Genomic DNA, 72,089 nt, shown 5'->3' on the forward strand with positions numbered 1-72,089 from the left:
ATCGGGGGTCTAGTGATCTCTGCGTAGCCCTCAATGAACTTTCTGCTGTAATTAGTCAGTCCAAGGAGGCTCCTTAGTTCCCGCAGAGTTGTGGGGTCTTTCAGTTTCTGAAGTGCTTCCACTTTCTTTTCTTGGGGACAGAGACCCTGAGGAGTAATCTCATGCCCCAAGAAATTAACACAGGTTCTACACCACTGTGCTTTCTGAAAGGAAAGTTTTGCTCCGGCGGCCCTCAACTGTGTCAGAACAACGGATCTCCGCTATGTGTTCCTCCACAGATGAACTCTTGATGAGGACATCATCTACATAAGCCAGTTTACCCCTCGCACCCAGGTCGGGCATGGCCTTGTGTAGGAAAATGTTGAATTCATTGCCGGAGTAGAGGTATCCGAAAGGAGTTCGGGTCCATGTGTACTGCTGGCCCCCAAAGGTAAAAGCCAGTTTGTATTGGTCCTCCCTACTGACAGGCACTGTCCAGTATCCATTGGTCAGGTCTATTGCTGTGAATACCTGTGACCCCTGAATCTGGGCCAGCCCTTGGTCAATGTAGGGCAGAGGCCATCGGGAAGAATGGACCCGTTTGTTGAGCTCTCTAAGGTCGGCGCAGAGTCTCCACTGGCCGTTTGGCTTCAATATTCCCAGCACCGGATTATTGAAAGTGCTGTGGACTGGACGGATTATTCCCCGGGACTCAAGGTTCTTAATTATTTCAGTAAGGGACTCCATGGATGCGAGAGGCAAGCGATATTGCTTCACAAACACTGGAGTCATGCCAGGGTCCGTGGGAATTGTTGTTGTGTGGATGTCGGTGTGACCACAGTCATATGAGTCTACCGCAAAGAGATCTTGGAAATCCAAGAAAACTTGTTTCAACTTTTGCTTCTGTTCCAGAGTCACACAGGCATCAGCTAGGTTGACTCTCTCTTCCACCATCTGCCTGAAGCCTGGAAAGACTTCTGGTCTGGCTATCTCATCAGCCTCTTCCAGCTTGGTGGAGAAGTCCCTGGTCAGAGTGCTGATTTGGACTGGAGGCTTCAGGTGGGAAAGGCAGCCCTCATGGACCTGGAAAATCACCTTATCCCTCCTCAAGTCACAAGTCACATCTTCCTTACCATAAGGGCAAGAAGTGTACACCAGGAAGTTCCCCCCATGCCGGGTGAAAATTCTGTCTGGTGTTGTATTGTCCTCACTGTCACTGTCAAAACAGTCCTTGGGGGATTGGTCCTAACAGTTCATTAAATCAATGGAGAAATGTCGGTCATCGACCGCCATTCCAATAATGCTGCCTGCGGCTACAGTAATACTCTTTAAGTCGCTGTTATCCACCTCTATTGGAATGGTGTCATGTTCTATGTTGACTAATGGTGTTGGGTTTACCCCTAACCCTTGCTGTTGGAGAGAAGCATTTAGATGAATATAAGCATCAGGGTTTTTCAATTTTTGTCCTCTTTTAACTTTCACTTCCAGGGAGAATTGTCGGGGCCTTTCTGGGATGGTGACTTCCTCTTTAAGCTGAATTTCAACTGCATAAGGTAGCAATTGAGCTGACCTAAATGCTTTTTCTTGATCATCAAAGCCCATGGGATTATCCGCTAATCGGAACCAAGCTTTGAAGTTTATTAGGTCCAAACTAATGGCGAAGCGATTGAGAATGTCACTGCCTAAGTAAAAGGCGGCAGTGACGTCTCGCACGACCCAACAATTATGGACTATGCTCTTGTTGCCAATGGAGATTTTGAGCATACACCTGCTTGGCAGGAGATGTTTGGAATTGGGTGTTTCCAGATCCATTTTCCATTTGTCTATCAGTTTGAATGTGGGAATGGCTGGATCTTTTGGGAGTTGGAGCAAGATGGCTTCCGCTGATGAAGCTCTTACCGTTGTACACACACACTCGAGCGGGAACAGAGTCCTTCCCATCATTTAACTGAACTGGGATGAACAACTGCTCTCCAATTTGCTGAATATCAGCCAGGCTCTGAGCTGATTTCACATCTTTCTGGACTATAGGAGTGGGAGTGTCTGATTGTGGATTGGTAAAGAATTTCAGAGTGTTTCCTTCCAGTGTGGAATACCACCTTAAACTGAAAGGAAGGTTGATTTTCAGAAATAGAGAGGACCCCCCATCACCAGTCTGTTGCCATACTGCTATTACTGTCAAGTCTGGAATTTGGTTGTTCTGGAAGTGAAATTCTACTTGGTCAGATTTCTGTTCAACCATGTGGCAGGTGCCGTTTAAACTAACATGGTTGACACTCTGTTTTAATTTGATTGGTCGGCTATTCTGGGTCCAGAGGACCTTGTTTACGCAATCTATTAGGGGTGACAGCCTTCTCAGGAGGTCATTCCCTAGTAAACAAGGGGAGCCCTCTGGAGTCACTACTATGACCGGGTGTTTCACCTTGTGTCGCCCAATTTTAATGTTCAAGTCTGCAGTCCCCTCGACGGGAATTTCCTTCCCGTTAAAGTTCTGCAGTTGTCCAGGAAGAGAGGTGAGAGGAATTCGGTAATTCTCCCCCCCTTCCTGCATTTAGTTCATCAAAGGCCCTTTTGGACAGAAGGGTAGCTTGGGATCCAGTGTCCACCAGTGCCCAAATTGTACCCTGCCCCTGTACTTGTACCGGGGCATAGTATCTTCCCTCCTTCTCCTCAAGGGGGCACAGATAATACACATTTTTGGACAACTGGTGGGCTAATTTTCTGGTTTTGGACATTGCTAGCGAAGAGATTTGGGCAGAATTCTGTGGAGAGCCTGGGGAATATGAAAGAAAAAGTTGGCAACTGGGAATGGTTTCAGGTTCTGGGCCGCCCCCCCCCTTTTTGGAGGCAGTCATCAGGATGGGTTTGACCCATGGGATTTTTGTATTGTTGGTTCTGGGATAGAATGATGGGCGGCGACAGCTCAATCCCCAGATCTACCCAGTCTGTTGATTCGGTTTTAGGTTCCCCTGGTTCCGGTTCTGGGCCGCCCCTGCCTTTTGGGAGGCAGTCAACAGGATGGGTTTGAACCAGGGGTTTTTGGTTTTGTTGGTTCTGGGATAGAATGATGGGCGGCGACAGCTCAATCCCCACATCTACCCAGTCTGGATTGGAATCTCTTGGGACCCATTTTTCCTTGGGAGGATGTCCCCCATCTCTGAAGGAGGAGATCCTATTCCCAGGATCTTCCGAGGATCCCTCTCCCTCAAATTGGAAGACCTGTACCTCCTCCACAAAGTGGGTCTGTTTGGGTCCTTTGTTTCTCCTACCTCCTCTCTGCTCCTTGGGTGGCAGACTTTCAGGGGTAGGAGATTTTGTTTCCCGTTCCTGGTTTTCCAGGGGCTGTTTACAAGTTGGGAAGGAAGCTTCCTCCAAGGCTTTACACCCCTCTTCCCCTTGTGCCTCCTCCCTGGGAACCGGTGGGTTATCGGGGTGCTGCCCCCGTCATTGTTCTGGAGCACCAGGTCCAGAGTTTGGGACATTGTGCGGTGGCATGCTCATCTGAGGGTTCTGTTGAGCCCTCAGTATGTGACCCAGATCCCGTGCCATATTTTGGACCTGGCGCTCAAGTTGTGAAACCCCCTTAGGCTGATACGGGGCTCTATTTTCTCCCCTGGGCTGATCCCGGGAAGGGTAGCTATCCCTTCTCTGGTAATACCCCGGATTGTTAAGATTTGGGTACCCCTCCACCCTTGGCCTCACCTCTCCCGGATTAGGTTGTCTGGGCTCAGGGAATTGGGGAAAGAAGGATGGATGGTTTTGGGGCTGGAAACCTTGTGGATACCTGGGAAAAAAGTTCTGCCTAGTGTTTGGTGAATTTCTGCCCTCCTGTGGGAAGTTAGGAGGGAAGTTCCCTGGGTCAGGTGCTTGGCTGGATCCCCCCCCTTGGGCTGGAGGAGTCCACACATAACCCAGGATTTGTCGGTTTCCCTTGTAGCGGGGACTTACATAGTCAGGGGAGCGGGGGACCCCATTTGTGGGACTACCTCCTCGATTCCCTGTCTGTGACTGGCCCAAGGGCCTTCTGGGCTGTGAATTATTTGGTGCAGGGAGGGTTTCAGGCCCCCCCATCTCCAAATCTAAAATGGGGGCAATCTTTACCTCTGCCACCTTGGCAGCAGCAGGGGTGCTGTTGGTTTTGGGGTTTTTCTGCGCATTACTTTTATTTTCTATTTGCTTCTGCACCTCATAGATCCGGGTGGCTTGCTCAATGACCCAGTCTGAAGAACTTTTGTCGTGAAAATCTCTCACGAGCTGGGTCATTATGTACTTGGGAAGAGCATGGAAAATGATGTTGATGAATTCTCTGCTGTCCGTGCGCACCCTTCTGGTGGTCTGTGCAAAGGCATGCTTCACTTCTTGCACAAATTCTTGTGGGGCCTGATCCTCCCCACATTTCAAATTGTAGGCTGCCTTGCGAGCCTCTTGGGGATTTCTATGTACAGAAAAATGTTTCAAGATGGCCGCCCTATATGTGGACCACCTTGAATGGTTTTGGTCCTCCAGCCCTGCAAAGAAACGGGAGCATTAAGGCGAGAATGTCCATTTGACGTACTGGATGCAGCTACTGCTGTCCTTCAAATGGAAAGTCTCCATCATTTGCTCATAGAGCTCCAAGTGTTCCCAAACAGAATACTTGGCGTTCTTATGATAAGGCGTGATAACACTCAGGAATGCCTTAATCTGTTTTAAGGGGTCATTAAGCAAGGCCCTTTTCACCTTATTGGCCTTTTTGGTTCGGGTAACCCTGGTCCATTCATCCTCTGATTCAGAAGCACTACTCCCAGAGGTGCCCGTCTAATCTTCCAGGTTTTCCCGGATTCTGCGAGGATGGGAATAGCTGGCAGAATGTGGGGACCTGGTCTCCTGTGTCCTGTGACGCTCAGAGGAGTCTTCAGATCCCTCCTTGCTACCAGGATTTAATGGGTACCCCCCCACTGACCTAACTGGGCAGAGGTTTTCAGGATGCCCTTAGTGGGCCTACTCTCCTGGGGTTCCCCACTAAATTGCACTGTACTTAGCTGCCCATACCCGGATACCTGCCCATCCATTCCTGGGTGGTACTGGCCTATGAGCCCTATCCTTTTGGCTGGATAGTAATCTGCCATCCCTATGACCCTGTGCTCATGTGCGCCAGGGGACGTGGGGGTGGCAGAGTCCAGGGACTGGGATAGATGAAGGCCTCTGGTACTAGGGCTCCTGAGGTTATGCTCAGGAGTTTCCCTTTCCCAGCGAACCTCATCTCTATCAGCCCCTGCTACCTCTTTCAATGCAAGAGCCTGCGCTTTCAGTTCCTCAGTTAAGGCCTTACTAGACATAATAAGTCTCTCCTGCATGGCTACATGTTGCTGGAGCCTATCATTGTGCTGGCAGAGAGCCTCATTCTCTCTCTGTGCCTGCAGATTGGTCCTGGAGTACTGGGCCAGTCTTTGCTGCAGGAGTGTTACCTCCTGAGTCCCATCCTTACTGGCCTGCTCCTTTCTTGCCAGAGCCTCTTCCACCCTCCTGGTGTGCTCTAACAGGTTCTGATGCTCTTTTTGGAGGTCACCCAGCCCCTGGAGGGCCAAGTGATTTTCTTCAGTTTTTCTTTTTAAATGGCAGACTTCCTGGCCTAAGGTGTCTCTTTCCTGACTAAGAGTCTGCATCTGTGTCACCAGTTCGTCCCTTTGCCTTTGAAGGGCACCAGCTTTCTGGCGCTCCTGATCAAACTCTGCCTGGGTATCCAGGTCTTTCAGGATCAGTTTATTGCTCTCTGCCTTTTCCCTATCTAGGTGGCTTTGCAGGGTGACTACCTGCTCAGCACATGCCCTATTGAAATCTAATTGTTGCTCCAGCTTTTTCTGGCTCTGCAGTAGGGAGTCCAAACCTTCTTGGTACTCCTTCTGCAAGGCCAGAAATCTGGTATCCTGGTCAGACTTTTCCTGTTGCAGGATACACATGTCCTCTTTGATTTTAATGAGATACTGTCTGCTCTCATTTTCTGACTCCTGGCTTCTGTGTATCCTCTGCTCAGAAGAGACCAGGTCAGATTGTGCCTTCTCTAACGCGATCTGTTGCCTATTTGCCAGATCTTGGCCTTCAGCACATTTGTCCTGCATGGCTCCCATATATAGATACAAATATGCCACTATCCTAACCATATTGTCGTGTTCATCTTTAGCTTTAGGAGCCATGTATAGTTCACTCAGGGCCACATGTAAGGGACCCTGATCTCTCCAGTTATCTAACCCAGTTGCAGTGACCTGTTGTGTGATTGCCTGCAACCACGCATCCTGGCCCTGCTCAGTTCATTCACCTCTCACAAATAGCTTATGTAAGAAGTGCTCTCTGGCTATTTTGATGTCTACCAGTGTCGTCATTCTGGAATTTGAGTTCCTTCCTGACTTACAGAAGTTTGTATTTTATTTTGCAAAACAGACCGTTTCCTTAGAGCGTGCCTTTGAGGGGTGCTTTCACAGTGTAAAACAGCGTGGTGATCTAACCGGATATGTGTATCCGGTCAGTTGACACACTGTATTAAGCTGCACAAGTGGTAAGCTAATCCAGAATCTCCCGGCTACGAGCCCCCACTTTGTAAGCGACTTCAATTCAACACGACAGCTATGTCAATGCCTAGTCTGGGATGCTGAGGGAAACCCTCATTGATATATTTATATGTCCAGTTTGTTTACTCTGGATGACTACCCTTATATAATGCCCCTCTCTTAGAATCCCCCTGACCCCAGTGAGCCAAGAAGTAGGTTTGTTTTGCAAATTAAAAGGTTTATTTGAAAATTAAACAATATATATCTATCACACTTTTATAGTAAATTAATATTTGATAGCACACTTGTGAAGATGATAATGATCAACAATGGATAATGTTACAGTGGTACACACTTTTTGATGGCTTAGAAGTGATATAGAGAGGATAAAGTAGCTGAGAATGCTTTTATGGCTTCAGGGACAATGCAATGATGAATGAAAATGCAGTACAGAAAATAAACTTGATATGATTTCAACCAAAACAATGCAATCACTTTTCTTTGACAATTCACCCCCCCTTTATGCAAGGTAAAGAGATGGGAGGAAAGCACACAGTTCTCAGGAATGCAATAAAATATAATTCAGTTCCCCCCTAGCAAGCTTAGATGAAAACAGGTAGATACTTTGATGTGGCTGCAATTAAGTGGAAAATATGCTAAAAAGGCTTTTAATTCCCTATAGGAGGTTCAGGGTGAGTGAGAGATACTTAAATTAATTCAGGATCACTTTAGCAATGCTCTATGAATGATTGTCAGGTTGCACACGAATTTCAGCAAGGAAAGCAAGGACAAATATTTTTACACGTGGCTGAAATTAAGCAAAATGTCAAATCGCTGCAAATTTAGTCGCGTGCGTGAAGCGCAATTATAGAGGCACTGTAAGGAGTTGCTTCTAGGCTCCTTGGAAAGCTTTAAGATGACAGTTAGAACTCGCTCCTAGCACAAACGGTTCCGGAGATACGGCCGATTTAGTAAAGGTAGTTTTTCGAATTTGAAATTTTAAAGCTCAGAATGACAGATGACAGTTTTCAGTTTTAAAGATGACAGAATGACACGATTCTAGGAGGCAGTTCTAATAGGATAAAATAGTTTGGATTAGATTATTTTAAACTAAGAGATTGGTTTTGGCACCGTGCCAGCTGAGTACTCACACTAGATTTTGGACAGGAATGCGACTTCGTCACCGAGCGGGTCAGGATTGGCTGGACTTCCGCTAGCAGTGCTTCACAGCGATCTGGTCTCTGGTTCTCTCTGGTTCCGGATACAGCACTGCTTTCTGGATACTGCTACAGGTTCTTGCAAAAGTTCTTGGCAAAGATTTCAAACAGCTCGCCCGGCTGTTGAATAGTTTGGTTGGTTTTGAGGCCTGCTGAAGAGGATTCAGCTTGTGGATTCAGGCCTCTCTGCAACAAATTCTGGAGTTAATTTCTGGTCTCTGGAGATTGATGGATTTGAAGTCTGGATCTCTGGATGTGAAGTCTGAAGTCTCCCAGCAAAGCTCCCGCAAGAAAGTGGAAAGTGAATCTCCCTACCTGGGTTCCAATGGCTCTTTTTATGTGTTTTGAAAATGGGTGTGTGCCTGGGCCTAGCTAAGCCTGCCCCTCTCACTTATCATTGGCCAAACTTTCCTCTCTCCCTTGATTGGGGGAAAGAATTGGAGTGTCAGAGTGGTGCTGTAGGTTTCATGGTCAGAGGAACCTCCCCTTGTCAAATTGCACGCAAATCTATTTCTGACCCAAATACATATTTATCTATGTACCATTTTTCTAATATTATAGGTCCAGTTAACATACTTTCTGTAGCACCAAACCATCCGATCCCTGTCTTTGTACGATGTCGTGTCCACTTATGACAGAATTCTTCCCTTTTCATCCAGATAACGACCTCTAAACCTTTCCAGATTTTACACAAATGTGCACCAGGGATATGGGTTTCAGATGATAAAGTGTCAGATCTTTAACATACATACATTCGGAGTAACAACCTTTTTTTCCACTACTATCCCCAAAAACATACCACAGGGTCCTAACACATCTTAAAATGTGCACAGAAAAATCGCAAGAATGATGATGTTATTTATATAATTATGACAAGTCTGCACTGCGAATTATCCATCTTTTTTTGAAATCATGCTCTGGCCCCAAAGGGGTGTGGTTTTCCAAAGCACATGGTGGAATTTCTGGTTTATCCACTTCCCCCAAGCTCAGCTTGCCCTCACAGACACTGCCCCTCCCAGTTTCTCCCAAGAGTAAGCCATTTTACAACCCCCCCAATATAACATTTGCTTGAGTCCAGGACAAGGCTTTGTTTAACTTCCTGCAGTCTGCAGGTACCACTCCCTTAATTCAATCAGAGAGGTGTCCCCTCCTTTTGGTGGGGGCAGCAGGATGCAGCCAGGTCTGGGAAGAGTTGTTGAGCCAGTTCAACTCCTGTCGGGGGTAGTTGCCGGGCAGAATTCACTCTCTTCAGCCATGCTTCAGCTAAATGTCCCTTTAGTTCCCAGTTTTCTACATTCAAGTCCAACTTACAATTTTTGCACATGCAGCTAGATTGCTAATTCTAAGTTCAAAACTATGACATTTAAACAATTGCAACCTATGTGACACTCAAAAGTAGGTCACTCATTTATTCTAAACATTTCGATTTTAGTGGCTTAACCCCCAAATTCACTCAAGCTGCTCACATCCCCAGCTATTTTTTAATATATACATTAAATAATTACTTCCTTCAAGTCATTTCAGAATATAGTTTTACATTGTATCCACCTCTTAGCAAGTCTTTCCTTGGCCTGGTTTGGGTTCATTTGTTCAGTTTTACACAAAAGTCTGGTGGTTTTAAAACGCCGGCTTTCTGATAGTGGTGAGCACCAGTATTGCATCCATTTTTGACATTAAGAAAATGAATTCCCCACAGTTCTGGGTTGCTTTTGGCAATCAGCATTGCCGTTCCCAATGGTTTCAGGCTACCGTGTGTGTAGCCCAATGGTGGTTTTAGGCAGTGCCCTCCTGTGCTCACAACATAGGCAAAAATGGGTGGCAGCCTATTCTTCCTGTTTTCCCTGTGCCCTCTCTGGGGAGTTCTGGCCATCATGATGTTTTCAATGCCAGTACTGCACAGTTTTATGGTGGGGCTTGGCTGCATGGGTAAAAACGTCCCACATCTATCACTTCTGAAATCAAGCTTCTGTTGTATCCCCTTTCAATAAATTTGGTCTGTAATAAAGATGATTACCTAGAGTATTCTGTAGGTTCCGAAATGTTCCTTCTGTACCGTAGAAATTGGCTCAGTGGTACACTGTCCAAAGTTCTCTGTGGATGGAAACTTGTTGCAAAGAGCAAGCTATTTCTATCTGTTTTCTTTGTGAAAATACACGTTTCAAATTTCCCATCTTTCACATAGACTTTGGCATCCAGGAAGTGAATTTTGGATTCGCTAGTTGATGTTGTAAATTTTATTCTCGGGTTCATGTGGTCCATCATAAAAAAGAACTGCTGAAGTTCTTCCTTCGGGCACGTCCAAATTCCAAAAGTGTCATCAATATAGCGTGTATATAATGACAAATGGTGTGACCATCTGGGAGATGTTAATACGTGGTCATGCTCTAAAAAGAACATGAATATGTAGACATAGCAAGTGATTGGAATACCACGGTGGCTGGCCCCCATGTCCGTTACAGCAAAATATTATACGGCGGCCAAAACATAAGTTACGTCAAATGGTTGGATGTTACTAAATCATTACGATTTTGTTCTCAAGCACAGAGAAAAGGGCCCCAGTGTCCGTGGTTACAAGCACTAGTACGGTGGTACAGGATGGGGTGAAATAGATCCGTGGATGTATCAGTGAGTACTATACTTACTCAGTCTGGCTGTTGTAGCACGTAGCTGCGAACAGCTTCTGTTTCTGTTTGACCTGGGAATGCTCGCACAGAATGCAAGGTCTGATTCTGTGACGCGTTGCCAGGGTGATCACTTAGTAATGTAGATAATCCGCCATTACTGAACTACTCTGGGTATGCCCACAAAGGCGTGACACGAGGGGTGGCCAATCCGGTGTTGCCATGTGCCGTCCCCGAAGGGGTGCACGTGACGGCCTGCACCTGATTCTTTAGCAGGCTTGTGATTAAAAAGACATCCCGTAATCAAGGTAGTATAGCCCGGAGTGTCTTTAGAAAAGCGAACTGCGTGTACGCTGGGCTTGTCAAAAAACATGCAGTTTGTGAGATCTAGGACTTTAGTCTTTGGATTTTGAACATGTCAAAAATGCAACGTTCGAAAAATTCTGCTTCTGCATGTGCATATGCGCGGAGATGACCAACATGTCTAATTTGGACTCTGTTATGAAAAGCCCATCTTATTTCATTTCACATGCCTCTCTCTGCATAGATCTATCTGGGCACGACTGCATCTATGTGTTTGGTGTTCAAAGAACCCACCTGTGGGTTTTAATGTGCCTATGGTCAGGAGCCAGTTTGATAAGCATAGGGTGTGTGATACCCTACCTGTATTGTATACAAAATTGTAAATAGTCAATTGTCTTTGGGTACTGTCTTTCCATCTTTGAAAAATATTTTGTAAATTAAAATACTCATGGTCAAAATTCTTACTGACCTTGATAAAAACTAAAGAGATTGTTTTTCCTGTGTAGGAGTACAACGAGGAGTGTTCATGTGATTTCTCACCCTGATTTTTCTGATTATTAAAAATGCTTCATGTGGCATACATTTCATATTTAATATGTTCAATGATAAAAGGCTAGGTATGAAACTTGTGAAAATCCAAACAATAGCATCATTCTAGCAAAATGGTTATGGGATGCGTCTCAAACTCCCTAAGGCCAGGTTCTCTGATAGCAGTGTTCAGCATAAATGTGTTGTTTTTAATTTCATTTTTTCATTTTTTTTTTTTTAAATGCAGATGCCGTGTGTTATGAGATATTTAAAACTAAGGAAACACACAGCATTCAGGACTGTGGAATGTTTGACATCCATGCAGTAACCGGGACTGACCCTGCTTAATTTTAAAGCAAGGAAGGATCTAGCCCCCTTAGGCCATGTTTCAGTAAGTGTTCTTCTAATGGGGTCCCATATATTAGGCAACATGGTCTTAGTTGGATAACCCCTTCCTCACTTTGAAGCTAAGCAGGGTTCATTCCAGCTACTGCAGGGATGGAAAACCCACCGTTGCTGTAAAAATACCTATTTATTTATTTTTTATTATTGACTGAGAGACTATAAATACCAGAATGCAATTCAGCAAAAGGCAAACATTGTCTCTGAATGCAAAACAATTAAGGACTGACAGTAGCATGGTTTTAAAAAGTAAATAATTCAGAGGGCCATTTGGTCGCCCATCCATGCACTAACCAGGACTGACCCTGCTTAGCTTCAAAGCAAGACAAGAGCCAGCCCATTCCTTTAAGTGGTCTTGTAAATCTGACTCATTTGTCAGGCAACATGGCATGAGGAGGCTGTTCCTGGCCTCACTTTAAAACAAAGCAGAGTCTCTCCTGGTTACTGCATGAATGGGAGACCTGGATGGCAATTGAGTCACTGGCCGTGGCCTTTGGCCAGTGATATTTCACGCCCGATGTCACTATAGTTATAAAAATATATTTAAAAAAAAGATTAGAATGTAACTGTGGGTACCGTTATCTGTAGTCATCTGTAACCTCAGATATTGCAGCAAATGTCAGCCGAACAGATGGACAAAAATGTCCATGTCCATCCCCAAGTGCCCCTCTCATCTGTGCCACCTCCCCTCACCCCCCAGATGGCCTCCTCACCTCGCATGCTCTCTCCCTCTGACGCCAGAGCACACGCTGCTTCTGTGATGCAGTTTGCTTTCAGATGTCAGCTATTTGCGTCTATAGCCAAGGCTACATATAGCTTCATGTTGCAAACTCAGTCCCTGGACCCCATCCAACTCCCATATTTCATTCGGTGCTTTCTAGCCATCCCCCGCCTCTACCCTAATGGCATTTGTATGTTTTTTTACCTGCAAATAGCTTTTTACTGTGTTTCATTTTCCCATGACCTCAGTTATAGCCTCAAATATCTCTCCTATAGAGAGAAAAACAAGATGGCTGTCATTTCATTTCCTTTCTGAAAACCATGATCCTGCAATGCACCTTGGGAGATATACCTATAATTTTTGGGGAAGGGGCACCCCCTTCTCTGTAAAATTTTAAAATAACCACAGTACGGAATAACCCCAAACCAGTCAACACTTTGTGCCCAAGTTGTTTTGGGCCTGGTCCAAATCCGTCCATTCGTTTGGGCTGTGCGCTTTGGCAGAAATGTACCTTTTTTTGACTATGGGAAAATAAATGGGAAGTAGGCCGTACTTTTGGGGAAAAAAGTATTGGGGACGCTTGATAACTTTTTGATTTTTTAACTAATCTTTACAAAACATTGCAGTTGTGGGTAAGGGGATGCAGACTTTTAATCGCTTTCAAAATTCTGGCCAAATCCGTTCCTCGAATCAATAGTTATTAACAATAACATTTTGAGGGGTTCTTATGTGTCTCCGACTCAACTTAACTATAGGGCGGCTCTCGCCGCAATATAATGTGACTGTTGGTCAGGCCCATCTAAAGATGTGTGGGGGCTCATTTTAACATAATGGTTGACCCTTGCTTTCAGCAAAAAGCAGTCTGAGGCACCGATAGGGTGCATACATTAAAATGGAGATAAAGATAACGTGAATAGCCGCCATTATCACGAGACTGCGAGCCGGGGGAGCTGAATACTTATCAATCCTTCTTTGTAAGCAAGTGGCTGGCATGGAGGAACCAGTGTTGAAAGGCAGCAGGGTGATAACACTTCTGTTTTCCCCAATGGAAGTAATGGCAGACGGGCTCCAGCAAACGCAGCTTGTAGGGTGAGCGCTGCAAAGTGCGTACACTGTAAGCCGCAGAATGTAAGTAATATATAAATAACTATATTGCTGTTTTATTACACTGCTGACTGGCAATATGGGGGCAGTTGCTGCCCCTACCCGCAGAGCCACCTTTCATTTGAAAGGTTGGAAGGCCCTGACACTGTCCCTGCTGTTGCTGCACTATACTATTATGGTCAATAAATCCCATGCATACTTATACACATTCAGGGCTATGAGGGGGGCTACCACAAGAGACCAACAGGTGAATGGAATGCTCTGACCTTCCCCTTGACATGACAATGGCTTGAAGAGCACAGGACAAGTGCAGGCACCTGGGTGCCCTCACATCAGAGCCACTGGCTTTCAGCAGCCATACCCAAGGAGAACAATGCATACATCTGGCTCGGACACAGAGTGGGTGCATTAAAGCCTTACCCAATGCCTGTGCTTGTGTGTTGTGCTTAGCAACCCGCACTCTTTGTTACCTTACTATGCTACCCTCCTACACCGGACACACCATTACAGTATTTTTACTCCCAGGTGGAAAAGCCGTGGGTGCCCGCAGGTTATGTGCTGGTGTGTTTGGGAAGAGCAGAATTGTTTAAAGCGGTAAAATAGCTCAGTGGGTTAAGCACTTTCTGATGCGATGTGTGTGAAAGCCCTGACCAGGGTTGGTGCACACAGGTATTGTGCTGGGGTTTGGGAACAGCAGGGTTGTGTTACAGAGGTGAGATAGCTCAGTGGGTTGAGTGCTTGCTGTGGCGATGTGTGCAGGATCGGCAGCTCTCAGGTTGAGATCCTGGAAAGGACAACTAAGCCTTTCAATTTTCTGAGGTCGATAAATAAGTACCGGCTACAGTTGGGATGACAATTGTATGTGAAAATGTGCTATGTACAGCACTTAGGAAGTTCCCTAACACTATTTGCTCCAATCAGCAGCTTTGTAAGAAGCAAGTTAGGCGACAGGCTTTCCGTTTTTCAGCTACAGTTATATTATATTGGGCTATTGCGCGGGCCAGTGTACCCTGAGGAAACAAGCCTGATGCTGAATTATATGTTTCATACTGGGGGACCACATTTGCAGGAATAAAGTTATGTCTCTCTTAAATGAAATCTCCTAATTCTGACTTATCACACTGAGAGACATTAAACTGGTAGATTCCATACACCCTGCAAGGTATGATCACGTGAGGATAGTTATACCATCTAGGATGGTGTATGAGGCACTAATGTCTGAAGCACAGAACTTTCAAAAAACGAGATATGATTTAATACCATTTCTTCCAAAACACCTAGAATCACAAGAAAGAAGGTGTTGGGGGGGGCGGTCATGAAATGTTGACAAGGTATGATGACTTCAGTATTCAGTATGAATTGGACCGTGGGAGAAATGGTAAGGTGAGGGAGGACCCTAATTGGCGTTGGTTGGCACTATCTCTCAGAGAAGCAATAACTCAATTAAATGAAATAAAAAGTAATCTTTAGCTCATATACTGATTTATCTCTTATTTCATGGAATGTTAGAGGTACAAATACATTATGTACAAATGCAACCCTGTGTAATTATTTGCAAACTTATTCTCTCATAGGTTTCAAGAAACGTGGTTGACCAGACCACCTGTGTTGGATGGATCTGAGATAATCAATGAACCAGAGATCCAAGGACCTAGAGGTCGACCGGCAGGGGTCTGATCATGGCAGTTAGGAATGGCAAGGGGTTGAATTGTATTAAACATTTCATTCTAGACAAGGGGGTCTTGGCAGTTGACATAAAACTGACAAGCGTGTCTACTTCAGTTACTTGCTGTTAATAAATATATACTGCAACACTAAATGGAATGTGATTTCAACAATTCAAAGTGTTAAGACTGGTTAATGACATGCCCAGGTGGGGAGTTGATTGTTCTGGGGGACTTTAACTGGGATTGTTGTGAACCTCATGTCTCTGATTGGGATTTCCAATTAAGAGGTTTTGGGACAGAAGGCACAGAAGTGTATAATGAAGAGAAAGAATCAGCTATGACGACATGTGGAAAGAGATGAAAAATTATACATGGCCAATTATGGTTAACTAATTTGGAAAGTTTGGAGTTGAGACAGTGAAATGTAACTATAGGAGGTCTATATTGGCCCTGGCAACTGGGTATGGAAGTAAGACTTCATCAGTAATTTATATTTGTGTCTTAAAAATTCTATTGGATCATATATTACTCTTTGAGGTCCAACAAAGTGAATTCTGTAATCCTTGTGTGCTGTTAACGACTTTGTCCTATAAAAGGAGCAATGATTGAGAGGTGAAATTCGAATCAGCCATACGTGTACATCAAAATGGTAACCGTATAAGGATGAATGTAGGTAATATGCAAAAATGTAACATGCTCATGTTGAGGGACTTTCGGAGCTTTCCCCTAGAAAGTAATTTGTTGACATATGCCTCTACCTCCTTTAATAGTTATCTAAAGACTTTGATTTACAAACTACAAAAAGTAAGTAAAATAAGAATGCATGGGAAATTGCATTTACATAAATTTGACCCTGATGTACAATATATGATAAGATGTATATGTAAACAGATTAGGTGGGTTATACGATCACATAGTCTAAACGACTATAAAGATATTATTGTAAAGAAATTAAAACAAAAGTGTACTAACTTGTTAAAAGTGCATAGACATATTCTCTTACAAAAGGATGTTGAAACAATGATGGTGGCTCTGAAGGGGGTGCTCCAGAAATGTTTGGTCATTGATGAATGAACTTGAAATGAAACAACAAATTGTCCAAACTAATCCAATGTCTGATGCATAGTGTCATAGCCACTTTAAAGATGTGTATAATATTTTGACAGAAAATCTCTGCGCAAGCGTGCGAAAGCATGCGAATCACAGCGCAAGTGCATAAATCGCAGCGCAAGCGTGCGAAAACCGCGCACAATGATTCATGGAAGTCCGTGCGCGTGTAAATCCTGGGATGTGCGCTAAAATCCTGCCTGGCGCAATTGGGCGCACTTGTCATCAAACGTCATGTGCTACGCGCTCAGCGAAAGCACACATATTGCGGCGCACACAACAAAAGTGGGCGGAACACGGGGCGTAACACGCGGAATGGGGAACAACGCCTGAAAATGTGGGCGTTACGGGGGAAATACAGGAGTTAAATGCGCGGAATGCCCACACGCGCGCCTACAACACGTATTCATGGAATCGAACAGGGGAAACGCGTGCGCCAAAAAAGACGCTCTAATCCGGAAACACGTACGCCAGCAAGAAGCAGGCATACGCGGCCCTGCGCAGCATAAAAGTGCGCGCAAACAACAAACAAGCTCAGACGCTACAATGAATATACCGTTCCTTGCAGCAGTGGTCGTGGGACACCGTAGGAGGAGGAGGATAGTCAGGCCCAGAATTTGAACACCCAGGAACAGCCTTTTTGGGATGCCTGATGACCAGGTGTATGGGAGGTACAGGTTTCCACCTGACATAATACTCGACCTGGTGAGTGAGTGGGAGGATGACCTCACATCACCCACCCTGTGCTCCCAAGCACTGAGCCCCTTGGAAAAGATGCTCAATGTACTGCACTTCTTGGCCACTGGTTCATTTCAGCGGACAAGTGCCATAGTGGGGGGGGAGTGTCACAGGCCATGCAGTCACGCTGCCTACACCAGGTGTTGGCCATCATGACTGCACGCTCTTCAGTCCGCAGGCGCATGTACCTGCCCAGAAAACCTGAAGAAAGGCAGGCTGCCGTCTAGGATTTTTACGGGGTGGCACACTTCCCCAAAGTGCTAGGTGCCATTGATTGCACCCATGTGGCTCTAAGTCCTCCTAGGGCAACTGAGCACATCTATAGAAACCGCAAGCACTGGCATTCCATCAACGTGCAGGTAGTATCTGATGCCAAGAGAATCATCACCTCAGTATATGCCAACTATCCAGGGTCCACCTATGACAGTTTCAGTTACAGAATGTCACCCCTAAACCGGGACATAGAAGCTGGGCGGCATGGCGATACATGGGTGCTTGGTGAGTATAAATGCCTCGGCACATGCATGCATGTCAGATACTGAGTAATGTCACAACCTCACTAATGATACCCATCATCACCTCCCCAGGGGACAGTGCCTACCCTCTGAGCACCCACATGATGACGCCAATTTGGAACCACACCACCCGAGGTAAGATACAACACAGTCCACATTGCAACCCGGGGCATAGTGGAGCGCACATTTGGAGTGCTCAAGTCACGCTTTCGCTCCCTTGACCGCTCTAGTGGGCTGCTGCTATACGCGCCCCTAGTAGTGTGCAGGATCATAGTGGCAGCATGTGTCCTGCACAACGTTGCAACCCACCGGGGCCTGCCGGTGGACATGGTGGTGCCATCACATCCCCAATCACAAGCATGGCCGCTGCACATGGGAGGGGAAAGGGCATGTGGTGAGGCAGCCTGTACGTAGCTGGTGGCTAATTACTTCACCTAAAATCACACCCCTGTGGAGTGCACACAGCCCTGGCACATACCAGCTGACAATCAATGATGATGACATAAGGGACAGCCAACTGTCATAACCATACCAGCCTGAGATTGGTCACCTGGAAGTGTTACATTGTGTGCATCCCTACCTACCGAAAGACAACCAATGATGTGTGAAAAAAAGACACAAATTCATGCTGCATGAATGACTACCCCCTTGCAAAATACAACATGAAAATAGCGCCATGTCACCCAACCCCTCCCCATCTCCGCTACCCAACACACCATGGCATGTCATGCAATGTGAAAGCAAACAAAGGAATGCACAACACATGACGCAAGTGTCACAAAGTGCACTGTCCCAAATGGAAATAGGCCACAGACAATATGCTCCCAGTAATCAATAACAAACAGCACACATGACCAAATACTTACCAGCAACACAATACAGCAACACAGGATGAAACATTGCCAAAATATGACAGTACAAAATCAAAGTAGTGCAAGTCTTACAACCTGAATAAGCCAGCACATCGACCCCTTCTAACTGCAGAGTGTTGCTGTCGGGCAAATGTGTCAGTGTACTACATACAACATGAACTGCATCTGCAAAGGAGACGGCCTTGTGAAGACATGAAGAAGGTACCTGTGAATAAGGAGGAAGACATGGATGCACAAGCACATATCCATACACCATGCAGTGTTCAATACAACAACAATCCCCACTAGGGATGTACACACAGTTTTGACTACAGACTGCCCACACAGCTCATGGGAGCCCAATGTCACTGTGTAAGTCACTGTCACTTGGTCACACCCTTTGCAAGCCTATGGAAAGGGGAAGCAGGAGGGGTGTGTGTATCAGGAACCCAAGAATCTAACCCAAACACAGGACAAGCCTACATGTGCCCAGCTGGAATACACAGTGGAAGCCCACGGGAGCCACACAAGGCAACACACTGTAAAAAAAAAAAAATTGCCATGTGGGGGCCAGGGGAGGAGGGGAGGCCACCCAGGAGGTTCGAGGACAGGGTGCACACCAACACCCACGTGCGTGGATGTTGCAGAAAAAAAAATACCTCCATGGGCTCAAGACCTGCACGGCTACGCTAATGTGGGAGAACTGCTGCTGTCGCTCTCTTCACCCTCTGATGCTGCATCAGGAGGTGGTGGTGCTATGGGAGGCAGCCCACACAAAGCCCTGGTATGGTCCTTCATGGCAGCAAGCATGCGGGTGTTGAAGGTCTGATTCTGGAGGATGATAGTGCGGAGATCCCATGCAGCATCTCACGAGTTGCCTGCATTTCTGCACACATGGCCTTGCGTGATGCCCAGATCTCCTCCCGAGTTGCCTGCAGCTCAGCTGAGAGCGAACGTGTGAGCTGCTCCAGCTGCTGTTCTGACCTTTCATTTCGGGAAGCCTCAAGTTCACTTAGAGTCTCCCTGAGGAACTGGAGTTCTAACCTCAGGGCTTCCCTGTGGCCCAGTGACTCTAGAGAAATGGCTTCCCGCAGAGTCTCCAGTGCCGCCCGTCGGTCCCTGTTGGACGCCAACATGTCTTCCCTGTGTGATTGGCAAATGGAGTCTGTTGCCTGCTGTTGTTGCTCCATCTGCATTTCAGGGGGGAGAATGGAAGTGGCCACCCTCTCCATTTCCTGAGCCATCATTTCAACCGATGCTCCCTGTTGTGCTGCTATACTGTACATGGAGTTTTCCCATACAGTATTGCCTAGTGGCGTACGGCCACCGCTTCGGAGGGCACAACACCTGTATGGGGCAAGGCGATCTGCACCTTGCTGTGCTGGCACTGCCTGAGGCTGCAGGACTGCATTCCCCCTCTGATCTGCTGGCCCAGGAACAGGATCAGATGTTTTGCAGTGTGACCCTGCATCCGTAACCGCCAAAGTCGGACTTACCAACACTGACATCCCCATAGAGGGTTCTACCCCTGGTGCAGGTGGGTTGGACAGAACAGAATCCCTGCCAGAAACACTCACCTGCGACAGCACAAAATTCTCATCATCCGATTCAGCACCTGAATCATAGAGGTCTGGGGAGGTGCAACCAGAGACACCCCTGGACAGTATGGTCTGCAGTAAGATTGGGTTTTCACCCACCACCACATCACGTCCTCCACGGGTGCCCGGTCGTGCCTGATATTCCTCCTGGGTCTGCACCATCTCCTCCACCTCAACATTATCAAGTGCGTCATCACCTGCAAAAACATGAAAGACAACAAATGGAAACAGGCATGAGCACCATAGCACACACATAGGCCTGACAAGCCAGAGATCCAGTACATGAATTACACATGTCCCACATGACTGTAACCCTGGCATGCATGCACTGTCAATGAGTTGATACAGTGATGGCATGCAGATGGATACATCAATGTTTGGTCACTTCAACATGACACAAAAAGACTATCATGTTCCACATTCAAACAGGCCCCAACATTTTTTGTGAGTATGCCCTTACTCAATCAGCCTGAATGGTCTAATCATTCCCATAACAAGGTAATAAATGTGGCCCAATGTGGGGTGTAATCAATGACAGAAGCATGTCACATATGTGGCATTAGGGCTGGAAAATGCGTTGGAAAAATGGGACAATTGAAACAATCAGGCTGAATGAACACTGAAAAATTCAGAACAATGTTGTTGCAAGATGACAGTTCAAGGGCAACTGCAGTAATGTTGCGCTAATTGGCTACTGTGGTCAGAAGGGATACTGTCATACCCAAATCCAAGGCCACTGAATGTTTTGGAGGAAGCACATGGGTGACCCATACCACTCAGGAATACACACCCACACCTGGCACTCAATCTGAACACGTCACCATGCAACATACACATGGATTACACACACATGCATGGGCACTCACCGGACAATGCTTCTTAATCTGGTAGGTCTCCCACGCCTTGGATCTGTTCCTTTGTGATGAAGGTTCCAGCAACAGACTCATGTTCAGTGAGTTGGTTGTCCTCTGGTGGAGACCCACCGCCAGTCACCAGAGTAGAGGCATGATTGGAAGCCAGCTTGTTCTTTGCTCTGCGTTTCAGGTCATTCCACCGCTTGTAGCAATCATCAGCTGTGCGCCTCACAAATCCAAGGGCACTAATGTGGTCCGCGATGGTCTGCCAGTGTGCCCTACGTTGACCAGGTGTGGTCTTGCACCCTGCAGTCACCAACATTTTGCGGCTATGTGCCGACACATAGGCCACAAGTGCATCAAGTTCGGCGTCATTAAAGCTAGGCTTCCTTGACGTGCCAGAGTGTGTAGTCGTGTCTGGGATCTCAGCCTGTAGTGCCAGAGCACCCTTCTTCTTCTTCTTCTTCAAAGGTGATGCGGATCCTGAGTAGCTAATGCCACTCTGGTCATTAGGGGCAGAAGCGCAGGTGGACTGGGTAACAGAAGCCTGTAAAGGCACAATGACCATAGGTCTTGCTGCAGGCATTCGCTGCAGGGTGATGTTGGCAGGGCCAACGTCGGTTTGATGGATCTGGACTGACACTGTCCCAGCTGGGAAACTCAGAGCTGCGGTGGATTGAGCTGCAGCTGCCCCTGCAGCTTCCCCACCCTGGCTATTTGGGGCAGCAGATGACATTGCTGCCCCAGATCCACGTGGCCTGGTGACAGCAACTTTCACCACCACACGTGGCTAAGACTTGCTGACCTGGAAGTCAGCCTGGGAGTCATCTTGTGCCGGTTCAGGTGCAAAAATGGGCCGGTCCAACAAGGGCTGATCTGGGATGGTGTCAGCTACATTTCCCACAACCATTGGGGGGGGGCATGGGTGTCCCCGATTGGTCCTCAACACACAGGGCTCTAGGGGCACCCTGCAAATCCTGGCCACGTCCCCTACCGCGCCCATCACACCCACCTTTTGGAGGTCAGCCACCTTTGCCTCCCTTACTGCTTGGTTGCCTCCCAATCATGGCACTGATGTTGTTGTGCATATGGGAGTTGCAGTAAACAATTGTCCCAGGCAATTGGGGTGAAAGGGGTAGGGTACTAGATGGAGTTTGTGCCCTAGTGCTCTGGCAAGGGTGTATGTGACCCCTGGGGGAAGATGACGGGTCACGCAACGCACAGGAACCCCAAAAACAAAAGCACACGTGCATGCAACCCCTGGTAACCACGTGCGTGGAAATATAAACTCGCACTACGCTGTGGCACTCAGAAACCCAAAAATAAGCGTACGCGTGTTACACGCAGCCTACAATGACCTCTGAAGGGGTACGCAACACACGGGGGCAACCACAGTTGGAAAATACGCACGCGACTCACCGTCTGCCTTGAAAAAGAATGTGAAAAAGACGCGCGTGTGCGCGTTGGCAACTCCCCCGCCAAAAGAAGAAAAGAACGCAGTCTGAGGAAACAGGGAGTACAAACTGGAAACGTTGTGAAGTAATCGAGTGTGAACCGACAAGAAGTACAAGATACACCCGCTCGCTCTCACAAAAAGCACGTACAAGGAAATAGCGTGATACTCGTACCTTTTAAGCCAGCCCACACGTGAAACGTCACTTACGCGCTTACGCCCTAAGGCCCTTTCCTCCAACTGCATGGTGACGTGCAGTTTTCTCATGTGCTGATTCACTATGCACCCGTGTTGTGGGCAACGCCTGAGCGCTTAACATCACTGACGCGCATAGGCGCTAAGGGCATTTCCTGGATTTGACGCTGACGTGCAATTTTTTTACGTGCCAAATCACTCCGTATCAAGCTGGCCACGCGAATAAACACGGAAGACAACGCTCCTGCCCAAAAGGCCATTTTCCTGCCCCCAAGAGCCCCGAGCACACTCCCACCAGCCATCTGCTGCTGCCTGCCTGCTGCCCACGTGCCCTGCTATTTGGTGCCTGAACGTCAGCCATCTGCAGGGGTCCAGTTGCTGTGTCCACCCCTGCTGGAACAGAAGACTCCCGACTGGGATACCATCGCTCCACAGCCCAGCCCCAGGACCCAGTTGCCCACCCACGCCTGCCTCGGGGGTTGCCATGTCAGGGCAAACACCATCTGAGACCACTGGCGACCCCCAGTCAGAGAGGCAGAGGGCCACCAGCTTCAGTGAGAAGGAAGTTGGTGTCCTGGTGGAGCATGTCCTGGGGCATTATGATGCCCTCTTCGGAACATCACTCGCCAACAAGGAAGGACGGTTGAGGATCTGGGAGGATGCAGTGGTTGCCATCAACGTGGAGGGGGAGGAAACCCGCAACATCAAGCACGTCAAGAAGCGCTGGGAGGACTTGATTTCCAGGACCCTCTACAAGGCCCGGCGCCTCACGGAGGGGGGCCGGGGCAGCATGAGGAACATCCAGATGAGGGTCCTGGAACACGTGGCCCCAGCACTCCACGCCCAGATCCTTCAGAGGCAGACCCGTCTGGAGTTGAGCGGTAAGTGGCCAAGCATTGCTGTGTGAGACAGGGCATGTTGCAGTGTGCTGGTAGTCTGATACTTGCCTGTATGTGTGACATAGGCCATGTATGGATGTGTGTGTGCAGGGACATCATGGTTATGCATGTGAGACCAGTAATGTGTAAACCACATGGATGTTGCATGTGTTCCAATGCAAAATGGGGAGCTGTATGCAGTATGCACACATGAGAGCATGCCAGTCTCTGTTCTTGGACATGGAGGGGGTATGAGGAATGGGTGCTGCTGTCATGTACATGTATGGTGCAGTGCACATGTGTGTGTGTCTGAGAAGTGTGTGTGTGACTTTGAAACGCCATGGATGCATGACACATGTCCGTGATGATGTGTAGATTCACTCATGCAGTGCCGTCAGCGTTGTATCCACTGTGTCTATCCACTGTGTCTGTGGTGTACAAGCCATGATGCATGATCCTCTGGTGATGTGTGTGCATGGGGTCAGTGTGAGCCATGATGCATGTGAGTTTGAAGGCAACATTTTGGTTAACAGAGGCCCTTGTACATGGATGCTGATGTTGATTGCAGGCGCCGGGACTGTTTCTGCATGTGTGTTATGTGCATTCTCCCATGTGTTGTAGAGGGACAGGATGGAAGTGACATTTGACAGTGCCACTCATATGTTATTGCTTCCTGTCTAGGGGAATATTGTACTGTACCCTGATGCTTGTGTTCTATGTCTCCCTCTACGCAGCGTCAAGTGAAAAAGAAGGCAGAGACGGTGCTGTGGAGCCAAGCGGCGGGGATGCCTCCACCGGACGGCGACGCAAGGCCCAGCCACCCTCCCAGGAATTGCCATCATCCGGGAGCGAGGGGGCTGGTGCCATGTCTGCCACTACGGCTGTAGCGGAAGGGCGTGGTGAGCCCTCACAGGGGCTTGCAATGGCAGAAGACAGTGTGGAGACATCCAGGTTGGTGGTCTCCACAGAGGAGGAGGAGCTCGCTACTGAGCCGCACATGGGGCCTGGTGGGGGTAGTACCACTGGTGCAAGTGGTGCAGTCCAGGGTCAGGAGGCAGCACAGGTCACCGCGGAGGGGCCTATGCATGTCACTGTCCTTGACCCTGTGACTGCACCACCATGCACCAGCAGGGATGCCCCGTCCCAGGCACGTCCGCAGGTAGGGGGGAGTGCCACGTCATCTGCCTCTCCACTACCTGCGGACGAGGGGTCCCACGACCGTATGGGCTCCGTCCTGGTTGGTGTTGCGTTGCGCACGCGTGACAGTCGTGATGACGTGCGTGCTTCCTGGGCGGAGCACGCACGCCATCACAAATAGCAGCGTCCCGACGTGGCACTGTTGGGAGGGCCCTGGTCTGGTCGGTGGCTTCCTACATGTGTCGCGCACTCTGGCAGACCTATCCTCCTCTGTGGAGAATATGCGTCAGTCATTCTTCCTGCCGTCTTCCGGCCCAGATTCCACCAGGGCCCCCTGTGGACCTGGCCTGACCAACACAGCCAGCTTGGTGGAGATCCCATCCATGCCACAGTCGGGAGTCGGCGGTCCAGCAGGGGTGGACACCCCAACAACTGGAGACCAGCAGATGGAGGATGTGCAGGCATCAGACAGGGCAAATGGACAGCAGCAACAGCAGCAGGCTGTAGGTGGGAGCAATGATGCCTCGGGGCCATCTACATCAGAGGGGCAGGCATCGGCCAGAGGCCAGGAGAACCCTGGAATGGGAGTGTCTTCCATGTGGCTGCGGTTGGGCCAGCGCATAGATGCGGAGTGGCAGGGGGCGGAAGAGGCGTGGGTCACCTTGGTCAGGGCGGAGTTCTCCATGCATCGGGCGTTGAGGCAGGCAGAGTGCCTCGAGGCAAATCGCAGGGAGTTGGAACAGGCCATGAATGGATCCCTGCGAGACCTCGTGGCCAGGGCAGAGGCCCGCCTCCGGGACATCGACATGGAGTTCGATGATGCCCTGGCCCAGGACATCGCAGAGTGAGCCGCAGGACTTGCCCGCCGCCATTATATATAGTTAGATAGTGTTAGGTTTCCTTTGTTTTTCTTTTAATTTGGAGTTAATGGACATTGCTCCACTTCGTGTGTCTATAGTTTTTTATTCATAGGACTATTTTGTAGGTTTTCTTTTGTTTGTGGATCATGGACCATTTGGACTTACATTGTATATAGTTGCAGTCTTGTACATACTTTCTTTTTCTATATTCCCATGGATCAATGTTTTTTTTTTATTTGGATTATGTTTTTATTATGGACATTGGCAATGGACCACTTTTTTATTCTACATGATTTTTTTTTATTTTTAACTTCATAGGATTTACAATATTTTTTTTCTACATCGGTCATTGTACATCGATTTTCATTTTACTATTCCTCCAAGTGAGTTCTTTATGTTTTTAATACATTTTTTATTACTTCTGAATTGGTGTTGTGTTCTGTAATTGGTTTTGTGCATGTCTTATTGAACATTTCCTCAGTCACGTGTTGCCACTGTGTGGCTACGTTGTGAATTCCTGCATGGGCATGGTGGTTCATTTCGACTATCATGGCATGGGTAATTTGGGAGTGGGTTCTGTGGATGGTTGCATGCTTGGATTGGGGGGCAAGGGGGATTAGGGTTGGCTTTAGGGACATGGGTCTGTTTTGTTAGGACATGTTTGTTGGGACATGAGTCGGGGCCTGCTGGCAGGTGCCCATCACTGCTGGGTGGGTGGAGGTGCTGGGGGACATGAGCCGGGGCCTGCTGGCAGGTGCCCATCACTGCTGGGTGGGTGGGGGTGCTGGGGGCCATGAGTTGGGGCCTGCTGGCAGGTGCCCATCACTGCTGGGGCATGGGAGTGCTGGGGGACATGAGTCGGGGCCTGCTGGCACCCCACTGGATACACGTACCCCGCTCTGATAGCGAAATCGTGTGTGAATCTTCCCGCGCACCCCCAAAATCCACGTACCCCGCTCGCACAGGGCCAATCGTGTGTGAAACTTCCCGCGCACCCCTGAAATACACGTACCCCGATCGCACAGGACCAATCGCATGTGAAACTTCCCACGCACCCCAGTAATACACGTAGCCCGCTCGCACAGAGCCAATCGCATGTGGAACTTCCCGCGTACCCCGGAAATACACGTACCCTGCTCGCACAGGGCCAATCACGTGTGAAACTTCCTGCGCACCCCCGAAATACACATATCCTGCTCGCACAGGGCCAATCGCGTGTGAAACTTCCCGCGCACCCCGTCGAAATACACGTACCCTGCTCGCACAGGGCCAATCGTGTGTGAAACTTCCCGCGCACCCCTGAAATACACGTACCCCGCTCGCAAATGGCCAATCGCGTGTTGAACTTCCCGCGTACCCCGGAAATACACATACCCTGGTCGCACAAGGCCAATCGTGTCTGAAACTTCCCACGTACCCCGGAAATACACGTACCCTGCTCGCACAGGGCCAATCGCGTGTGAAATTTCCTGCGCACCCCCGAAATACATGTACCCTGCTTGCAAAGGGCCAATCGCATGTGAAACTTCCCGCGCACCCCCGAAATACACGTACCCCACTCATACAGGCCCAATCGCGTGTGAAACTTCCCGCGCACCCCAGTAATACACGTACCCCGCTCGCACAGGGCCAATCGCGTGTGAAACTTCCCGTGCACCCCGAAATACACGTACCCTGCTCGCAGAGGCCCAATCGCGTGTGAAACTTCCCGTGCACCCCAGTAATACATGTACCCCACTCGCACTGGGCCAATCGCGTGTGAAACGCCCCACGAGTAGCAGGGTACGTGTATTCGGAGGGGTGCGCGGGGAGTTTTACAGGCGTTTTCATGGTTGGGGGCCTGTGCGCCATGTACGGGATTTGTGCGCTGTACATGGCGCACAGGGAGGGGTTGGGGGTGTAACTGGTGCTACTGCAGGGTCACTGTGCCACTCTGCACCACGGCTGGTAATGGATGTTAAAATCCATGAATACGCTGTGGTGGAAATGGATTTTGGCGCACGCGGCTGATGCAGACTGTCGCACGCGCACACTGTGCGCCAGCCGCGTGCGCCACTTGTGCGCTGGATTCTATGAATTAACCCCTGAATGTTTGTACCCCCAAAAATTTGAATACCTAGAAGTACAATGGTCTAGGCGATTTACTATTAGGACATTTAAAATATTATTATTCTCTCCAGTAATTCTAGAGCGGGGGACCGAATGTGTTAACAAACTTGATTTTTAACCAGAATACGTAGTTATGGACCAGGATTTTGTTTGTACTTTTTGTAGATATTATTAGTACAAAACAACTCCCACATCATAGAAAATGTCATATGTAATACCAATATACAAGAAAGGTGACAAGTTGTCCCCCTTGAATAACTGACCCATAACCATTACGGATGCAGACTCAAAAATATTTACCTGCCTACTGTTGAGAAATATAGAAGAATGGTGCATGGATAATAACATTTTTAACATATTTCAGGTAGGAGTTATGAAATTTATGAGGACGGATTGTGAAGGTCTACTGATGAGCAGTCTCCAGCATTCAGCTTGGAGAGATGGGACCACTGCAAAATATGTTGCATCCATGAATCTGTCCATGGCGTTTGATCTGGTGGACAGGCAAACTCTAAGTGCAAAATTAAATAAATTCCATCTTCCCAGTGGCTTATTGAATATATTATAACAAAGGGGTTGTCCTCCCCTCTATGAATCTGAAAGGTGTACGGGAAGAATTCAGTGTACACTGGTTGTTTAGACCCTAATGGGAACACATGTCATTCTGGGCAACCATTAAGAAAAGCAACATGCTTGCTGGTGCTAAACACATGACTCAAAAAGCATATCTAAAACGAATTTTTAATTTTTCATTTAGCTTTCTGTTATTAGCTTTTTAAAAAAATGTTAGTGCAGAAAATTCCAGTAGTTTCTTTTCATAACAGTCCATGATGTCCATTCATGTAATAACATACATAGTTGAAAGTTCACTGTATAAAAAAGAAACTGTACTTAGTGACAAGAGAAGTGGGTTCATCATGTTTGCATATGACCAACATCTTGAAAATCAAAGTGTCCCATGTCATTGGGAATGGAGAACACACTGTGAGAATGTAAGAGAGGAGACGGTCCCCTTTCAGATTCATAGAGGGGAGGACAACCCCTTTGTTATAATATATTCAATAAGCCACTGTGAAGATGGAATTTATTTAATTTTGCACTTAGAGTTTGCCTGTCCACCAGATCAAACGCCATGGACAGATTCATGGATGCAACATATTTTGCAGTGGTCCCATCTCTCCAAGCTGAATGCTGGAGACTGCTCATCAGTAGACCTTCACAATCCGTCCTCATAAATTTCATAACTCCCACCTGAAATATGTTAAAAATGTTGTTATCCATGCACGGTTACGTCTCCTCATCTTACATTCTCACAGTGTGTTCTCCATTCCCAATGACGTGGGACACTTTGATTTTCAAGATGTTGGTCATATGCAAACATGATGAACCCACTTCTCTTGTCACTAAGTACAGTTTCTTTTTTATACAGTGAACTTTCAACTATGTATGTTATTACATGAATGGACATCATGGACTGTTATGAAAAGAAACTACTGGAATTTTCTGCACTAAAACTTTAAAAAAAGCTAATAACAGAAAGCTAAATGAAAAATTAAAAATTCGTTTTACATATACTTTTTGAGTCATGTGTTTAACACCAGCAAGCATGTTGCTTTTCTTAATGGTTGCCCAGAATGACATGTGTTCCCATTAGGGTCTAAACAACCAGTGTACACTGAATTCTTCCCGTACACCTTTCAGATTCATAGAGTGGAGGACAACCCCTTTGTTATAGCTTCTCCAGCCCTCCAGTCCTTCCCGCTCCAGGGCAGCCTCTTTTCATTTAATTATTGAATATATTAACTTATTTACATACTGACACCTAGATACAAGGAAGGTTGAATAAGGATTATTTAATGTCTCAGCAGATCCCCACTCAGAATGTATTAAGACAGGGTTGCATATGTGCACCCTGCCTTTTTAATATCTATATCTCTGATGTGGGGGAAGCACTTGCATAAGTTAATTTTGCTCGCTGAAAGTTGGACATTTAAAAATAGCATGTACTGCATATGCAGATGATTTTATAAAACGCTGACAGGCCTACAAAGATTATTGGATGTGTTTAATCAATATATTGTTGGAAATAACTTAAAAATCAATCCACAGAAGGCAGTGATATTAAAAATGAGTAAAAATGAAAGTGAGCAAATTTTGTGGGGAATATTGACCAAACCAAATTGCAAGTAAAAGACAGTATGATATATTTGGGATATTCGATGATTTGACATCCATATAAGCGCTTTTATCAACCATATTTAAGGAAAAAAGCTGTTAGACTGGACTAAAAATTATTACATTGCATAAGAAATATGGTAAAAGCTCAGCTGTACCTGTTATTAAATCCTATAATTCTAAAGGATTACCATGACTGAGTTAGCGTTTGGAACATTTTCCTGTTTGGACCACTCGGGCGCATGGCATTTATGAGAGCCTGATTTGGAGGAAGGTTTTTTACGTTCTCCCAAAATGTGTTACATATGCGGCCATTCGCTATGAATTGGGATGACAATCATTGAAAGTTGAGTCGAGTGGAGACTATTGGCACGGAAATGTTATGTTAATTCAGAGCAGAATCTATTTACTGTTTTAGAGAGAATCAGATGCATTGCATTCTCTATCCAGTTGCAAAGTCGATTCGGTCTAGTTTCGAAACTTCTTTGCAGCTCACATAGAAATGTATAAAATGGTTCATGTTGGCTCATGCAGGACACAAGTCAAGAGTAAATCTGATATGTGTGAACTCCATCTCACAACTATTCTCCCCACACAAACAAATGCTGCTCACTTTTCAATTATCCTAGCCACTCCTTCTCGCCAATACACAAACATATACAACTTATCATTCCTGATAAAATATCAGATAATGTTAAACTCAGGACTCAAGTCCTTAAAAAAAAAAAAATGGGGATTATGACATACGCAATGGGAAGTGACATGACAGGACATTAAAGTATCTACGCACAGTCCTTTCAATATGTCTTTTCCAACTGAAAAAATTGCAAATTGCATATAAACATTTGCCAAAAGAAAATATGTTCCTTTATTGTTGCAGGCTAAGTATAAAAGATGAGCACCTTATATGTCTAAAAATCTGCAACAAAACATGTCCTAAAGAGCAGATTAAAATATAAAATATTTTTCAGCTGTGTGATAGCAATTTGTCTGCTCTAATTCTATTCAGTTTTTTAAACTGAAGTCTATATGTGCCTTTCTGAGTTCATGTTTCACTGGATTCAAATGAGAATGTCAAAGTATTCGGCAAGAGCCGAATAGCAAGAAACTATTTGGCCGGAGCTGAATATCGTTTTTCAGTCGGTACACCCCTATGTTTAAGTGAGCCTTTCCTTTCTGTAGTGTAAACTACAATCCGAAAGGCTGTGTACGACTCAAGCTGTATGCTGGGTGCCCGCAGCCTGGATACAGCTGGCCCGTGTGTGTCCACGAGCCAGTCACTTAACAGTTTGGTGCATTTCAGGCAATACGGCCATGGATGAAGCGTATATTAGTCCTAGCGCTCGCTACCAAGAAATGCAAAAGCGCTCTCAGCCATTTCATTCAATGTGTCCCTAAAACAAGACCATGATGCCGGCCTATTTAAACGTCAAATATGCTCTGAATAGTAACATCCCAACATCGCAATGTTTCAAACGTTTAATATTTTATTGCATGCAAAGAAATAGTGACACTTAAAATATAGAAAAAACACGTTTCCAATGTCCTCATGAAAGTGTTAGCTCGCTGGCTCTGCCTGCTTGCAAGGATTTTAATTGCACATTAATTATGTCCCTATAAATCCACCTTGGGCAGTTTCAAAGGCTGATCTGTGCCTTTTCCGAGTTAGGAAGGTGGCAACAGCAGCTCTTTTCTGTGTGTCACAGTGAGCTGGGCCCGCCGCCTCCTCTACCTCTTCAGTGAACAATCCCTAATCTGTGGTGACCATGGGTGGTTTGCTATTTAAACAGCTACGTAATCCCATTGCCCAACTGTGGGCACCTGCGGTGCACACACTTGGAGTCTACAGTGTGTGAAAGACGTTTTCACTGCGCCACGCTGCTCATTGGCCTCTGTCTACATTTCATTTAGAGCTTATTCCACTTATGCCTGCGCAGTACCTGGCCTGGCTTTGCATGAGCAAAGTTTGCACCGTTTCTACAGTGCAGAAACTGTGCTTGCACTGGTGTTGTTTTAGCTCAACTCGTTCAATGTGCTGTAAAGTGTATGAAAAGGGTGTGTATGGGTGCTGCTGCCTATCTTATGCCAGATAAAAGACCCCCAGCCCCCCATTGCCGATCATGTTGTTCCTATTGCCCAGTTACTACGATTACTGTACCTGTCCTTGGAGGGAAGCTTGCACCATTGTCGCTCATGTTTACCTATTCTGTATAGGGAGGAACTTGCCCAGTTGCTTTCATTATTGTGTTTCCTGTTTGGGAGGGAAGCTTGCACCATTGCCGCTCTTGTTGTACCTACTCTGTGTAAAGGGGAGCTTGCCCAGTTGTTTTGATTACTGCACCTGTTCTGTCAGTGGGAAGCGTGCACTACTGCTGCTCATGATGTACCTATTTTGTGAAAGAGGTAGTTTACCCAATTGCTTCGATTACTGTACCTGTCCTGTGTCAGAGGGAAGCTTGCACCATTGCCGCTCATGTTTCACCTATTCTATGCATGGGGAGCTTGCCCAGTAGCTTTCATTATTGTGAGTTTCGTGTGTGGGATGGAAGATTGCACCATTGCTGCTTATGTTTTACCTATTCTGTGTAAGGTGGAGCTTGCCCACTTGCTTTGATTATATTCCATTTCCTGTGTGGGAGGGAAGCTTGAACTATTGCTGTTTATGTTGTGCCTATTCTTCAAGGGGAACTTGCCCAGCTGCTTTCCGTATTGTCTGTTTCCCGCGTGAGGGGGAATTTCATTCCTTTTTATTCTCCAGCTGGTTCGTTTCATTCTGAATCTGTTTTTCTATTGGCTGTTTCTCGTGCCCCATCACATTTATGTTCATTTGCTCTTCTTGCCCCTAGACCTGGAATTCTCTTCCTCTTCCTTCTAGTTCTTCTTTTCAAGTCCCGTTTAAAAGCATATCTCCTTACGTATTGATCTTTGGTTTTCTGATCATCTGTTCATGTCAATTGTACCGTTGGTTACTCTGTAGTGATTTGGCGTTAAGATCGATAGAAATTCAAAAAAGATACAAAAAAATACAAAACAATTCAATAGGTATTTTTTTCTTAGGTGAGTGTTTTGTCTGCTGAATTGTATTAAATGCAATAATCGCAATTCCTGGATAAAGCCTTCTTGTGGTTTGAGTGCAACAGAACAGAGACTGTGTCAACTGATGTTTTCTCTGGCTTGGATGCACCACAGGAAATTCAGTCTGTTGTCGCCAGATTTGTGTAGTACCCCGTAGCAAGCACAAAGTGCAACTTACGCCACGTCTGGTGACGCCCCTTCCGGCAATGTCACTTCCTGTTGGCTATGCTAATGACTCCCCCACTTCTTTTTTTAGGACTTGACCCCTGGTTTAAGGCAAGCCATAGACTGAAGACACAACCTAGTTGGTCTGACGAGAGATACAACAGCCTCTTCTCTAATTAAACAAAGATACTCAGTAGAGTAGCTGCATAGCATCTTTGGTCAGCTGACTATCTCTGGTCCAATAGCAACTCAAAGCACTGGGCAGATGTTTCAAGCCATCGAGATGAAGGTGCATGATGACAAACGGTAAATCCACACAAAATTACATTTGCCTGCGCAGATGGGAACTACTAACATCAGTAAGTGGACTAAGACATTCCTTGACTTGTGCCTCACCAGCCCACCACTATCAAATAGCACTGCCAATTATCTATTGAATGTTGCACCTCCACGTATTTAGCAATCTCCACAGTGCTCACAATCCTCCCATCAACACCTTGCCCACATAACGTATCTTGTGCCTCCATCCTGACACTCCTCATAGCCATTCTTGTACAGTACCTGCCCTCATACATAGAAAAATGAATCACATATTTTGTAATGTATCTTCGCAAAAAGAAATTCTATCTTCTAAAATTAAAACTCACATACATTCATTCCTACCATACATTCACTCTCTCTTTCCACAATTTTTAATTCATAACTATACCCATGACCCACTTGGTCACCATAAACAATAATCAAATGTTAACACTGTTAAGTTCCCTCTGCCTGTTGTCAGGTGAATTAATCTGTATACAATTGTTTCCACAGATATAATCGTCACTATATGTGAGTTGAATTTTAGAAGACTGAATTTTATTGTGAAGATACATTACAAAATATGTGATGAATTTTTCTATGTTTAAAATAATAAAAAGAAAGTTGAATTTGGAATGTGGCATTTATTGTTATATATAAAAAGATAAATGCATATAATCTGTCATTCTCTATCCTATTGGTCAATTTTTTCTGTGGTTTGAAGGCTCCATAAGCGACAGCATCTTTCCTTATGGTCAATACCCTTCCACGCGCCTGTGTATGAAACATAAGTAAGTTATAAAATGGCCTACGTTGATTAGACAAGGTTTTAGGAAATATTCCCACGGCACCACAGGAGAAAAGCCCTGCTTATTATATTCAACATATCTTTTCTTCTGACCTAATTTCCTATGTTTTGAGCTCGAAGTTAAATGTTTCAAAACTTGGGGAAATATATGGAATGACACTTCATCAGGCACAGCAAGGTCAACTGGTTTTAAATGTAAGATAGCTGACTGTTTTAAATCCTGGTAGAGAACGTTCTTCTCATATTAATGTCCTTATAGCATAAAAATATAAGAGTGTTATGAACCCTGCATAGTGAAACAAGAAACCTAGTGCAGTGGATCAACCACAAGACTTGAATAGACGTTGCAGCGAGTTCACACCTCAGCGCTTCGATGGGTTCCACATTCGAGATCCCAAGTATGGAACAAAGCAGTTTACCCTCACTCCAGTCCAGCTACACAACCATATTTGAAAGTAGAGTATCCAAGCCATTAAGGATGCAAGGCACAATGCTAGTCCTATAGATTTGAAAGAAACCTTCTAGGTTGTGTCCTCCCTTCTTTATCATAAAGTTTCTTATGATCGTTGTATTTTCTAGTAACTTTCTGATGGACATAATTGCCCAAAGGCTGGAAACAACAGGGATGCCAAGGTATATGTAGGCTGTGGCTACTTCCACTTTCTCACCCCTTGATCTGCAACAGAAGCTTTCTTTTCTACAGCCGGAATAGCTAATGATCATTACTTCATCTTGGTTATGTTTATCTTCATGTTATTCTTGGTGGCGTGGTTAGGTAATGCCTCAATAGAATGCTGTAAACCAATGGGAGTTTGGTTCAGCAGAATGGTATCATCGGAATACGCCTATATGGTACTGCAACATCTCTGAACATGAGGTCCACCCTGGCTGCTTTTATTGTGTTCATGTCTGCCATGTAGAGGTTGAAAAGCAGGGGAAATAACACACACCCCTGCTTCAAACCTTAATTTGTGGCAGCAGACCAGGACAATATGATATGATATGATATGATATGTTATTTGTAACGCGCCTATACACAAGTGTATAGGCGCCCTCAATAGACCTTCTGAGTCAAGTCGAACAGAAACAGTATTGTTGGTAAGTAGTAGTTTAACAAAATGGAGCAGATTTGAGTCAATACCCAATCTCGAAAGCTTCTCCCACAATCTGGGATGGGAAACTCTATTGAATGCACAGGTGTAATCAATATAGCATAGGTAGAGTTTCCTTCCCGGATGACGAGTGATATCTGCCATTATGAAGGGTAAGCCCCACATGTTGTGTGCAGTGCTGAAACCCTTTCTAAAACCAGTCTGGAAGTTGGGCAAAAGGCCCTGCTGTTTCACCCACAGATCCAACTTATGCAACAATAACCCAGCAAAGATTGTATAGCTCGAGTCAATCATTGCTACGAGTCTGTATTTCGAGGTGTCTGAACTACGCCCTTGTTGTACACCGGGATGAAAAAAGATTCTCTCCAGCTTGATGGTGTTATTCCAGTTTTTAGTATTCTAGCACTGTTAATAACTGAGTCCAACATAGAGGGCTGTTCCTAATGACCATATTAGCAAGGCCATCGGTCCCGGTGCACAGGATCCTTTGATTTTCCCTATAGCTTGTAATATGTCAATTTCCTCAAAGCAATCTACACTGAGCTGACCTTGACAGGTATGGATTGCTGCCTTGATACCACCATATGGGACAAAGTAGTTATCAGTAATATGTTTTACCCATACCTCTTCCGATATGGGATTGAGTCACTTACCAGGTGTGCTCTATAGCTATGCCAAACGTTTCGGTTGTCTTTTGTTTTAAGTAATGCAAAGAGAAATCTCCAATTTGCAATGACTAGGCAGTATTTATGGTTTGGTAACCAATTTTTTTATTGGATACGCAAAATTGTTATGTTCCTCAATTTTTCATGAGGCATAAGCTGCTGAGATCTTTGACTAAAACATATAGCTTTCGAAGAGACCCTTTTTCTTTTAGCTATATACACATCGTAGAGGCTCACGCCATGTTCTTTTTGGTTTAATATAATACTGCCCAATCGAACAGGAGATAATGATGATTTTACCATAGTACAAATGTTCCAGTCATGGTGTTGCATCAAAGAGGCTGCTGAGTGTTTATCTTAAAAACAGATACGAACTGAGTCTTTCGACATTGCATGACATCAAGATTAGTCTGCTGCCCTGAGGGTTTACTGAGAGTTTCACCTGAAAACTACAATGCCTTTTTCTTTGGGTGTAATACATAAACCAAGCAAGCTTTGCATGGTCACTAAGCTCCGATTGGTCTACTAATATATTAGTAGATAAGCACTGAACCAAAGGACTAGCAAAAACATAATCTAAATGTGATTATCCCTTTCCGTTCATCCAAGTATGCACCTTACTTGTACTGTCCCCACTCCTCATGTCTAATAAGCTAAGATCATACCAGTTTATGAGGTAGGCCCAACTGCTATCCCTGACTGTTTTGCCCTCAAACCTTTACCCCCTGGGACCATTGTTTACTGCTTCAGTAGCCTGCTCAGCTTCAGTGAAACGAGTAGCTCAATCCATAAGGCTATAATCATTAAAATCTCCCATAACAATCATATTATTACACATGTGCCCAAGTGTCCATTCAGATAACAAGGCCTTCACCTTAGACTGTATAGTTGACGTAAGGTTCCCCTCTGGCGGATAGTAAATATTAATAATCAATATGATTTTTAGAAGTGAGGGCTGTCCCTCCACTACCCCACTCAAAACATAAGGGGAGGAACTCCCATGGGTAAACCTAGTCAATCTAATATGTGCCCTAACACCAATGCACAGGCCAGCCATAGGCCTCCCCCTATCTTGCAGAATGGCCAGTTGATGAATAATACTTCAGTCATCGATCATAAATGTTCTTGTAGAGAAGGTCCTCTGCAGAGCAGAAATATCTTTTCCCATAATTGCACACAAACCCTGTTCATTACACAAGAATGATCCATCGGTATTCTATGACAGCATATCACATTTCTGGGTGGACACATATCATGGCCTTTCTTCTCCCAAAAATCAAGGAATCTATTGTTCGATGTGGCCATGTGGCAAGTGCTTTTAATGTTGTTTACGAATACAAGATAAGCTAGAATGCTCAGATGTATTACCTTGATTACACTTGGATTCTGCAAAAGGCTTGGTCTGTATAATCTCCATGCAGGGTTTCATCAAATGTTGTTTGAAACTAATCATTAAATTGAATCCCTTGTTATATATGCATGGGTGAAATTCGCACACAGTATTTTGACCACTATAGGGGACACAAATTCCACTAAGGTCCAGTTCTGAGGACAATCCACTGTTGGAAGTTCAACATGTTCAATGTCCACTGTGTTAATTGATTTCAGTGATGGGATTTGTTTTAACATGTTCAACACATAGCTACGATTCACAAACACGCTTTCCACTGTAGACTTTAGTTCTACAATTTTAAGCCACATTCTCACTGGTAAATCCTGTGAAAATGGTTTCTGTTGTGGAAAGGAAAGACACAAAGGGACCATATGATCGAATGTTGACATTTTCAACAAGGCGGGCCTAGAGGCCATTGACAACTAATGTTTGAATTTAAATCATTTGCACCTGACTCTGATGTAATAATAGAGCTGACCTTGGCCTTCAATTAAGTCATGTTGCCTTCTTTGAAATGCGCCCTTTTGTCTAAATTGCCCCAAACAGGCAAGTCTTGTCTGTTTATAGATGAAAACTCAATCACAGACAGATCCTATTCTGTTGCAATCCGGTTGGGAGGGAGACTCTTACCAGCCGAGGGTGCAGTAAATATTTTAGCTTGGTTCCTGATCTATGGGCATGTACCATCAGTAGAACAGATGAAACCCGTTTCTTCAATAAGGGACCTAATGGGGGCTATGAGTCACAAATCATCATAAGGTTGACTGGTGGTGTACATACCATTGCCGCCAATACCTCTGCAGTGATGGCACAATCGTTTTTCTGCATGAATCCTGACTGGGATCGAGAAGTTGATGAAGGAAGGAAGTAGCAGTCCCATGAGGATACGCTTCCATCATTCTCTGCCTTTTCTTCACTGTGTGCCAAAATTATATCAACTACACTGTCCAACATTTCATTAAGTCGACATTGTTCTTTCACCATGGTAGAGCAGAGTTCAAAGACTGCCTCCACTGTCGCTACCACTGCACTTAAACTATAGAAGAGACCTCAGTGTAGTCAGTAATATTCAATTTCAAGGTAGTATCAGAGTCACTCTCAGTCACCTCTGATGCTTCTGCCAGTCCAGCCAAGTTCAGTGAGGCAGAGAGAGTTGTGCCAATGCTGTAATCGTATTCCTGTGAGTGGCAGGTGTCATTCATAAGACCTGTGGCGGTAAGGGATTCCCTTTGCAAGTTCAGGCACAAATTCAATAGCGAATTGTTGTCCATAAGAGGAGAAGTATACCCTGTTTCGGGCTGATTACGCAGGCGAGATGGTGCATCAATCATAGTAGTTCCTATATATCCTAATTCTGTTGTAGAAGCTGCAGTCGCTGCGAAAAAGCGGGTTATCTTTGACTGTGTTTCAATCAGCTTTTCTGCGTTATCCATTTTCATCTTACTTGCTACTGAGGTCTGATTTTCCAAGGGTGGAGAGAACAGACCTGGACTCTCTGATCTCTTATTAGCACACTTGCTCCTTCTGAGCATGTGTGATTGCATTTTAACTGGTTTCATGTTGACAACATTTCGTAGCAATTGTGTTAGTCGGTGAGTCAACAAATGATAAAGCTTTGCAAATTACACTCACTGAAAGTGCACCCAGTCCTGGTCATGAATGCAGTTGGTACCTCCTTTATGCACTGCCACAGACTGAACAGACTGCAGATACACTCTGCACACCGACGTTGTGTGCTCTGCACTGAGCCGCCATTTTAAATGCTCAAGCTGTTGCCTAAAATGATCATCTCCTGGCAACACAATGCAACTGTAGGAGAGTTCCTGCAGTAATCTGCACACTACTCAGTTCGCTTTCGTTTGTCTCTGTTGAGTGTGGGTCTAGTGTTTCATGTGAGAGAGTGTCATGACATTGCTATGACGCCTCTCTAATAAAAGGGGTTCTGCTGGCACGCACAAGGGAGTACAGCAGAGGCCCAGGAAGTGGCAACTCGTGTCTTTGTTGTTACTTTGTGTCCCCCTGCCGCATGGTCGTGGCCTGTTCTGGAAGCCTTTCCTGGGTGCCCCCAGTGACTAGGCTACTGCTGCTGTGGTGCCCCCCAGCCTGATGACAACCGCTCCGATGATCCGGACTATGCAGGGTGAACCCTGCCAACAATCAGCTGCATGATTGCAGCGTCTGGGTGCTGTGTCTGGTGCCCTGACATCATCTGTGCCCCGCCGCGGTACACCACATTGGTGACGAGGGCGGTCTGGGCTCAACACACCGGTGTTGTGTGTAGGTTGCCGGAAGCCCATTCAGTTTGGTGATCTGCCGCGTCGGCCACGGTTGAAGGATGAGGCACTCACAGTGCAGCGGGTGCCAAGGGACATTGTGTTGCTGTCCTGGTGTGGGGTGCCCGGTGTACGGTGGTAGTGCCGGGCAGGGACCGCCGACCAGAGGAAACGGCCCAACCTGTGTCGGCATTGCCCGCATGGAGGAAGAGGCCGTGGCCCTGAACAAAGAAAAGGGGCAGAGCCTGGAGGACCGGGACTGCAGTGGTGATCCATCAAATAGCCCGGCAGCAGCATCGGCGCGTGCCCCATCGAGACCTTGCCCGTAGAGGTTTTTGGGTTTTTTCCTCAAACAATTTTGCTCCGGCCCATAGTGTGGCCTGTGAGGGGCGTGGCCTCCATGCCCACCGTCCCTGGACAAAGGAAGGGAGTAGGGCCGAACTCACTGCAAGGTCCCTAAGTGAAATGGGACAACGAGGGTCAGCCCTGACGGTGAAAGACTCGTGCCCTTAAAGACGTCCACACGCAGGCAGATCACCTAAGGCCCACCGGCAGTGGCTACATCATGTGCCACCCACAGTATCCATAATGTCGGACAAGGAGACAGAGGTTGTGTATTGACAAGGAGCTCAGCTTGCGCCATTACATCACTTCGATGTCGTGGGTGCCCCTGCGAGTCTGGGGCCCTGGTGGACAGCCTGGGTAGAGAACCAGAGCTGTATTTTGAGGCGGTGGAGATCAAGGACAAAGCGAAACACCCAACCCTCCTGTATTCAGCCGGATTGGCCGTCCAGAGGCTGTTCAGGACCCTGCAGCCCACTGACCAGTCCTATGGCGCAGCCATCGCAGACCTGAATGAGTGCTTATGGTCAACAGGGACTACGAAAGGTTCAGGATGATGTGCGCGAGACAGGAGGAAGGGGAGAGCCTCTATGCATTTCATGGCAAACTGCGGGGCTTTGCTATGTCCAGTGCGCTGGGTAATTTCGAGGAGGATGAGATCAGGGCGCAGATCATCTACAGCTGCAGCTATTTGAAGCTGCGCAAGCTGGTCCTGAGGGACCCAGCGCTAACCCTCGATCGCATATTGGCACTCGACATGCCCAGGAACTGGCGGATGTGCGGGCCTCGGTCATGGACTCATCTAGACATCACCTCAAGCTGGAGGCCCCCAAGCAACGGATCAAGTTGGAGGAGGTGTCAGCTGTCTGCAAGTGGCAAGGAGCGAGGCCAATGAGGAGAGGGGATTGGCCAAGGAGAGATCACGGTGCCACAATATGCCATCAGTGCGGGTGGGAATCTTCCACACCTGCAGGACTGCCCTGCTAAGTGACACATCTGTGGGAGGTGCAGGAAGGTGGATTAATTTGCACGGGTGTGCCTTGCCCGGACGCCAGCCAACATGGTGGGGACATCGGGGGGGAGTGAGTCGAAGGGGAGAAAGACCCCCAGAGTGGCTGCGGTCCAAGTGGCGGAAGACCAAAGGAGAATATGGCATGACGTGGAAGAGGAGTAAGATGAAGAACATATATTCTTCTTGTCCTGCAGCAGCGCCAATGGCCAGTTCGACCCCGGAATATTCTGAGTTGGAACAGCCCGCTGTCGGGCCCCATGGTGTGCGGCAGGCCCGGCTTCAGCAGGTGGGTCAGGGGGGGTCAGGCCCCCCAAAGCCAGCCCCTTTCCCTCCCTAGAAAGGAGGCCATGTCAGTGGTGTTATACACCACTGGTAACCAAGGGAGTGGGGGTGGATGACAAACTAAACATTCATCAGCAACCTCAGAGACATCATTCTGAGAGGCTAAACTGAAGGAGTCCCGGACAGGATTTGTTTTGTTGCCCTAGAAAATGATTTATGCCCCACAGCCATGAAAGTACAAATGACCAGGGAGATGGAGGGCCATTCACACCTCTAAGTGAGGTAGCACGCATATTCAAGCAGGCTGCCTATAACTATTTTCTCAAACCTAAAATCACAATTTTGGTTTCTGTAATTTAAAGTATGTTTATTTTTTGTGGGAATATAGTGTTTTTTCACTTCCTGCTTAATAAAATGATTAACTATATCAAACAATATAAATGAAAGGTAAAGTTGCTTGAACACAGATTTCTGCAGAAGGTGCGTCAACTGACTGGGGGCCCTTACAAATTACATTCAAATTATATATTCTGCTGCATTAACTACTTGAGTATAAATGAAAAGATAAGGTTGGTAGTAACAAAAATGTAATTCTGGAGGGGAGAGTGCAGTAAAATCAAAAAGTGAAAGATGCAAGGCTTTGAATTAAATATTACCACTACTGTTGCTCTAAGCAACATACCATGCCATAATTCTGTAGTATGTCTGTGCCATTAGAGAAGGGGGCAACCCATTAGCAAATGACTTTTGGTGCTGCCACCAAAAGTTGCAGTTCAATCTAAATTGCTAGGCTGTGTTGCACCTGCACTGGAACACAAGTAACCAGATGGATGTTTAGACCCTGTGGTCTAGAAATTTGGGGCAGGCTTCTGAGATTAGTGACTGGGCCAAGGCTGATATGCAAACACTGGTATGGAAGGCTCGCCAGAGCAATGACAGTGATTCTAATTGATTCAGAGACTTTTTACCTATTGGGTACAACCAGAACGCATGCAGTGGAACACAAATAGGATGGTGATAAAATGTGAGGATAAACACACATCCTATGGGTGTGTCTGGCCATTTACCCACTTAATGACTAGCCATGGCTATGTTAATGTCTCACCACCAAAACCTAACCTTCTAGAACTCTTTGAGCAAGCTCTAGGACAAAGGAACACCAAACATGTTGCTGTATAGGGTCTGCCAGTGTTATAGCTGGGCATTTTTTTGAGTGTTTAATTACTTAATAGCCTCTGTAAATGAGCCCCTGGTGTAATAAAATTCTCTTAATGTGTGTCTGAAGCCTTTTGATTTTATAAGCAATATATGTGTCAATGCCTCTGTTACTTGCACTGAAGTCCTGTCTTAAACAAGCAATCACAAAGAAATCAGTTCTGGTTTCCATATGGGTATTAGTAGACATTTGTCAGGCAATGCCATCATATGCCCAGTTACTGGCACAATTTTCCAGCTGTTCCCATCTTATGGCCAGGTGGCACCCTTATGTGATACCCTTATGGCATTGCCTGGCAAATGCCTATCCATGCCTAATCAAAAGCTCAAGCTGTTAGCTTTGCCAATGCATGTTGGCTTCTATTTGTCTCCCTTTGTGAATGTGTATATGCCCAGATGTGGGTGTCTTGCTTGCTACGCCTAGGAAATCAAGCTGCGCCTCTCTGAGCTGGTCCAACAAGGCCCCACCTGAAAATGATAAGGCTATGTTGGCAAGTATTGAGCCGTTTCAAATCTTCTCATGCATACTTACCAGTGCGGCTCCAACCTAAATAGAATCTATCTTTGTTTGGAAGGCTAGTTTACTCTGCCAGAATGTTTCATGATTCAAACTGATAAGAACTAACTTGATAACCTCATCTGTTTGAGTACCTTTGCAGAGTTTGCATGCAAACAGAATATGTCATGCATGTTGTGGGATTTGTTTGAAAAGTATGATGTAAATCCTGGGTGCTGGGTGATTAGGCAGTGCTGGAAATGAAACATGAACTCCCGTAAAATAACAAAAAAGAAGAGCGTTTTCTATAATGTTGCTGGCAAAGTATAAAAGTTCTACATTTTTTATAACTAAAAAGCAGTGTTTCAATATTTTCTAAAGAGTGGAATCGGAGGTGGATTTAACATTTGGACAAGGGACAAATGCCCATGCCCCCTCCCCTGCTCTACCCTCTCCTCTCAAATACAAACAGCAGGGCTGAACAGGCCCTCCATTGAGATTGTATCTTTTTAACATGTCTCGAGGCTGATTATTTACAACAGGAAGTGCTATCCCAATCATGCTGTTGATACTCAGTGTCTTTTCACTTTATCAGGTGACGACTCCAAAGACACTGAGGTAATTAATGCCACATACAACCAAGTCCAGCTCTGGATGCTGTATAATGGCCTAGCCCTGAATAACTCAAAAACTGAGATTATTATCCTAGGCACCGGTCCCAAATTGTTCCAGCTTGATCAGTCCTTTTCATTCTTTCAAATCGCAGACTGTCTGCTCCCCACTTTGAAAAGAGTAAAAACCTTGGGAGTCACTATTGACCAAGAGCTCTCAATGAGGTCCCAAAAAGTTGCCTAGTGTCTAACCCAACATACTACGTTAAAATGTTGGCACAAATCAGACCATTCTTTGAGGCTTCCAGTTATGCCACTCTAGCCAGGGAGATAATTGGGAGCTGCCTGGACTATTGTGCCAGCAGTCTACTTGGGTAGGCAAAGGAGAACTCAATCATCTGCAAGTTGTCCAGAACAACGCAGTCAGGGTTGATATGGGAATGCGTAAAACAGATCATATCTCAAAAGCACGCAGAGCATTACGCTGGCTCCCCATTAGAAAGAGAATCAAGTTCTGTACCCTTTGCATTGCACGTGCTTGCATGTATGGAATCAGCCCTTCTTATATGGCAGTACTGTTGAAGTGGCTCTCTAACGTGCATAATCTAAGATCCAATAACATGGGGTGGCTTTTCAACCCAAAGGCCAAACTGGTACAGGTGCAAAATGGATGCTTCCCAGCCACAATTCCTCATTTATGGAATCCTCTTCCGCCTGATTTGATGCTGTGTGCCCGTCTACCCAGGTTCAAACGTGTCCTGAAAACATTTCTTTTTGAAAAAATGGATCCTTGGCATCCACTAGTTTCACTCAGGTTTCTCCTTAGGCCTCTCTGAGCTTTATGTTTTTTTTTTAATTATATGTCATGTCAGCACTCTTATCCCTCTAGGCCACTGTCCTAGCACTTTAGAAAAGCATTAAATAAATAAATTAGAGATGAGAAAAGGTAAAAAGGCAGTGAACATTGCTATGGCACTTTAAGAAAATATATATATAGTGTTAGCTAAGTGTCATTGTCGGGTGATTAGTAATTAAGGGGATACAGAGCAAGCTTGTTGAAACAATAACCTTGTCATGCATTTCATTTCACTTTGTGTCTGTATGAGATTTTTTGTAATTTCTCATTAATTGCTGTACCGGAGCTTGTAGGCTTTCATTCAGGATGGGGAAAATAAAGCTATAGCCAACGGTGATTATTTTCCAGGTCAAGCAGAGTGGAATAATTGGTGCTAAACGCATTTAGCTCCACTTTTTATGAGCTGCAGGATTTTGTATGATTTGACAGGTGAAGTTGGAGAGCAGATCAGACTTAACAAGGTCCCCCTGTCAAATCTGATTGGTATTCCACCAGCATGTACATTGGCGGCAAAAGCAATGGATTCCTATTGGATCTGCCTGACTTTTATACCTGGTAAAAGCGGGCAGAGTCAAAAGGAGTCCATTGTGGATGGCTCCCACAATCGTTAATTGTTGAAGTGATTTACACTTTTCCAGACACGTAGTGATAAAGTAAAGAGCAATTGTGATTTTCACCTGTGTTTTACTCTTTACTTTTCCAGTACTTGGTGGAAACAATCAAAATTAATGAATGGCCCCTTTAGCAAAAAGTGCAAACAGGAGAATTCCGCACTATGCAGTTTAGGATTAAAAAGAAATCCACCCCCCACCCTAAATCTTTTCATCAACATGTTTCTACAATGTTGAATATATTGTCAGGTTCATTTATCATGTGACTTGTGCATTTTTTAAAAGTAATTTGTATACAATTGAGTATTATTTTAGGTATTCAAAGCCAAACTGCCAACTTCAACACATATGTGTACCAACTTGAGCTCAGAAGATGTGTTGTCAAGTATTTAAATTTCAGGCTAGGCTGAAATTATGGCTTTACCATTTAACTAAAGTCTGTGATCCTGAGCATATTTTTCTATTTCACTATGCTTTGCCTGTTAAAATTAAGTGCCCCTACAAGTGATTCAGTTCGCATTATAAGCTATTCCAAAAAGCCTCACTCATGGTTCAGTAGAAAGGCAGTACAGGCATTAGGACACACACACACACATCTAACTTTGAAAATATCCTGGCCATATTTATTGAACAAAATTGTGCCATTCAATAACAAATCAAAGTAAACACATCATAGAGTCATCATGGAAAATTGCATATTATAACCAGTATGTAAACAATATGTACCAGGCAATGTTGTATTACAGGGCAATGGCAGGCGAGCAAGGCCCTCTCCTTCATGCCATGTCCCACTAGGAGCGATACCAGGAGGCCGGAAACCCCTCAACCAGCACCGTCAGCCTCCCGATGCAGCCCTTACAGCCCTAGCACTGCCTTGCACTCTCAACTCAATTAAAATGTGCTGCAAAAATGCAACAAAGAATAGCATTTTGTTTTTAAAATGTAATTTTGGACATGAACCATTGATGGGAGACATTCAGAATGGGGCCACTGTAGGGGTTTAGTTGGAAAGGAGGGGGGTTGTGGAATGGGTTGGTGAAGGAAGGATTGTATACATGTGTATGTTATTGGAGGATATGTTGTGCTATAAATATTGTTAAGATCAATAAGACTACCTATATTGATAGGACATGATATGTTCTGATCTTGAAAAAATAAGAAGTTTGAAAAAAATGTAATTTTGTAGGAAACAAAATCTCCTATTCTTGCTTGAGTATTCTGTGGGGGGGGTCTGTCTTTCACAACAAGATCAAGGGAGCACCAACATCTCCTCCAGGGCCTGCTGGGGTAGCAACAGTGCTCAGGAAGGTATTGTTGGGGAGACAACATCTGAGATGGTACAAAGACTGGTGGCCTCACTGCTCAGCCCTCTCAGAGGAAGAGGAGGAGGCATCACCCTCAACTCTCCCAAGCCATGCCATGAAGGGCATGCTGGGTGCTGGTGTGAGTAGGTGGGAGGGTAGATAAAGGGGAACAGTGGTTAGGGCAGCTGAAGGAAGGGGTCTGGATGGTGAAAGTTGAAGGAGGATCAGAAATAACAGAAAGGGGAGAGCAGATGGGAAGGGAAGATAAGTAAATTGATGTTGCAACTCATTTTCCTTGCTTCTCTTTTGCTATGTACTGTTTCTTTATAGAGGGGTGCAAATGTATTTTTGCAGATCTGAGAAACAAATTAGCTGGATTATGGATCTGGGAAATCTGGATCAATGGCAGCACTTTGATTAGGGTACTCCTAGACCCACACCCAATGGAATGTGGATCCCCCTGGTCACAACCCTGGCCAACCCAGATGGAAATTCCTGGAGCCAGGCCTGTTGTGAAGACTGGAACACACCTGTTGGTTGCAGTGTTTAAAGTTGAAGGTTTTAACTAATTAGGTGGTGCCGGACTGGAATGCACCTTATGTTTGCAGTGGTTATGTAGGATTAGAATGGGTGCACGGACTGGAATGCACCATGTTAGACACAGGACAGAGTCGCTGTTTTCTAGTGGGGTGGGGGATCTTTCTTTTGTTATAATAAATGAGGGATGTTGTGTGTGGGTCTAGTGTTTCATGTGAGAGAGCGTCATGACATTGTCATGATGCCTCTCTAATAAAAGGGGCTCTCCTGGCACGCACAAGGAGTGCAGCAGTGCCCAGGAAGCGGCATCTCGTGTCTGTGTTGTTACTTTGTGTCCCCCTGCCGCGTGGTCACGGCCTTTTCTGGCAGCCTTGCCTGGGTGCCCAGTGCCCCAGTGACCAGGCTACTACTGCTGGGGTGCCCCCCAGCCTGATGACGACCGCTCCGGTGATATGGATGGTGCAGCGTGAACCCTGCCAACAATCAGCTGCGTGATCGCAGCGTTTGGGTGCTATGTCTGGTGCCCCAACATCATCAGTAGCCCGCCCCGGTGACTGGAGGCGGGATACCACAGTCTCACGTTAGCCTGCAACAGACTCTACATGCGCTCTGCATGCGGGCGCTCCGCTCACCGTGCTCTGTGCTGAGCCAGCGTTTTAAATGCTCAAAATGTTGCCTAAAATTATCGTGTCTCGGCAACACAATCCAATTGTAGTAGAATACCTGCAGTAATCTACAAACTGCTCAGTTCGCTTGCGTTGGGGTCACGTTAGCCTGCAAAAGACTGTAGATATGCTCTGCTGCACACCAGCGCTCTGCTTCATTAAAATGTGCATTGTATTTCTTGCAGCAAGTCCTCCGATCTCTGTTCCCATCACAGTGGGGTAAGTGTTCCTCTCTTTTTTGGAGATGTTAACCTCCTTCAGAGCACCCACCACTGGCTTTGTATACCGGTAAGGATTTTGCAACTTTTGACATGGATCATTTCTGTCTAACCAGGTGAACAATTGTCAGTTGTGATCAAGGTAGCATGGCTTGATGACTGCATTTCCTTGGTACCTGCCTCTGGCGTTAAACCCCTGTCGAAACCCATTAAAGATCCCCATTCTGGAAAGATCCTTAGTTATTGATTGCACATTGCAGCTCATGAGATACTGCACGAGCTGTACCCACTACAGTACCTCTACATCTGCATTCCCTGTCATGCTTCAATGTATGATCCCAGCAGTGTGTAACTGCATCACCACAGAGATGAGAGACACCCTGAAGGAGCTTTATTTATTTGTCGGTCATTTATATAGCGCCTATACACTTAACAAGCTAAATGTTTGAACATTTGTAATAGTCATTGGTACATTCAGAATGGGCAAGTGCAATGCATTAAGTGGTACAACATCGGACAGGAGGAATACAAACTGTTACAACATAACACAAAAAAAGAAAAATGTATGCACATGCCTGACGGTCGTTACAATAATGCAAGAGCTACACAGGAAAGAAGGGGAGAGGGGAAGGGGTTGGTGTATGATAAGACGAACAGAGCTAATAAGTGCAAAAATACACATAGAAGGTTAGGTGAGTGGTGGAACGGGTAGGCAAAGAGTGGCACAACCAAAAAGCACCTAAATTCTTTTTTAAGCACAGGCACACTGACACAAGAAAAACGAAAAGTGGCACAGATGTTAAACCTAAATTCCATTGTGTGCACAAGCACACTAACACCTGAAAAGCAAAAAGTGACACAGAAGTTAAAACTAACCTAAAATCCATTTTGTGCACTAGGACACTAACACATGAAAAAATGAAAAATGGCACAGATGTTAAACTCACCTACATTCCTTTTTGTGCTTAGGCACACTAACACATGAAGAAGTTAAAACTAACCTACATTCCATGTTGTGCACAGGCACACTAACACGTGAAAAAACAAGAAGTGGCACAGATGTTAAACCTAACCTAAATTCCATTTTGTGCACAAGCACACTACCACATGAAAAAACTAAAGGTGGCACAGATAGGTCAATGTTAATTGAAGTAGGTGAGCTGCCAACTCATGAGTGAATCTCCCGAAGGCCATGCGTTGTGGTGTGCCATGCAGGGCAGGCCATGTAGGTCTGGTTTTAGACAGGTGCCAGGTCCGACTGAAGACAAAGACGTGCCATGGTGGATGGACAAGAAATGGGGGCCCATGGACCAGCCAGCCCCAGACAGGCTCAGTCAGAGGACTTAGAGTGGCACTTGAGGTGGACTGGCTTGCACCTGCTGGCTTTCAGATTGGCCCTTTGATGGGGAAGTAGGCCAATCACTACTGCTGCAATACTTTGGGATGGTGAGGCACTACGGTGCCTGGAGGCTGAGCATGGCGGCAGCCATGATGAATAAAAACAAAGTGCCACTGCTACAAAGCCCGACTGTGGCTTTGTGGACATCTGTATACATAATGTAGCCGTAGATGGAAACACACGCTCAGGCACTATACAGAGTACAACGGATTTAAAACAGCACACAATGCCCCAAATGCAATCAGACTCGGAGCTCAAGAAAAAAGGCAACAATATTGTGTGGAAAGCCCTGCAAGGGGTTACCTAGCTGTTCCGGTAGTCTCTGCCTGACGATGCTGCCTTGTGGTGTCATATGGCAGTGAAGAGATCTGTGGAGGAGCAGTAGGGGAAGGGAGGGGGAAGGGTGAATGGGATAGCAGGTTCAGACAGGGGTCTTAGAGTGGGACTTGGGGTGGGCCGGCTTATGCCTGCCAGCTTTCCAATTGGTCTTAGATGGGGAAGCAGGCCAATCACTACTGCTGCAATACTTGAGGATGGTGACGCACTCCGATGCCTGGAGGCTGAGCATGGTGGCAGCCATGATGAATAAAAACAAAGTGCCACTGCTACAAACCCTCACTGGCCATCCATATACACAATGTAGCCGTAGATGGAAACACACACTCAGGCACTATGCAGAGTACAAAGGATTTAAAATAGCACACAATGCCCCAAATGCAATCAGACTCGGACCTAAAAAAAAAAAGGCAACAATATTGTGTGGAAAGCCCTACAAGGGGTTGCCTAGCTGTTCTGGTAGTCTCTGCCTGATGATGCTGTCTCGTGGTCTCATATGATACTGAAGAGATCTGTGGAGGAGCAGTAGGGGAAGGGAGGGGGAAGGGTGAATGGGATAGCAGGTTCAGACAGGGGACTTAGAGTGGGACTTGAGGTGGGCCGGCTTATGCCTGCCGGCCTTCCGATTGGAATAGATGGGGAAGCGGGCCAATCACTACTGCTGCAATACTTGAGGATAGTGACGCACTCCGATGCGTGGAGGCCGAGCATGGCAGCGGCCATGATGAAGAAAAACAAAGTGCCACTGCTACAAATCCCGACTGGCCATGCATGCACACAGTGTAGCCGTAGATCGAAACACACGCTCAGGCACTATGCAGAGTGCAAAGGATTTAAAATAGCACACAATGCCCCAAATGCAATTAGAATCAGAGCTCAAGAAAAAAGGCAACAATATTGTGCAGAATGCCCTGCAGGGGATTACCGTGCTGTTCCTGTAGTCTCTGCCTGATGATGCGGCCCTGTGTTGTATTATGGTGGTGAAGAGGTCTGCGGAGGAGAAATAGAGGAAGGGGGAGGGGAAGGGTGATCCCTGGCTATCCCACTCTTTCTCACACCACTCACCTAACTCTTTCTCACCACCTGTACCTCACCTAAGTCACCCACTCAGGCCACCATCTTCTACCTCGCCGCAATCACCCTTACTTGTGCACACCACTTTCCCACTCTAAATCATGCCAGTCTACCTTACCCCACACACACTCTAAATCACACCACTCACTTTCATCTCATCCCACTCTTCTTCACCCCACTCTTGCAACATCCACTCATTCCACTCTTTCTCACCCACCCGACATGGCCCAACTATGCCTAATCTCTCACCCCACTCTTCCTTATCCACTCTACCTCATGCCAGTCACCCACTCTGACTCATGCCATTCTAGCTCCCCTCAACTACTTCACCACACACACACTCTACTTTACCCCACTCGTCCACAGCCCACTTCATCTCATTCTACTCATCACACTCTTCCTTACCAACGCTACCTCACCCCAGTATACCTCAGCCAACTTTTCCTCTCCCATTCTACCTCACCCACTCATCACCCCATTCAGCACCTCACTCTCCCTTAACTCTTGGCTGATTCACCCCACTCTTCAGAACCCCACTTCACCTCACCCTACTTGCCCTATTCTCCCACTCCTTCCTCACCTAATCTACATTAACAAACTCTGTCACCTGCACAACACAGTCTACCTTGTCAACTTCAAATCACCACACTGTATCTCACTTCACTCTACCTCACCCACTTTACCTCATCTGAATCACCCATTAACTCACCCTTCCTCACCCTAACCACACAACTCTTCCTCACTCGACTGTATCGTACTCCTGTCACACACTCTACCTGACTTTGTCCTGCTCTACCCAACTTTCCCACTCGTCTTCTTCCCCACTTACCCACTCTACCTCACTGCACTCTACCTTACACACACTTCCTTACCCCATTCCAGCTAACCTTCTCACCCACTCTTCCTCAACTCAGTTATCTGACTCTTCCTCACCCCACTATACCTCACACCACTCAACCCCTCTACCTGAGCCCGCTCAAACATTGTACCTCACCTCACTGTACCTCACCCCACTCTCCCGTTACACACTCTCCATCACACCACTCAAAAGATAAACCTTACCCAACTCACCAACTCATCATCTCCCCTACTTGCCCACTCTATCTCACTGCACTCTAAGTGCCCCTGCAAAGAATTACCTGAAAAAAACGAATGAGAAAAAGTCATGGTCGAAAAGACTGAGTTTATTTAGTGAAATGTTTGTGACATTTGTGACATTTGTGCACATGTGTTTAAATAACTGAGTCACCCCACTCTTCCTCACCCCACTTTACCTCATCCTGCTCAACCACTTTTCCTCAGCCTACTAAAACACTCTACCTCACCTCACTGTACCTCACCCCACTCACCCTCCCACCCCTCTCGATCACACGACACACCAAATGAACCCCACCCCACTCACCAACACATTCACATCCAAATTACCTACTCTAAATCTCCTCTTACTACACAATGTACTCAGTCACTCTTTATCATACTACTTATCTTCCTTCTCCTCTCCCCACTCCACCTCACCACACACACACCCACTCTTCATCAACCCACTCTTCATGACTCCACTGTACTTTTACTCAGTCACTCACACTATTCGACGCAGCTCTAGCAAACCCAACACACCCAAGCCTCATCATCCCACTCACACAATTTAAATCACCCCATTCACTAAGTCTTTCTCGCCGCACAATTCCTGACCTCATTCTTCTTCACCCCATTTATCCATGTTTCCACACCCTACACTACTAATTATTTCTCATCACACTGTACTTCATCCCACTAAACCCACTCTTTCCTACACTATCTGCATTACCCTTACGGTAACCTATCTATCTTACCCCACTCAATCTACTTCACCTCATGCTATACAAATTCAACTCACCCAACTTAAACAATCTTACTCGCCCTGCCATCCCTCTCTTCACACACCCTGTGTACCTAAGCCCACTATTCATCACCTCATGATTCATCAACCTAGCTGGACATCTCCTGAACACCTCTCAGCACCCATCCACATGCCTGACCATTATGGGTAGCTTACTGGGGCTCAGCCATCCCACCCAAATCCCTATTTTGGCCAAATGAACACACAAATTCCAATCCTTCTAACAATGCAAATTCCAATCCTTCTAACAATGCTCCCATACCCTGAACTTGGGTTGCCCGAGGGTGGTCCCCCACAAGCACGTTGTGTCTATAATAAGGGGATAAAGACACTATATAAATGACAACCTACTACTACCCTACTATATTTAAACACATGTACTCTTTGTATCTCAACCCCAGTCTGCCCAACACCACTCGCCCACTCATCATCCCAGTCACTTCACTCTTCCTCATCCCCCACTCTATATCACCCACTATGTCCATGCCACTGTTCCTCACCCCACTCACCCACTCTACCTCATGCCACTCTTACACTATACCTCACCAGACGATACCTCACCCCACTCTTCCTAGTCCCAATTTAGAACACATCACTCACCCATTATACTTAGCCCTGCTCTACCTCACAGCAGTCACCTACACTTCATCAGCCAACTCACCAAAACTAAAACCTGCCGCTATTTTATCCCACTCCCTCACTCTTCCGCACATCACACACTATACTCTTCCTCACCTCACTGAAGTCACCTTGCACAGCCACACTTCTTCACACCATTCACCCTTCTCTTCCTAATTGCACTGTCCCTCACCCCACTAACACACTCAAAATCACCCTGTCCTTCTTCACCCAATTCTGTACCCCTTTCTCACCCCAATCCACCTCAACCCATCCACCCACATTTCCATGCTCTATGCACCTCACTTTACATTGCCCTACTCTACATTACCACACTCTACCTCAGACCACTTACCCACAATACCCCACCACATTATAGCTCACCCCATCAACCTCACCCCACCCACACACTCTTCCTCACCAACCCACCTCACTGTTTGCCACCCTACTCTTCCTTACCCCACTCACCCCATTCCTTATCACCTACTGTACCTCAACCCACAGTAGCATGCCAATTCTTGTTCACCCCACACTAACTCAACATACTCAGTCCACTTGCCCTAACCCTAGTGTACCCCACCCTACATCTCCACTCCTTCTCTAGCTTCACCCCCCACTGGTCGCTACTCACTTTACCTGAACCAACTCATGCACTTCACTGGACCCCAGTCAACACCACCCCACTCTTCTTCAACCACTCTTCCTCAAAGCACTGTGCCTCATGCAATGCTTTGTCACCCTGCTCTAGCACACCCCACTGTCCCGCTATTCCTCACCCCATTCACCACACTCTTCATCATCACAATCTATTTCACCACACTTGTCCCCACCCCACTTTACATCACATCACAACACTTTTCCTCAACCCACTCTACCCCACATATTCACAACTCTTTTTCACACCACTTATCCCACTCAACCTCACCTGACACATTTTCATTTCACTTCCCCAGCCTTCCTTGCCTCCTTATGCATCAGCCCACTTACCCAATCTGCATAATCCTGTAAATCTCTCTTTCACCCAGTCTTCCTCACATGACTCACCTACTCAACCTCACCACACTGTACCTCACACAATTCTTTCTCATCCTATGCTTCTTTATTCCACTCACCCACCCTTCCTCATCCCACTTACCCAAATCTTCCTAACACCATTTTGCCGCACACAACTGTCCCGTTATAACTCTTGCCACTTTACTCACCTTACTCTTCCTCATCCCATTCACACGCACTACATCACTCCAGTAACCCACTCAACCTCACCCACAGTACATCACCCCACTCTTCCACACACTGCTATCCATCACTCCACTCACTGACTCTTAGACAACCCACTGAACCCACTCTTCCCACTCTACCTCTCCCCACAAAACAACTCTACATTACTGCACTTAACCACACGTTTCACCCACTTACCTCATTTTTCATCAACAAGTACTACTTCACCACACTCAGACTCACTACCTCACCCCGTGCCGCCTCATCCCACGTATGCACTCTTCTTTACTCAACTCAACCAACGTCTTGTGACCCAGCTCCACCTCACCCCAATCACCCACTCTTTCTCATCCCATCCATCTGACTGTTCCTCACTCCATCCAAAACACTCTACCTCACTACACTTACCCACACTACCTCTCCCATTTCTGTTCCATCCCACTTTCCTTACTGAGCTCGCCACACTCCTCCTGATCCATTCTACCTAACTACACTCCCCATTACTCCCACCAATGCCCCTCACTTGACTCCCCTCACTCCTTCTGATCCCACTCTTCCTCACCATGCTCACTTCACTTGTCCTCATCAACTCTACCTTACCCCACTGTCCTACACCTCAATCTTTCTCACCCATCGATACCACACACATTTGCTCTACTCTTCCTCATCTAACACTTTCGCACACCACTGATCCACACTTCCTCACCCGACTCATCCCACTCTCACTACCACATACTGCCTCATCCCACTCACCCAATCTATTTCACCTCACTATACCTCACTTCACTCTTTTGCCCCATACATGGACACAATCTTTCTCCCCTCTCAGTACATAGTTCTAGCCTTTTGCAGCATGCACTGTGTTAACCCACCCTTCCCCACCCCACTTTACCTCAACCCATCCTATTTCACCCATTCACCCACTCCTCCTTGTGCCACTCACCCCACTCTCCCTCCCCCTACTCCACCTTACTCCAATCACCTACCCTTCATCACCCCTTTAACACCACTCTTCCTCACTACCTTCTGCCTCAGCCCACTTCACCTCAATCCAATCTTCTTCATCCAATTTACGCACTCTAATCCATGTGAGGGGTCAGCCATGCGAGGCGTACAACTGTCTGATGATTGTTACTAAATGCCTCACTGTCCCTACTCTGCTTAGGATTTCCCTGCCTAACAAAACAAAATAAATAGAAACACTCTAACACAGGATGTCTGGACCTCACACTTAAACATTAAATACAAAGAAAGATATATTCAATTCACATCAACAACATTCACCGTTTTTTGATAACCTCTCAATAACCTGGGTTAGTTCCCTTCCCCGGGACAATTTTCAACAAAAAGAAACAAGGACATACCTGCCGGTAAGATAGTCCCAGATCAGGTCTTGATGTTTCAATGTCAAAGTTAAGTCTTATTGACCGAAGTTCCAACAATAGCATGTCTGTTCTTCTTGGTGAAATATGCCTTTCAACTTCCTCAAAACAGCACGAATGGTATTCCCAGCCACAATGCTTTGCCACCACTTCCAATAATCCAAGAAGACTTGCCACTGTTAAAAGAAAATACTACTTCTACAATTGTTAGAGAAACACAGTTCTTGGTTAACAATTCTTGTGTCACTATCCACAACGTAGTGAACCTGTACGCCCTTTTAAAGGAGATAGTGCTATCTGGGATGCATGGGGATGCAGCTCTTACGCCCGCACCAATAATCAGACTGATTCAGGGAGTTGGCAAAACTGTAGATGTTTTATTAACAATTATCTAAAACAGGGAGTACAACGGATATCAACGTACGCTGCACAAGCATTCTCAATGTTTCATATGAAAAAACAAATATTTATCGCAAAAACTTGTCATCACTGACGTCATACTACGTGTCAAAATAAGTGAAAAACAGCTTTATGATAGGCTTAAAGGAACATCTAATTGTACTTTCTATTAAGGACTGGATGTGATTGACTCGCTAGAGTCAGGTGGACAGCTATGCCCTCCACTAGTGCAAGTCATCTTCTCTGTCATAACAATACACAGTTTCATTGGCTTTCAAACTATAGGGCTCTTCACTACTAAGCCCTCTTTAAATGTTTGGCACGCTCGTACCCTCTGGAATTTTCCACTCACTAGCAGCACGCAAGCTGGCACCCCAGGTGCTGGAGGTTTGTACTTGATCATGCCTCCCCACCCAATTAACCCATCATCCATCATCACTCCTGCTATCTGCCATTCAATTAGTCCTTTGAACTCGGCCTTGCAAAGGATCACACTGACTGACAATCAGAGTGGGAGTGTGAGCATGGCATAATCTTCTGTTCTCAGTGTAGCTGACCCCAAAGTCTATTTTCATCTGTCTATGTGACAGGAGACTGTGTTTTGAGCTCTTTCTTAGCAATTAACACTATTAAATTAATACAACCTGGCACTTCTAGTGTTTTTCCATTACACCTCAGCAGGAGCTGGTCTTGCTTCTCACGTTCATTGGATCTCCTCGAATAGATAACCAGCTTCTTGGCTGCCCCAACCCTTGAAACTGGGCCAGACAAACCTTCTTGAATCTTCCTTCGTCATCAGCTGTTTTCTGCAACTGCGCCACACTTTCAGCCCTTCTATTCATGAGGTCCTAGATTGCTAAAATGTGTTGTGGAACATCCTTATATAGATTGGCGGCACCTCCTGCAGTCTACTCACTACATATAGACAGCCTTATGATTATTTAGTCTACTTGCATTACAGCATCTGTACAATTGTAAAACGGCTTGCATTATCTTCAGTTCTCTCTGCACGTGCAATCTTCATTCCGCACATGAAACGTTGCTCAATTATTTACTTCGCCACCAGATCCTATAAATTCTATATACTCTCTTCATTGACATCTCTTCTGGGTGCATCATTTCAGCTTCATGTGACGTCACCAGTCTTCTCATTCATTCATCTTCACACTTCTTCCGGAACTTCCTTCAGAAGACTGACATTTTTCTGTGGGTACATCATATGGGGTTTTCTCAATGGATACCTTGTTTTAAGGACTCATTGCAGTATAAGTACCATAACTGGCGTTGCGCATGTCGCAATTTCTGGTTTCCAACATATAGGCAAAATGGGGGTGGGACTTTCAGTAGAGGCACTTGGCTCCTCCTCTACAGTAGGATTCAAAGTAGGTTTGTCAGGATGACTTTACAGTACTGCTGCTTCTAAGTCAACAAGGTCACTTCTACTAAAGTGTACCATGAGGATCTTCTCCTTTGTCTCATAGCACTCTACTTCACTTGCATTACTGAAGTTTTACATCTACTGACAACCACAGCTTCAGTTCTTTGTGATAACACCACAGCTTCAGTACTTTGTGATTTATAACAGGTTTTATTTCTGACACGATTTATGGCAAGGCACGTCAACACCTTCAAACAGCACAGCCCTCTTCCTCTGAATATCTCTATTCAAAAGGGGTAGCCGCTTTGCCTCTCTTGTCTATCAATTTTACCACAGCTTCAGTACTTTGTGATTTAAAACAGATTATAGTTCCGACAACAATTATTTTAAGGCACATTAACACCTTCAAACAGGCAAGGCACTCTTCCTCTGAATATTCCTTTTCCAAAGGAGCAGCCTCTTTGCCTCTCTTGTCGGTCTGCCACAAAAAACAACTTTGGTTTGCCTTTATGACCCACTTATCACGGTTGAGTAAAGTCTTTGGTAATATAGATTGTGTCTACTTCACATAATATACATGAGCAGCAAGGTTCCCTTCCCAAACGTTGCCTTTTTTCCTCTGCCACTGTTAACCAAAGTAATTACCCAGAAACCTTGTTGGCACTCTCTCGGCTTCAGGTAATGCTTGTATACTGTATCTCAAGCAAGGGTAAACTTCTATTGGGCTCACAGTCTTGGTTAGATTGTTTTCTGGTTTTAGGTATGTCTGTTTTCAGTCTTAATAGGGGAATAGTCTTGGCTTGGGCAATGCTTGCTCTCTCTTCAACTGTAGATACAATGTTTTAAACACTTTACTTCCTTTATGAAAATGTAACATTTGCAAAATGCAAAAGTCCCTCTGCCATTGAAAAGAGAAATTAGGCACATGTGACCACTCCTTCATAAAGCTTACAATGTTTAAAGAGGTTTACATTGGAGTTCTGGAGCGTTTGCTACGCACGCAAGTAATAAGATAAATTACTGACCACACACGAGTGCTACCTTTCCATTGTCCCATTATTAAAAAGTTAATTCAGCTCTCTTCTGCTTATATGCAAGTGAATATTGCACTGGATACTGTTACCAGCAGTGCTAGTACAAGGAATAAGAATGCCAGGTTTGACTCACCAGCTTCTGTGATCCTTCTTCTCCGGGTTGCCCAACTTTGACAACTTTGGACACAACTTCTACTGCTTCTGGATTCACAGCAACCTGCACCCTTCCTCGCTGAAGGTGTCACTGGTCCAGCCAACTTTGTTAAGGAGCACCTCTCGCTCCTGAGACCGACGGCTTGACAGCAGCTCTTCGCCTCGGTCTCCAACACACTTCTAGTACGGCAATCTCCACAATCAGGCTCACATGGGAAAGGCAGACTTATTTCATGCCTTCTGCTGAGCAGCCTCGGAAACTAAGAGTTTGGGGGAACAGGACCCTCTCAGAACAAAGAGGTGAAATCTGCTGCATCAACATTCTGGCATGTCTTTGTTTCTCCCACTTCTGTCTGGATTGCCAACACTGTGTTTTCTTTCTTCTATCTCGGCCACTACAGCACATACTCAAGCCACAGTTCCAAGTCCTTCCTATTGCCTGCACCTGAGGGGGCCTTTTATGCCAGGTTCCTTCAGGTTTGGACTATTATGCTTATAGCCAGTCAGATAGCACAGCGAGTAGAGCACTCGCTTTGACATCCATGCAGAGCATTCTGACGCAGGTTCAAATCTCGGCAGGGCCAATCTCAGCCTTTTATCCTTCCAAGGTTGATAAATGAGCATCACACACCATGGGTAATAATAAGCAGTGCTCAGTTGCCTGAAAGTTTGGAGCACTATGTAAATACAAATTATTATTATTAATTGCCTTTCGCTGGCCACCTGGGAGGAGACTCTAGGCAGTGTTTCAGTGGGTGATCCGTAGGATTATTCACATACCATTCCCCTGAAGACCTGAACTCCCGGGTCAGGGTCCTGTTCCTCTCCTTCATCTGTCCTCTCCACATTCTTATTAGGTCCACCAATTTCACAGTCTTAAATTAGATCATTACAATAGAACTCTTTGTGAGACCATGAATTGTGAGGGGAATATGATTATTTTTCTCTTACGTGATTACTAAGATTTTCTTTAGTTCTTAATTTTATTTGTGCTACTTGAAAAATCCATTTAGCAAAATGGGGACTTTTACTACCCAAGATTAGAGGTATAGGTATCTCAGACATCACTGGCATTAATACCAAGAGATTCTTTCCCAAAATGGTAACATCAAGTATGCTCAGAGGATGTTTTTACTTTTGCCCATGTACACAACTAATTTATTTATATCCAGTGGGTTTCCAAATGGCTGGAGGAAGGTTAGCATGAATATCTGAGTTTTTACTTCTAGTATCTAACTGTTCCCAAATTGTTTTCACCTGGAATACAACAGGAACTCGATAACTGGTTTTCTCAAAACATTTTATCGGGATTCTTTCTTTCCTTTTTCTCATTTTCCTTCCCTTTTGGGCAAGGTTTCTCTGGGCTTTCTATAAGCATCTCACTGAGTTGGACACAGAGGATACTTGCATAAAATAGTTCAGCCCTTATTTCCTTACCTTGCCCATCCTGAATCGGACACTATAACAATGGTGTGGTGGGGAGATCATTTCCATTTGAGGGGAAACACCTCCCCTGATGACCATGCGCCCCACAAGAGAAACATAATTTCTGATGCAAGGTGGGGTTGGGGGTAGAATAGATGGTATATTTTCCTTGCATACTTCCTGTTTAACGGGTCGATAACCAAGAGGAACCCCAAAGTCCTGCCATGAGAGGAGAAGTTCCTCTTCATTCTCATCTGTGAAAGCTGGCATTCCCCACAATTATAATGAAATAATCAAATAAGAGATATTAATGGACACACCCCAGAAGGGAATGAGACCAGGACCAAGTGCGGGTGAAGTAAAAGATAATACTTTATATAAAGTTAAATGGGGCACACAGAAAACTCTGGTACTCCGAGAGTGCTCTGCCCACAGAACAGAAAATACACATTATATTACATAAACACATCATCTATGGCGTGTGCTATAGTGGATACAGTAAGTAGTGCTCATTGGGCAAAGGGAACTGGACAATACACTTTATGTAGGGATGTCGCTCCATGATTGGTCAGCACCGGATTTGTAACTTCTTGAACCACGCGGGTCAGTTGGGTTCATCTGGGAGGAGTGTGGGGTCAGGCGATGTCCGTGTCGCTGTATTTCTCTGTCTCAGTACTTGCCCTTTTGGCCACACACACACATCTCAATAGTATACTAGTATACATAAGTTTCAATGCACTATATATATATATATATATATATATATATATATATATATATATATATATATATATATATATATATATATATATATATCAATCATCTGAGCAGTTGACCTGAACGGCCATGAGTAAGGGTACACTGGTCCGGGTGTCTTATCTGACACAGTGTTTAAAAGGCACATTAATCAGAAAATCCTTTTGGTTCTAACGTGGATTTTGTACTCTTTGTTAGTACAAAAAGTATATATGGCTGAATGAGATTAGAGATATGGGGTGGCACATGGGTGAGGGGCTTGCAAATGTTACATCAAAGTGGTGTGATGTTAGGGGGCTTATGGTCTATATTTCTTTAGACAGGGTCTGCTAGTGCAGGGGAAGGTTTGTGGAGATGGATGTTTTTGTCCAGGCTCTGGCTTCGGCCCGGTCACGCACAGGGCAGTAATGTAAAAGGAAGAAGGGAGTTACAATCTCTGATATGTTTCACGCCGAGGCATCTGTGAGAACAGGACTGCTGCAGAGACGGCAGAGGGGAGGAGGTGGGGGGTTGGCATGCTGGCTGTGTGCGGTGACTGGAGGGAGAGGTGCAAGCTTGCCTATGACATTTACATGGGGGCTAGTAAAACATAGAGTCTGTAACTTTTTACAAAATGGAGTCTCAGGGCTCATGGGCCTTGCACGGTTATGTGTCATTCAATGGCGTACCCCACACCCTGGCCAGGGGTGCATTGTCAACCATGGAACGAGTACAGCATGTGCGTCATGCGGATTGAAGGGGGTGGGGGGTTCAAAAGACCCTTCCTCCCCAACATCTGTCAAGGAGGTTGCTGACCTTGCTAGGATATCTTCCTCAGAGTGAGTGGAAATATCACCAAATGAGAGGGTCTGAAAACCTTTGGACTGGGAGGCTTCACACATTTATGTTTCTAAAGTATCGGAAGATTTCCTAGCTAATGGGTAGTGTGATTTTCCTTGTCTGGAGTCTCCACTAAAGAGAACTCTATTAGCTGTTAACATGTTCCATCACTCTTTAAAGCATTAACTGGAACAACCATAGTTTCAAGTGTATTACAATTTCCTGTACTCTCAGAGAGAGGAATCTCTGATATTATGGGGATCTCTGGGTTTTTGTTCTCTTCCCGTATTAAGCTTGACTCATTCTGTGTGTAACAAGATTCAGATATTTTCTCTGTTACCCACTGTGAGTCAGGAGAAAACAATTGTGCCCCCCCTCACCTTAAGTTGTTTTTCTGGATACAATCTGTCTCCTTTCCTGATATCAGACTCTGACAGAGAAAGGTGGGAGGCTGACCTGGGATTGGAAATCGCAGAGGGGGAATGGTCGAGAGCCTTATCGTACCCTAAGGAGGTCTCTAGGAACACTAGAGTTAGGCTAATTCAGCTCAACGTCGTATACAGGACCTATATGACCCCACATAGAATATCCACGTTTAACAACAGTTCCAGCTCGACATGCCCATGGTGCCCCTCCGACCAAGCCGACATGATCCATATGTTTTGGACATGCCCCAAATCATAGAAACTGTGGCACGCCGCTGAACAGACCAGTAGGAAAGCTGGCCTGAAGGTATATGAATGGACACCTAAAGAGTGCCTCTTGGGCACCCACACGAGACTGAGTAAAATCAAACACTTGGTGAAGCTCATGGACATAGCATGTGTGCTCACAAAAAGAATGATCGCCATGGCCTGGAAATCGCCACGAGGCGCCAGGTACGAACCCTGGATTCAAGGAGATGGAAAGATGGACGGCAGCTGAAACTAGAGCCTGGGAGGAAGGGAACAACTGGGGTGGGGAAGACTCGAGCACTACACTAGAGGCCTGGAAGACCCTTCTGAGAGACATGATCTTCTCGACAAGCTACAAACCCCCCTGAATTTACTCCTCGCGCTTTACATGTCGGCTTAAACCACGAACTGCAGCATTAATTCTACACTCACTCCCCCATCACGTTCCACGAAGAGAAAACAGAGTCCAACAGAGTAGAGGTCGGGATCTGACTGCGAAGCTTGGAGCCTAGTAACTCAGAGGACAAAAGGACAGTCAAGTTATTACTGTTATTCGTTTACCTGTTCATTGTTTAAAGTTATATAAGCTTTTATGGCACGGGTGAATTGTAACACAAGCTCCGACCCACATCATGAATGTAATGAATCTGTGCCTAAAAGTAAATGCCAATAAAAACATTTAAAAATAAATAAATAAAATAAATAAATAAATAAATCAGACTCTGACAGAGTGTTGCATGTGGTTTTATGTACCAAAGGTCCAACCAGTTTGTCTCTAATAACTTGTACTAATCTATGTGACAAATTCATAAGTGCGATTTGTATGTATTTCTCACCAAACATCAGAGGTAACTCCCCTAGCATTCCCTTTTGTCTGTCTCCACTTATTGTGATTTTTTCCCTTCTGGGTACTTGATAAGACCGGGAAAGGAAGAGATTAGAAGTTTTACGTTCCTCATGTATTCGAGTGGGAAGAATGGCGTGGTTGGTTAGGGTTTGAAAAACAAACCCCATCCTAGAGTGGGGATAGAGAAGGGTTTCACGCTGTCTTTCTAGGGGTTTCAGCCCACTGATAGAGAGTATGACTGTTTTATATCTTTCTTCAGTCATAAAAGGGAAATGATTGGACTCTACACTGGGAGTGGTGATGTTATTCCCCTTACTCCCAGATATACCAATGGTAAGGCTTGTACCTGCTACGCTCAAATTGGATCCCCAGTTTGTATCAAGTGATTCGCAGCCCACTTCTGACCCCATATGTGAGAGGTCAGCAATGCAAGGTGGACAACTGTTTAGATGATTATTCAAAATATGCTATTTTATTAAAGAATAAAATTATATTATATGCCTCACTATCCCTACTCTGCTTCGGATATCCCTGTCTAACAAAACTGAAGGGGAAACATGCTGACCTCGGATGTCTGGCCCTCTCACCAAAACATTAAATACAAAGAAATGTAGATGGCAATTCAATTAACATCAACAACATTCACAGTTTCTTGATAACCTCTCAATAGCCTGGGTGAGTTCCATTCCCCAGGATTAAAAATTAATTCATTTCCAATGTTAAAGAAAAAGAAATGAGGTAATTCCTGTAGGTAAGATAGTCTCAGATCAATTCTTGATATTTCAATGTCAAGGTAAAGTCTTGTTAAACAAAGTTCCACCAATAGCAAGTCCGTTCTTCTTGGTGAAATATGACATTTTCGCTACCTCAAAACAGCACCAATTGTATTCCCAGCCACGATACTTTGGCACCACTTCCAACAAACTAAGAAGAATTGCCACAATTCAAAAGAAATGCACTTCTACAATTGTTAGAGAAACACATTACTTGGGTAACATTGCTTGTGTCACTATTCCGAACGTAGGATTCACAGTGTGTTTGTCAGGATGACTTCACAGTACTGCTGCTTCTCCTTCAACAACTTTACTTCCACTAAAGTGTATCATGGGGACATTTTCCTTTGTCTCACAGTACGCCACTTCACTTGTCCTGAGGTTTTTCATTTACTGACAACCACAGCTTCAGTACTTTGTGATTTATAACAGGTTTTAGTTCTGACAATATTTATGGCAAGGCACTTCAACACCTTCAAGCATGCAAGTCACTCTTCCTCTGAATAACTCTCTTCAAAAGGGGCAGCCTCTTCACCTCTCTTGTCTATCAATTCTACCACAGCTTCGGTACTTTGCGATTTAAAACAGATTATAGTCCTGTCAAGAATTATTTTAAGGCACATAAACACCTTCAAATAGGCAGGTCACTCTTCCTCTGAATGTTCTTCTTCCAAAGGGTCAGCCTCTTTGCCTCTCTTTTCTGTCTGCTACAACAACAACTTTGGTTTGCCTTTATGACCCATTTATCATTGTTAAGTTGTCTTTGGTAATATAGATTGCATCAACTTCACATAATATACATGAGCAGCAGGTTTCCCTTCCCAAAGTTTGCCTTTAAAACAGGTTATAGTTCTGACAATAATTATTTTAAAGAACTTAAACATCTTCAAATAGGCAAGACACTCTTCCTCTTAATATTCCTCTCCCAAAAGGGCAACATCTTTGCTTCTCTTGTCTGTTTGTCACAACAACTTCTGTTTGCCTGTATGACCCACTTCTCACTGAGGTGGCAGGATTGTTCTGCTATGCTATGCTATGTTATGATATGTTTTGTTATGCCATGCTATGGTATGCTACATTAGGCTCTCACATACATTTAGGTTTCAGATCCTCTATTTTACCTTTCACTCTGTCTCCCTCTGCACTCTGCTCTGTGGACATGCCCAAACCCCTCCTGGTGCAGATTAGACTGAGACCCTGTAACAAGGCAAAGGGACACGTCAGACTGTCTCTTTCATTTGCTCTCTACAAGTATAACATTAGCCCCGTATATGGTAGCTAACAGTAGGGTTTCTGTGAATACCGCTTATCCATAGTACAACACAAAGTACCCAGCTGATGTCCCCACAAGGCTTTGTCACAAGGTCAGAAATGATATGTTGACAGCTATTGACAAATGTCTGCAATTTCAGGCCAAGTACCTCCCACCATTGTGCAAATGCTACAATATATTAGTGATTGCATAGGGTATGCCATATAACCTGCTCACTAAAGACTGTCCCAGGAGAATTCCATGTCCCGACTGCCTGGACACTTCTGCTGTAATTTCCTGCTTATCAGCTGATAAATCTGTATGCTGTTTATTTCCTATCTAATACAAGAATCTTGGTTTACCCATCAGTCTGTCGGCTCTCCTTATTTTCTGCAAGGTAGTGGGAGGCCGAGGGGGCCCCTGTGAATACAAATACAAAAAATGTTTTGTACTCGTCTGTAACTGGGTATATAGCTGCACAGCAGATATTTGAGCTCTGCTGGTTGCATTCATTGTGTCTGTCTGGCTTCTGACTGTCTGTCTTGCTTCTATGCTCTGTTTGCTGGCTCCAGGGTTGAGCTCAAAATGGATTCACCATCTTGGTCTTGGCTACCAAACATGGTCCTGTGACTCTGGCCTAACTGTGCAGGAATTTTCTGGGGGCTGCCCTTGACCACGATTGCAAGGCCGACTACATAAGGTCCTCACCATACCAGAGGATGATTTTATAAGCATGGTACACCTGTTGTCTGCAAAGTTGCCATAATCGGAGGTGCGGTTGAAAGGTGGGCCAGAATCTCTGGTACAGTGCACGGTTGTGAACATTTTCCCCTCGGGCTGATCAGAAAATGCAACCTTCCAGATGCTTATTTTCAGTCACTCTGTTTTTCTTGGCATTGCACTATGTTTTGACTAAACATTGATTTGCCATGTCATGTATCCACTGCCTCCTTATCTACATCCTCTGGTATATTTTGTATTTGTCTGTAACTGGGTAGATAGCTGCACAGCAGATATTTGAGCTCTGCCGGTTGCATTCATTGTGTCTGTCTGGCTTCTGACTGTTTGTCTTGCTTCTATGCTCTGTTTGCTGGCTCCAGGTTTGAGCTCAAAATGGATTCACCACAAATGAAATTAGTGCTTCAGACTGTCCTTTGTATAGTTATTTTGGGGCTGTCACTCAGAGACCACTAGGGTAACAAGTCTGTGTTGAGTGATCTTGGCAGAAAAGTTGAAAAAAACAGGAAGGTTACCTATAATTTAGCAGAGCAGGTCCCACAGCCCACGACTCCCCCCTCATCCCTGTATTAGAGAAGCTCTCTGCAGATGCGGAAAAGCGCTGGCAGGCTGCCTGCCACAGCCCACATTGAAGCCAATGTTTTCGCCAAACATAAAACAAAGATAATGATAAGCTCTAAACTACAGAATTCAGTCCTTGTGTAGTTCTATTCAGTAGTTTTAATCTGGGTATCGTAGTTCACTGACTCCCACTCTTCCCTCAAAATGGATCTGCACATTTGAAGAGGGCCTTTCTGACAAACAACCTGAACATAGGGTTGCTTTCTATTTTTCATGTTATGTAAAAAAATTCTCCTGAGGCTGCTGATTTTTGTTTTATAATTTTGTTTCTCTGCACACTTCTGCCGATGGTTTGATTTCTGTTTTGGGTTCGGTTTGCAGTTCACACTGTTTAAAGATGATGTTTTGATCCTCATTGTGTTTTCTTGTGATTCAGGCCTACGGGCCTGTTTGACAACACAATCTATTCCTGGCTTGCAAACTATTGGGACATTCTACTGTCTCCAGATTTAAGGACCGATTCATAGAATCCAGTGCAGAAGCAGCGCAAGCGGCCCACGCCGAGAAGGAGCGTGCGCCATGCATGCACCAGCCGTGACGCAAACCAGCAATAGCGTGGCACGTGTATTTATGCATTTCCAGAGGCATCACTAGCTGTGGCGCAATGAACACCAAGCAGCGCCTGTAACGCCCCCAACACAAACCCCTGTGCATGAAAAAGCCAGTGAAATGCCCAATACGGCGCAATGCCCCGTGCCCTCCATGGCCCAGCACACAGCACCCCACATCGTAATCGCATGAAAAATCAGAGAGTATCCCGCTCGCACCAGACAAATCAAGTGGAAAGGCCCACGCATACCCCGTCCGCACCCCAGCCAAATCACGCCAGCCAAATCACATGGAAAGGCCCGCGTGTACCCCAGTGAAATCGCGTACCTGGCTCGCACCAGCCAAATCCTGTGCAAAGGCCTGCACATACCATGCTCGCACCAGCCAAATCACGTGGAAAGGCCCGCGCGTGCTGCCATCAGCTGCAAATGCACCCGGCAGGCAGCCCACACCACAAGGGACCCCCCTATCATCTGTGACCATACCTCGCGGCAGCCCACATGGGACCATAGCCCGCAGGCAGCCCACACCAAATGGGAACCCCCCCATCACCTGTGAGCATACCCCGCAAGCAGCCCACATGGGACCATACCCTGCCGGCAGTCCACACCACATGGGACCCCCATCACCTGTGACCATACCTTGCAGGCAGCCCACATGGGACCATACCCCGCAGGCAGCCCAAACTACATGGGACCCCACCCGTCACCTGTGACCATACCCCGCAGACAGCGACATGGGACCATACTCCGCAGGCAGCCCACGCCACATGGGACCCCCATCACCTGTGACCATAACCCACAGGCAGCCCACACCACATGGGACCCCCATCACCTGTGACCATACCCAGCAGGCATCCCACACCACATGGGAACCCCCCCATCACCTGTGACCATACCCAGCAGGCAGGCCTCAACTCATGTCCTCCCACCCCCACCAGTGACGGTAACCTGGAGGCAGTCCCCGACTCATGCCCCCCACCAACAGTGACGGCAACCTGCAGGCAGACCCCAACTCTTGTCCCCCACTCCCACCACCAGTGACGGCAACCTGCAGGCAGGCCCCGACTCATGTCTCCCAACTTCACCACTGAAGGTAACATGCAGGCAGGCCCCGACTCATGTCTCCCCCCCCACCACCAGTGACGGCAACCTGCAGGGCCCAGACTCATGCCCCACCACTACCAGTGACGGCAACCTGCAGGCAGGCCAGACTCATGTCCCACCACACACCCCAAAACACATTTGACCAACATACAATCATGCAGCACATGCCAACAAAAAGTGCCACCGCAAGCTGCACCCGCCCTCCTGGTGCACCTCAACACCCATCCATTGGTCATGCCCCCCACCACATGCCCCATTGCATGTGAATCCTGATATAACACATGCATGCATGTGTGCAAACACATGAACCACATTGGTGAACAGCAGGGACACACAAATGAGTTCAGGAATAGTGACATGCAATAAACCATTGAGACCAGACACCACTTAGATTTCAATGGCCAAAAATATAATGTAAAACATGAATCAAAGTCACACACAGGGGAAACATCAAACAAAACATGCATGAACCAAATGAAAAAACAAAAGAAAGTGAAAACCAAAATCAATGGGATGTAAAAAATGAAAAAGTTCCAAATATGGTCCATCTCAATCAAGGTATGTCCAAAAAAAAACACATCATAAGAAAAGCGTTCCTTCATGGTGAAAAAAAGTTGTTCCAATAAAATCCAAACTATTTACAATGATCCAGGGTCCATAGTCCCAACACATGTAGAAATATCATAAAAATCCAATAAATAAATACGTATATACAAGATGCAGAGCAAAGTCCAGGAACGCCAAAACAAAATTAAAAACAATGAAACCTACTCCTAAAGAACTATATACAAAGGCAGCGGGCTAGTCCTACGACTCACCATTTCCCCCAGGAGTTTCGGCCAGGGCATCATCAAACTCTGTGTCAATTTCCCTGAGGCGGGCCTGTGCTCTCCCCTCGAGGGCCTGCAGGGTCTCCATCGTGCTCCTCTCAAACTCCCTGCGAGACTCCTCGAGGAACTTGGCCTGCCTCTCTGTCCGAAGCAAGGTGTTCTCCGCCCTGGTGATGGTTAGTCGTGCCCCCAGTGCCTGCTGCCGCTCTGCTCCGATCTGCCGGCCCATTCCCTCCAACACGGAAGACATCCTTGTGGTAAGGTCCAAGTTTCCCACCTCCCCGATGACCGATACCTGCCCCTCTGATGTTGAGAGCCCTGAGTCCTGTCGCCTCCTACGGCGAGCCCGCTGCCACCAAAAAACCAGTGCCTGCACCTCTGGGACAGCCTCTGGGATGATGACAACTCCTGGGGCTGTCGTGCACATGCCCTGCTGCTTGGTGCCTGCACTACCTCCATTGCCATTGGTCCTGTTGCTGCGGTGACCACCTCTGTTGATCCTCCTTCGACTCCCGACTGTGGCAGGGACGTGGTCTCCACCAGACTGGCCGCCGGGGTTGGGACAGGTACAGAGGGGGCCCTGATGGTATGTGGGCCAGAAGACGGCAGGGAGGATGACTGGCGCACAGAGGAGGAAGAGTGGTAGGGGGTTGCAGCAGTGGCCAGCACACGTAGCACATTCGTGATCATGAACTGAGCTGGCCAGTTCATGAGGCAACAGACCTCATTGTGGTGATATACAAGCCCCCTATTGGAAGCCTGCACATCATCACGAATGCAGTCCTGTACGCCTCGCTATACCGGCAAGCACAGGTTCAACCCGGTGTCCAGTCATTTGGTCGAAAATAAAAGATGGAATGACCATTTGGTCGAATACCAATTGGTTGGAAAAAAAAGGTTGATTTTTTAAATGTATTTATTTATATTTTTTTTTTCGTTTCTGTTGGTAAAAAAAAAAAAAAAAAGAAAGAAAAAGGGGGGTTGGTGGGGGAAACCCCCCAAAAAATATTTTTTTTTTTTAAAAATTAAAAATCGACCATTTTTTAGACCATTTGGCATTCGACCAAATGGCATTCGATCATTTGGTTTTCGACCAAATGACTGGTAACCGTTCAACCCTGTCACAAATTGCTTCATCCGCAGGTAGTGGAAAAACTGCGGATGGGTCCAGCCTGAGGCATGACCGCAGGTGCATTCTGATGCAGTTGCAGTTCCAGGGACAGAATCAGTCACAGGCCACTCCACAGTGACCTGCACTGCCTCCGGCCCCTGACTCTGGATTGCACCAATCACACCTACCTCATCACCACCGCCGGGCCCCATGTGCTGGGCTGATGTGGCCTCCTCCTCCTCCTCTGTCACCACCAACCTGGATGACTCCCCACTGTCTTCCGCATCGGATTACCCCAGTGTGGGCTCACCTGTCGCTCCCACTGCCGAGGAGCCCACCACCAACTTCACCCTCTTGTGCCTCCCCTCACCTGCTGCGGCCGTTGTGGTGGACACGACACTAGTCTCCTCCCTCACGTAAGATGGCGGTCCCTGGGAGGATGACTGGGCCCTGCGTCTGTGCCTGGTGGAGGCATCCCTGCTGCGGTGCTCCACAGCGCCTTTTCCGTCCTCTTTTCCCATCGTCGCTGTGGATAGGGAAACATAGAACACAAACATCAGGCTACTGAACATATGTGTTTGTCACAATTCAAATGTACAGCAGTCACACTGACAAAGGTCACGACCATCATCAACCTCCACTACACACAGGGAAGTGCCATTCGCACACATTCACAAACATGTCTGTCATTCACAACACACATTCACATCCTTGGACAAGGCACTGACACAAGATCTCAATTGTGTATACAGCTCACACACATCATGGGACATACACATCTCATTCACACACATCACCTGACAGTCATGAGGCAGGCCATTGGGACATCACGTCACAGTGCACTCGAGGGCAAATTGGCAGCGTGAGGCAATCACAAATCAAGAACTCAAGTAACATACATCCCGGATTGTTGGACAGTCAGACACCCAGTACTCAGACACACACACATGTACACCATGCATGTCCATGATGGTGACATAAGCACCCATGTATCACACCTCTCGCATGCCCCAGTCCAGACACATGTATGCAAACATGTGCACCTTGTTACATGCCAGTGCGCATCACGCATTGCAACACAGACACCATTGATGTAGGACACGCTTGAACGGACTCACATGCAGCACTGTCAGGGACATGCACACAGACATCTGTACAGGAGGCATGCCAGACATAAGGTCAAGATGCACACTCCAGCCACACGTCAAAATGCACAAGCACTATGGTGGACAAGAACACATGAACACTTACCAGTCGACTCCAGACAGAACACCAAATCCAAGACCTGGGCATACAGCGCTGGGCCGATGTGCTCCAGGACCCACATCTCATTGTTGGTCAACCGGCCCCGATGCCTCACTCGATCATCAGCAGCCTTGAGGAGGTGCCGGGCCTTGTTGAGGGTCCTGGACCTGAAGTCTTCCCAGCGCTTATGGACATGTTGGTAGTCACGGGGTACCACCCCCTCTGCATTGATGACACCCATGATGTTTGGACAGATCTTACTACGTCCTTCCATGTCCACTCGTGATAGTCCAGGGAAGAGGGCATCATGATGCCCCAGGACTTGCTCCACCAGGATGCCATCTTCTGTGGAAGAGAAGCGGACAGCCCTCTGCCTCTCTGCCGGGGGGTTGCCACTTGCCTCAAATGGTGTTGGGTCAGACATGGCAAGCCCCGAGGCAGATTTGGGTGGGGAAGGTGGTCCTGGGGCTGGGCTGTGGAGTGGTGGTATGGCAGTCAAGAGTCTTCAGGATCAGCAGAGGTGGTCACAACAACAGGATCTCTGGCAATGGCTTCAGAGCAGGCACCAAAATGCAGGGCATGTGGGCAGCAGGCACACAGAGTGGGCTGGTAGCAGCACATGGCTCTAGGAGGCAGCTTGGGGTAGTTGGAGACACGTAAATGGCCTTGTATGCAGGAGCCTTGGTATTCCGTGTTGTTTCATGTGGCCAGCCGGAAACAGAGTGACTCCGCACATGCGGAAAGAGCACGTTAGTGTGTAATCGGAGGAATGGCCCTAAGCGCATAAATTACGTGACACGCACTGGACGTTGGGCGTTGCTGTTCAGTATCGGGTTAAAGATCTTCGTAGGACAGCAGTGCACTGTATGTGCTTTTCGTGGGGGGGCACGTGAATTTCATATTTTTGTGGGTTCACACGTGAATTTTTCACTGCTGTGGCAGTGCATACTTCTTGTTTTAGTGGGGGTGTTGCCTATGCGCACACGTGTGTTTGTTG

The sequence above is a fragment of the Ambystoma mexicanum genome, chromosome 12 (assembly GCF_040938575.1).
Source record: "Ambystoma mexicanum isolate Mex_15411 chromosome 12, UKY_AmexF1_1, whole genome shotgun sequence".
In the NCBI taxonomy this organism is placed as follows: domain Eukaryota; kingdom Metazoa; phylum Chordata; class Amphibia; order Caudata; family Ambystomatidae; genus Ambystoma; species Ambystoma mexicanum.